Consider the following 72,089-nt stretch of genomic DNA (forward strand, 5'->3'; position numbering starts at 1 on the left):
GCTGGCTTTACTGCCAGGGAACTCAGTTTCCCTATGTGCAGGTAGCTCTAGTTACAGGAGGGAGGCTTTTTGTCCCCAGGCATTAATGTCTAATACACGAATAGTTTAAAGCTGTTTTTGGCACCTTGGTGTAGGGTTTCACCACTTAGGGTTTTCATGTTATTCTGTGTTGGTATTACTATATTGACTTGTTTGGCTGATCAATTTGTGTAATTAAAAAAATTAAACCCTATGCTGCCCTATTTGCTAGGTATTCACTTGTATTCCTGAATTGTGGTTATTTTGAAGGATAAATATCCAAAGTAAATTTGCTTAGGATTTGTGTATGAAAGGAAAAAGTTAGTGCTTTATAAATTGAAATATAAAATTTATTTCCACAAAGTTATATAAGTTAAGTATTCATAAAAATTAAAATAAGCTTTTCAAAAGTCACTGTACTTCAGTGCTAACTAAATGAAAATGTTAGGGGCTACTTTGCATTTTAAGTCATAAGAACTGAAAAAAAATGTTTTGAAATAATTACACCCAGTATTTGCTCTTTGCAATGACTATCTTACTAAAACAAGGGATACCAAAGTGACAAGTTCTCGTGTCACCCTTTTTGTACATAGTATTAAGAGGACTTCATGAAAAGTTATGGCTTCCCCCAAGTTTGATATTTAAGTCCTAAACTTGTCCATGTAAGTTTCAAAATAATAGCCTTGATTGAAACCATGGTTCAAGTAGCAGTATTTGAAGGATACTTGGAACACTTGAGCTAAACTTTGAAGCAGATTTAAGTGGTTTGGATCCATTATCAGTTTCTGAACGTCGCTGCTGCATATCAGAGGATCCGTCTTCAATTTCTTCGCTCACTTTTTCTTTTTCCCTTTTGGTTTTCCTTTTTGTGGCCTGAGGTCACCAATTCTTTGGGTACAATCAAAACACTTCCATCATGGCTGCACTGAAGAGCATACTGATTTGGATTGACTGGCCTACCTTCATCATCTCTTAACCTGCTAAAAACATCATGATAAAGTGCGTGCAGTTTCTGTTTCATCATGTTTATAGCTTTGTGACACTGGACCCGCTCTCTATTAAGGGTTTCCTTCTTTGCTTGCAAGTTACATACATCATCTTCCAGATTCAAAATTACGTCCAGTTTGCGCTTACGGCAGTTTTGAGCAGCAACTTTATTTTTCCCTCTTCGTCTAATATCACGGATGAGAGACACTTGCATATCTGTCAGATAGTGCCTGCTTAGCATGCTGTTGAAAGAATCTACAGGCATGCGGACAATTTCATCTACAGTAAAAGGGATATGCAGAGCTTTAGCGTGCCGTTCATCACGGCTTAAGTTTCTGCCTGTGTCATTGAGGTACCTACTCCTTATTTTCTGTGACTCCCCAGGCCACGAAAGGGGTTCAGAAGTGGATTCTAGTGCACTTGAGTGGTAAGTGTGGTTATGCAGTACGTGTTGAAATGCAAGGTCCGCGTGAAAATTAGTATTGCTCCTATGACCCACGTGACAAAGCTTACTGGACTCTGGGTAGTAGCCGCCTACAGCTCCTTCCAAGTCGTGGCGGGGAAGAGATTCCAGGTCTTCAGGGTTAGTGCTATAACCTATTGCACCCTCACACAGAGAGAGAGACGAATTAGACTTGGCGACAGAGGTGCTATTGTAGCTTGAGTTTAAGGAAAGCCCAGAATCAGAATCTGGTTCTTCAAAAAGCTGAGAAACTAACATTGGATCAAAACCTCCTTCTGTGGCCAAAGACGTTAAATTTATCTCATCAAATATGTTTATATCAAGGTCATATAGAAGGTCTTGGCTCGTTGGATTCCTCATCTGGTTGTCAAAAAGTGGAAGAAATCCTGTTAGATTTGTTCCAGGAAGGGTCTGTTCAGGATTGGTAATAGAATTTAACTGCAGAAATGGTTCTTGTGGCTGTGAAGTCCTTGCTATTGGGTCTCTTCTAAATGTATTGTCAGGACCCAGCAACATGGCCTCATGGAGATTCACATCCTGACTTATAGCCTGGCTACAATTTACATTGTAATGTGTGGAAGAATTCATGCCATCATTGATACTTGCTGGAAGAGGAGGAGTATCTCCTAGTGAGATGCCCTGAAAAAGGAAAGGAAAAAAGTGCTGTAAATACATATAACTATTTCAATAGCAGTTCTAGTACCTAATACAATACTTTTTTGTTCCTCTTTTGTCAATTCCTCTATACAAATAAGGGTATGCTGTTGGCTATGAATAACATTCCCTGGTTAAATAATGTGGGTAAATACATGATGTGAACCCAAATGAGAAATATGTTGTATTGGGGGAAAGATTTGTTTTTTGAACATAATGGAAAATTAGAAAAATTGATGAGGTTAGTATAAAAGCCGGTCTCAAATAATTCTCATATAATCTTACTGTAACTTATAAGAGGCAACTCTTAATCCTAGCTATTGGCAATCTAAATCCACCTGGTGGATTATCAGATACAACAACGGCTATAGTGAAACAGTTTTGGGGGGTGGGGAGAGGAGCTTTTTAAAGCAAATTGGACCAGCATAATATATAATCAAGACCCAAGTGCTGCCAGAAAAACAAACGTGTGCCTTTCTTTGTCAAATATTTACTGCCATTTGGATTCAATATGGATTTTATGAAATTGATTCTACCTTTGTGATAATTCAGAAGGAGGAACAGTGTACATACTTGGCTATTTCTCCAAAGTTGAAGAGTTCTATAAAAAGTAATCCTAAGTCTGCTTAAATAATGCACTAGATACTATCACCTAAGTATTTAAGCTGCTATGTATTCCAGGTAAATGGGTTGTATTTGTTCACAAAGGAGCCAGTGCAGATATTTTCCTGGAAGGATAAAAGCCAAGGTTCCAGTTACCTCCAGTGGATTTTCAGGCTGTGATGAGAGCAACTGAAATAAGTCTTCCAGAGATAAAGATGTGTCTGTTCCATTTTGATGTCTCTGTAGAAAAACACAAAGTACACCATTCATTTAAAAGACTGAAGTAGTTGCCTGGGACTTTTAGGCTTAATTTTGAGAGGATAACTAGGTCTTATTTCCATGCCGGATTTTTATCTCTATTTTGGAATTTTTACATTCTATTCTTTTTTTTAGTATTTTAATATCCTTTTTTTAGAACCTTTAACTCCAGGCTCCTCCATTCCTGCCCTAACCATCTTCCATATATTGTTTCACTAGTATTCTTAGTCCACCTTATTTTTCCCCTCCCCACCCGACCTTCCAAATTATTAACAGGATGTTGTAATTCTACAGTCCAATACATATTTATAATTACCAAAGTTTTACCCACTTATTTACTCATTACTTCATCTCCTGCCTTCAGGATTTAGTTTCTTGTTGAAATATTTCCTTTGGTAGCTCTTGTTTTTGTAGCCTGGAATTAATTTTGCCTTCATGCTTAAGTGATAGTTTTTCTCGTGATTGTCAGGCTTAATATTTTCCCTCAGCACTTTGGCTTATGGCATTTATTAACTATTGATGCTTGCTACTGCTCTGTCACTTTATAGCTAATCTTTTTCCTCAGGTAGTTTTGTTTTTTTTAAATTGAAGTATAGTCAGTTTACAATGTCAGTTTCTGGTATACAGCACAATACTTCAGTCACAGGAACATATATTCATTTTCATATTCTTTCACAACTTACAAGATACTGACCTTAGTTCCCTTCCTGTGCCATACAGTATAAACCTGTTGTTTCCTCAATTTTTTCTTAGTTTTTGTTGCCCTGCCATTTCACTTTGATATGTCTGGGACTTAATTTTTTATTTACTGTTTGAGACTCTATTCCTTTAATCTGAACCATAAGATCATTTTAATTTTGGAAATACTTGCCATAAACTCTTTGAATACTGCTTCTTTATATTTCCCAGTCTCTCCTGGAACTCCTATTAGAAATCACTTTTCTTATTCTATTACTTCTTTCTTTTCATATTTAAAGGTGAGCTTATCTCTATTGGGATTTGTTTCTATAGTAATGCCAAGGACTTATACCAAAGGTTACCAACTAAGACCGTTAATGTATTTTTCTCTTCAAGGACCAGTTTTTTTTTTTAATATATATTTTTTATATTGAAGTATGGTTGATTTCCAATGTTTTAGTTTCTGATGTACAGCAAAGTGATTCAGTTTTTTATATATGTATTTCTTCAGATTCTTTTCCATTATAGGTTATTATAAGATAATGAATATAGCTCCCTATGCTATACAGTAGGACCTTGTTGTTTATAAGTTCATTTGTACCATTTTTTAAGATTTCACATATGATATCCTATGGTATTTTTCTTTCTCTGGCTTACTTCAAATCTCCAGGCCCATCCATGTTGCTACAAATGGCATTTCATTTCATTATTTTTAATGGCTGAGTAGTATTCTGTTGTGTATATATACCACGACTTTATCCATTCATCAGTCAATGGACATTTAGGTTGCTTCCATGTCTTGACTATTGTAAATAGTGCTGCTGTGAACACTGGGGTGCATGTATCTTTTTGAATTAGTTTTCTCTGGATAAATCATCCAGGAGTGGGACTGCTGGATCATATGGTAACTCTATTTTTAGTTTTTTAAGGAACCTCCTCTGTACTGTTTCCCATAGTGCCAAGGACCAGTTTTTATATCATTTTCTAGAACTTCCTTTCTTGACTCAGGATTCCTGATGGTGACGGTAGTCTGAATTCACACAATCTGGCATTTCGATTTCTAAAAGGTGGATGACAGCTTCCTTGCTCTGTCTCCTATTAGTTAGTTATTAGTTAAAAGAGCCCTTAAACATTCTGAGCTTTACGCAGGGAATTCAGGTATCTGTGGGCATGGCTTGAAACCTCATTTCTCATCTACTCAACCCCAATCTCTGTCATGACATCTGTAGTTCTTCTTGAAGGCTCTTTAGCTTTGATGCCTGGTCATCTTAAATTCTGGATTTGAGTTCCCTCTTTGTTTTTTGTATCTGTAGGAGTTCTGTTTCTTGCTTTTGAGTTCTGTTATGCATTTGAAGATAATACCCATTACATCTTATCCAGGATGTCTATACCTGATGTGGCAAAGGGGTGTTTTTGCATGTTAGCAAGTTCACATTACTGACTCATCTGCTGTGTATAAAACTCCCATCCCAACTTTTACTTTACTTTAGGGTTTCCTCTTTTGAAGAAAATCCAGACAAGTTGGACTGATTTTTGTGTATGTGGGTACAAATACTTGGTTTCTTTTTCAGCAAAATACCCTGGGTTCTATGAAACTATGTTTTCAAGGCCCATAGTACACAAGGCTTTCTGTGTCTATTTTTATGGATACTATAGGACTTATTTAAGGTAAACTGGTGTATAAGATTTCTTATTTTTCTTTACCTGATGGGTGAATTGGTTTGTTTTTCTTTAAGTGGTATATGATGCATTTTTAGTGGTAGCGAACTTCTTTACCATTTGGATTATTTTAGATGATTCCTAGTTTGTTAAGAAATTTCAGAAACTTGATTCATTAGTCCTGGCCAACCACTGACCAAAAAAGTTGCCTGATGGTCACAAGCGTCTGAGAATGGATAACAACATAAATCTGCATTCCTGCAAAAACAATCCTTAATGGTAGGTAGATAACATTTGCAGAAAAGAAAGCCTTAATATTTAGAACATAGAAGTATGGGTATGAAGATCATTCTACTGAAAATGAATTATGGACTGATCCTTCAGCAGTCAAAGATGTTTCATTAAACCATCTTACCTGCTCCCGCTTATTCAGTTCCCCTGGAAATGGAGGGCTGATAGGCCAACCCCTACCAATGTTGCCCTCTGGCTGGTTCCACAGGAGACAGAGGCAAGAGATGGGAGAGTGGAAGGTGTGACAGAGTCCCTTAGAGACCTCTCATCTATTCCAGCTTTCACTGAACAGTATTTCTCCACAGGTTCCTCTGCCCTGATGGTGATGTTGGCTTTATGTAGCTGCTAGTCCCTGGAGGCCCTCCCTATCCCTTAAACCTGCCTTCACCTGTGTTACAAAGAAAATCCACTCATTCACTTCTCTTTCAGAATCTCATGGCCCTGTGCCTTATCTGTGGACAGCATTCTGTTTACAGTCATCCTCCTTCCTAAATCTTCACATAAAATACAAATACAGTTCTATTTTGGGTCAAGAATTCATTGCATTTTGAACAGAGATCACCAGGAGTATTCAAAGAATATGGTGGATACATTTAATTTTATCACACCTTTTAAGAAGATGAAACAATGTATAAACTCAACTTTCCTGAGTGAGAAGGAAATATCTTCAGGCCTTAAAGTTAACCATACTGTGCATTTAATCATTAACAGCCTGCAGTCTAAGTCCAGGCTTGCAGTGGGGCTAGAAAGAAGTCACTGTTAATCAAATTATTTCAGTCATCCTAGGTATTCAAGTTGTCACCCAAAAGAATAGAAATATGCCAGTGGTTCACTATGGTCACCTGTGCTTTATTTCATCAAGCTGTAAGAGCACCTACTAAGTAACATCTCATGTTACGTGTATTGATAGAAGCTCCTATAAGGAATGAGTAATTTGCAATACATAAAGATGTAGTGTAAATGCTAACTAAAGACTGATAAAGACAAGCCATAAAAATGGAGCTACAAAATGAGCTGAACCCGATAATTACGAACCAAGGTACCAGCGCCAGGCTTTGAGTGATTAATATGTCTCTGGAAGGTTTTGTCCAAACTGATGTTTATGCCGAGTCAAACTGATAGGAAGGTCAGAACAAGCTGGAGGGGGCGGGAGAGTGGTGGGTGGGCAAAAGGAGCAAAGTTGTTCTGACTTCACTCTGTCAATCAATTAATATTCAATGTGATGCTACATAGTCAAGGCTACAGTGATGATGGGCTCAGAAGGACCGAGGCATGGTACTCTCCATCCACAGGTGTTCAAGGCACAGCCCCCAAACACTACTTGGGGCAAGTCAAGGCTGGGAGAACCACTGGGGCAAGACTTGCAAGTGACACCTTCCAGGGGAAGGGCCAACTGGTTAACAGTCTGGAACATCTAGAGCATTTGTTTGCCAGGGTTGTGGGCTACAACCTCAGCAGAACTGCAGATTGTATCCCAGCTGAAAGGGAGGAAGCACAAGCTGCAGGGAGAATCCCTCCCTTCAGCCTGGTTCCTGGAGTTCGTCTTTCTATACGCCTTTGACTGCTGATGAGTGTGATTAGACAGAGGAGCCAATGAGGCTGTCCCACTGGGCCTGGCCAGAGGTACAAAGTGGGCTCCTGGATGCTCACTCAGCATGGCCAACTGGAGCCCGAGCCCCCGCTGGTACTGAGGGTGATTTGCCTGCAGGGTCCTCTGGCTTACTTTCCCAGGCCTATCCAACTTGGCTGCTTCAGCAAGTGACTGGTTGAGGATTACTGGGTTCAGGATGCCAGCCATCCATCTCTATCCCTTGCAACCAATAAAACCTGCTACCAAGTTCCTGGATGGGTGTGAGTTTAACCAGAGAGAACTAACTATGAGCTGATTCCTTTTTAAACCAAACAATCACATCCACAATTTAAAAAATACATGTATTTTCATATGTCAGATTTACTTACAGTCAGACACATTTAAATACAAAATTCATTCTCAACACAGATTGTCAAAAGCCATAAAAAATCTACTTTACAGCCAAAATGGTACTGCTAGAATATTCCAACATGCTTACCTCCTGGCTAGATTCAGTGGTCTTTTCTAACTCCCAGGCAGGTTTATCTGCTATTTTATTTTCACCTTGATTAATCTGCTGTAGTTGTCTCTCCTTCTGGGTTGATGCTCTTTGCTCATTTTCCTCATGCTGGAAACTGTGATCCACAGCCCTTAGGACCTCATTCTCCTGTAAAAGTACCAAAATGTGCTAAGTAGAAATCCATATTTCATCAAGTAAGTCAAATCTTCAAAACTGCTTTGTACTTACTGTTCAGTGATCATTAAAACCCACCAGTCAAAAGCTAAGACTGGCAGTTCATTATTTCAGTATCAAAGAAATATTTAATTCTGAAGCAAAGGTCATTCTTGTGTCCTAATAGACAAGCTGTTCTAATCTGGATAATTTATATTTATATAGCATTTAAAGCCCCTAAATTTAAAATATTTGCAAATTTGGTTAGATTTGAAAATCAATGTTGCCAGCAGGCAGTTTTTATTTAGTTTTCTGTCGGAAAATAGATCAAATAGCTACGTTAGAAGTAAACGCTGATCAAACATACATAGAAAAATCTGGAAAGTATTATTACAAAGTATTAATTGTGGTTCTCCCTGAAAGGTGGGATGGGTTGGGGCAGAGTGGGTAAAAAGAGTTGACGTCACTTATACATTTCTGTACTCTTTGAATATTTTACAACAAATACGCATTTCTTTTACAATCAGAAAAAAAGGTAAATACATTTTTATTTTGAAAAAATTAAGTTAACAATAAGGCTTAAAATAACATCTCCATTGATATTCTCAACTATGCTTATTTACCCAGATGAGTCCTCCTTCCACCTTTACTTTGAGGCGACTTAAATAATTAAAAGGCTAGAGAATTCTAAACATTCAAATAGTTACTATTTAGCATATACTATATATTCTGATACTTTGAATTATAATATTAAAAGCCTTCTGTATAATTTTTTTCCCCTCTAACACAACATCAAGGCCTCTCATTCTTTCAAAGGATTTATTTTTAAATTCTCCCATCTAACAACAAAACACACTGGACTAACTTAAGGACAGCACCACTGTCCCCCACTCTAAACCACAGAAATGTTAACCTTTTTAAAGTGAAGGTGAAAGAAACGGAAATCCACAGATGCCAGAAGTAAGGAGGCAAAGCAAGAGCAGAAAAAGGAAGCTGATGTGCTGGTGGCCAACTTGGTTTTACCTGCTTCTCTGTTCGCTGTACCAAACAATGACAAACTCAGCCTCCCTCTTGACACTGTGGATGTCGGTGGTCTTCCCTCAACTTCTCCATTTGTGTGCTCAAGGACATTGCTCCTGCTACCCTTCCCTCTTTTCTGCATCAACAATTGCTTCCCGTCTGTTGGTTGACTACAATCAGCCTACTAACATACAGTAACACTTCCATCTTTAAAAATCCTTCCCTTTGTCCCACATTACTCTTTAGATCCCATACTATTTTTCTGCTTCCTTTTAGAGCAAAATCCTCTAAATAGTCATTCGGACTCAGTGCATTCTCTCTTGAACCTATTCCAGTGAGGACATGTCTCCACCACTCAACTGAAACAGCTCATCATAGTCTCCCAAGACTACCGTTCTCCATCCTCAAATTTCTTGACCCATCAGCGACACTTCACTTTGTTACTCCCTCCTCCTGGAAACAGGTTTTTCACCTGGCATCTAAGTGCCTTTTCTTTTTATTCTTTGCTGATTCTTCATCTTCACTATAGAAAAACATGGCAATGACCCAACACTCAGCCTCAGGCATGCCAAGCACTCTCTCTGGGTTAGATGTGGACCCAGGAGGAAAGGTAGTTATATAGGACATTACTTGGGCAATAGATAAAAATCTGAATATGGACAGTCATAGTCAGACTTAAGTTAAATTTCCTGATATTGATTTTGGTTATAGAAAAAAAATTCTTAGGAAATACCATAAACTAAAGTATTTGGGTATCAAGGAACACAACGACTTCAATTCATTCTTAAATGTTTCAGAACAAAAATTGTATGTATATAGAGATATAAATAGGTTGACTCAAATGGGCAACATGTGAAGAACAGGTACATCTGAGTAAAGCATATATACTATTCTTGCAATTTTTTTTAAGTTTGAAATTATATCTAACTAACAAGTTACCCTAAAAATCCCTACATAGCAAAATTACTTTGGCCAAGGCAACAGCAAAAGGTTAACCCAGAAAAATGATTCTTCCATTTTCTGTTTATCTGTATTTCCTCCCCAAAGTGTACAGACATACCAATTGCTTTACTAATTATTTTCACCTCTTCCTTCCCAACATGTACATTTCTTATTTCACTGTCCTGTCTAATTGCTTTGATCACGCTTCCAGAATACTATTCACTAATAATGGTGATACCTGATGTAAAGGAAAACACTCTGTGTCTCCTCTATTCTCAATAGTCTACTACAACACTACTTCATTTCTGACACAAGACGTGTGGGTTTTCCACACACCAAGCAATTCCATGACACTAGCTGGGTGTCCTACAGTCTAACTCAATTCTGACACTACCAGAGACAGCGTCAGATCCCACACAGGTTCAAGGCCCAGTCTCAAAGACTGCCCCGACCCTTCAGAGGCCAAGTGCAAGTCCAGGCTGTCACTGTGCTTCCCAAGTGCCTATAAATTGGAGGTCCCTGTGACCCCTCCTCCCTGGGTTTGATTAATTTGCAAGAGTGGCTCACAGATCTCAGGAAAACATTTTACTTACTAGATTATCATTTTATTACAAAAGGGTACAACTCAGAAACAACCGGACACCTAAGAGCAAGGTACCTGGGAAGGGGCACGAAGACTCCACACCCTCTCTGGGTGGGTGCACCACTCTTCCAGCACCTCCACGTGTTCCTCAACCTGGAAGATCTCCAAGCCTGTCCTTCTGGTTTTGCATGGAAGCTTCACTACATAGGCATGATTGATTAAATCATGGCCATTAGTTACTGAGCTCAATCTCCAGTTGCTCTAGCTTCCCCAGAGGTCTTGGAGGTGGGGTTTAAAGTTCAACCCTCTCTCATCAAGTGGTTGGTTCCCCTGGCAACCAGTCCCTATCCTTAGGGGGCCTTCCAAAAGTCACCTCATTAACATCAATCAGGTGTGGTTAGCAATGAATGTCTTGGAACCCAACACTATTTCAAGAATGGAGTGGTTGACTGTGTTGAATGCTGCTTGGAGGTTGCACAAGATAAGGACAGAAAAGTATCCACTGGATTTGGCAGAAAGAAAGCTGTTGGTGGCCTTGGAAAAATCAACTTAGGGTAAAAGCCAAATGATACTGTGTTGAAGAGTAAATGGGAGATGACAAATTGGAAACAGTGTACAATCATTTCAAGAACTGTGGCTTTGAAATGAGTTGAGAAATGGGTTAGAGCAGTACTTGTCTTGAAGATGGGACACCAGAGTATGTTTGTAAGGTAATGATTTGTATAGTAAGGAATGATTGTAAGGTAAGGAGAAAGGATAACATTCAGAGGCTACAGATAGACTCCAAAGTACAGGTGCCAGGACTGAGTTTCTAAGATTTTTTGGATTTTTTTTGTTTCTGTTTTTAGTTTTTAGTGGGTTTTGGGAGGAAAGGGAGTTGGAAGTAATTAGATTTATTTATTTTTAAAACAGTGGCACTGGGGGATTGAACCCTGGGCCTTGTGATGTGAAGCATGTGCTTTACCACTTGAGCTATACCCTCCTGCCTCTGAGTTTGAAAGAAGGAAAATAAAGCCTTTATTTCGAGATAAGGAGTAGAAAGTGGATGCAAGAATATATCTGAGGATTTGGTTGTGGGAAGATCCATCCTTATTTTGTGAAGGCTATTTTTAAAAGTAGAAATGGATATTGAGCATTAAGATGATTAAAAAATATCCACAAACTATTTCACACTCTTTTCTTCAAGAAGTAAAGCTTAATTCCTCTCCCCTTGAGTCGGGGCTGGACTTAGTGAATTGCTTTTAACAAAAGGAATAAGGTGGAAGCCATGGCTCAGCATTGTGGCTTCCTCCTTGCTCTCTCTCTCTCTCTCTCTCTCTCTCTCTCTCATCACTTGTTTTGCTGAAAGCAGCACTCATGTTGCAAGAACATTCAAGCTTTCCGTGGGGAGGCCTACTTTGGCAAAGAACTGAGGCCTCCTGCCAACGGCCATGTGAGTGATCCACATTGGAAGTGAATCCTCCAGCCCCAGTCAAGCCTTTGGATGAATGCAACCCAACTGCCATCTTGATTACAACCTCTTGAAATTGAGAACAAGAACCCCCTAGCTAAGCCACTCCAGAATTTCTGACCCACAGATACTGTGGGATGATAAATGTGGTATTAAATCACTGAATTTTGGGGCAATTTATTATGCAGCAATGGATAACTAATACAACCATTTAAAAAATGCTTCAGACATCTATATTTTTGTATTTTTGTATGCCTCACTAACATTTTATTTAATACTCGGCAGGAATATACATAAGAGTGATTCCTGGGTTTGATTTTTTTTTTTTTAGGTCTTAGTATAATTGTCATGCTGGTTTTGAAAAAAAGAATTGAGAAGCTTTAGATAACATCAGAATTACTTATTGGAAAGTTGGAAAGAATTCCCCTTGAATTCTGCCTGTAACCAGGAGTTTGACTTTTTTTTATAAAGAAATCATTCTGACAATGTTTTCACCTTCTTTCATGAGGTATGCCAAACAGCCCTCCAAAAAGGCTGATCTAATATACATTGTCACCAGTGGTATTTCAGCATATTCATTTCCTCACATCCCACCTATTCTGTTTCTTTAAAAAATATTTTTCTAACTAAAAGGCTAAAGATGCAGCTTATTAGCAGCTGAAATCCAATGTACCTGTGAAACTCATGGTGACAATGAAGATAGTAGTGGCAGAGCTTTAGACTGGGGTGGGGGACAGGATCTAGACAGTGAGAGAATGCCTGAGCACCCCCAAAGATGGAAAGTCATGGTCAGAATAGGAATTTGAGCTTTCTTTGCTGCCTACAGGTACTTCTTCTTTCTCTTCAGCAAGAGAGAGAAAGAAAGAGAGGGGTTGGGGGCAGAGGAGGCAGACGTGAGACCTGGGGCAAGTCACCTTGGTGTTGAATGCCTGGTTCCTGGAGAGGCCCCTTTCCAGTCCCGACACTCCGAGGGTCTGTGAATAAGTGACTGTATAATTTACTACCCAAACCAGTCCATTTCTGAGACAGTAAGAGAGTGTGATGAACAATTAAACTGGACAACAGGCATAAACCAAGACTGTCCCAAATGGTCACCCTATCCACGAGGCCACAGGGGAAGGAGACCACGTGACTCTCTATAGACTCTTGGTGGCAGGATGAAAAGTGCTGACCAAGTACCACTGCCCTGGGGAGAGAGAGACTTGAATTCATCCAGCCTTAGGTATTCAGTGAGGTTTTTTTTATTTAGTCCTTTTTAAAAAATTCATTCTAACAAAATTTATTGACAGCTCACTATAAAACTAGCAGAAGCACGTCATAGTAAGTGATGAACGAGAACTCCCCATGTGAGTGTAAGGTACACGGAGCTGTGCAATCCAGACGCACCTCGAGGAGGGACTGTAGTGGCTGCTAGGGACCTGCCGGCAGACAGTCTCCCGCCGGGCTTTTTCAGAAGGCCTCCTCTACTGAGAGCTGCCTTGACTAGGGTCACACCCTCTCCAGGGCACCCACATCCCGGGACTGAGCAGGGCGGGCATCAAGGCTTGGCCCCCGCGGCCCACTGTGGGCCAGCAGTGACGCACCGCTGCAGCCCCAGAGCTCCTGGTTTCGTCAGCCTGCTTCTCAGCCTCACCTCTGCTTGTCCAGCCCTGCTTTCTTGTCCTCTCTTCCACAGCTATAGATCCCAAAGGTACTCCCTTATAAACATCCTGCCTGCCGAACTCAGGCTCAGAGTCCCCTTCCCAGAGGACCCAACCTGTAACAGTCAGCCGTTCTATCTTGGTGGAGCCGGGGAGACACCAGGATCTCAAGGCAGGGCGGGGTGGAGGGTCTTATTATCTTATTTCTACTTAGAAAGTGAAAAAGGCCGATTGCACTTGTACCACATTTGCACAGTCTGCAGGGCCCTACAAAAAGGCTTCTGTCTGGAGGGGCTCAGGTCCAAACAGCAGAGTAAGGAAGGCCCATTCTACTCCTATGGGCTATGTGACCCTGGACCACTATGACCCTCAGTTTCCTCATCTGTGAAATGAAAGGATAATACTTTGAATTCGCATTTTAAGGAATTAGTTGAGAAAAAGTACTTTATACATTTTAAGATGTTATGCGGACATTAATCACTACTCCTTTCTACTGCTTTTGGTTCTGAAGAGTCGCAATGAATGACAAACTGCTGACAACCCATTAATCAGAATGTCAAGAGACAGCGACCCCAGCCCCAGTAACCAGTAATTATGATCTCTTTGCTCTCTTCTTTCCTGTTTTCCTCAGCCCAGTGACATGGAGCTGAAACAGTACACGTGTTTTACAAGTCCTGTTGTGCATGTACTGTTGATTTATGGTCCATGCTCTTAAAGAATGGGTAAGTTAAACCTATCATTAAGTTACTTTTTATTTGTGTGTAGGTAGGCTATTTTCATTCTAATAGGTCTAGGACTCAAAAAAAAAAAAAAAAAAAAGAAGAAAGTTTCCACATTCACCATAGGAAGCCATCGTAAACTTGTGAGCAGGGGCATTTAATCACATCTTCACACCCTGTGACTTGTACGGAGCCGGCACCTACTAGAAAAGCAGGCCCTTCCCACCACAGCCCTGTCTGCTGGGGGCCGACCCCCCTCATCCTCTGCATAGGTCCAGAACCTTCTCAGTTTGGGCCCCTTGGCTAAAACTTGGTTCTTCTGTCTCTGAAATTCCAAGGCTTCTAGGTTTTCTTCTATGGTATTTATTCTATTCTATGTCAAATTACAATTATTTGGGTCTTTTCATTCCTACTGGGGGCTGTAAACTTCTGACACCTGTCCTCCAGCTGTTAACTCACCTCTGCTACCAATGTGAGGAACAGGCCTTGCCTTGCAGGAAGGTTTTCTGAGACAGTGAAGGGAAGGGGAAGAAAGAGGCAAAGCTAGGCTTTTCTCTTCTCCTTGCTAAGTCTCTGAAGTTCCTGGTAACTGGCAACATGATCTCTGAGTCTGTACTTCCTATCCTGTATTAGGACCTGAAAAGTACGATGGAGACTCTGACCCTGAAGAAACCCTTTGTGAACCGTCCCAGCGGGCTTAGCTGGGCCTTTCATTTAGTCACCTGAGGGAGGAAGGACTGAGATCTGCTTTGACCTTTCGCGTTGGATGAACCTTCAAAGACAAAGAACAACCTACGAGAAGGATGACATCAGAGGGAGAGGAGTGAAGGCCAAAGAATTCTGAGGCCTGTCTCTAGGCTGGAGGCAAACTGGAGTCATCAGGGCTAGAGAGAAACAAGGAGCCAGATAAAGAGAGACTGTGTCCTGTTTGGCCTGGGTGGTTTTTAGCATCAGTTTATAGTAATTATAGCTCTCCTTTATTGAGCACTTGCTGTGGACCAGGCACATACACAATCTCACTTAAGTTGCTCAGCATCCCTATAAGGTAGGTACTCTTGTTATTGCTTCTTGTGAAGGAGGAAACTAGGAAACTGAGGCACAGAGAGGTCAAGCAACTTGCTTTAAGTCACACAGCTAGTAAGTGACAGAACCAGGATTTGGTTGTAGGCGTTTTTACTTCAGAGGCAGCTTTTGGACATTGTACTGGTTCTTGTTTGCCCCTCCAGGCCCCTGTGTGTTCCCCAGAAGCTGACCTCTGTAAACTCTGGGGCTCCCACTGGGGTTCACCAGTGGGAAGGCTGGAGCAGGAGACTGGAGGTGGGCCTGGGGGGTGGGTAAAGAAGAGACCAATGCATTTCTCCTCCTACCCTGGGTTCCACCTTCCAACCAGTTCTGGTGGTCGCTGGGTGCCCCAACACCTCTGTCTGGTCCTGTGAGACGTCATTCAGTGAAGCCACTAGGGTGAGTCCTGCTTCCTGCAGGCAGGCGAGTGCGCCATCACCACCCACGCTAGCTCCCGCTTGCTTCACCCAGGTGAGAAGTGCACGGGCGGAACGTGCTCACCCCAGAGGAGTAAAGCAGGTTCCTGACTGTCTGAACATCACCGCATTGTCACACAGAACAGCTAGCTACAACCCACGGCATGGATCTTATTTGGATTGTGAGTCCGACAAACCAACCGCAGAAAAACTAGCCATGGGATGGTTGGGGGAATTTTTAGAATTTTTGTTGGTTTTTTGTAGGTGTGCTAATGGTGGTGGTAATGTTTAGAAGAGTCCTTATATTTTAAGGATGTACACCAAAATATTTACAGGAGGTTTTCTGAGTTGATGAGAGAGTGGGAAAGAGTAAGAGACGAACAAAGCCAGGCTTCTCTCTTTGCTATGAGTCCCTGCAAAGAGCTGGCACAAGAATCGCAAGAAATGATGTCTGAGATGTGTTTCCAAACAACAGGGGGAAGGGGAAGGGCAGGGGCAGGTGAGACAAGACTGGCCCCGCACTGGTGACAGGGACGGGGCTCCGCCACCCAGTCTCCATTCTCTCCACCTGTAATGTGTGCTGGAAATCTTCCACAATAACATGCGATACAGACTAAACTCACTTCTGAAGGCTCCTGGAGGAGGCAGGGAGGCAGCTAAAAATGTTGTCAGGCATTCTCCAAGTGGCTGAAACTAAGTTACTGTTTCATGTGACTGCCCACCAGGAGAAGTTGGGGATAGAAACAACCAGGGTTACCCAACAGGAGCCTCAACACCTAGGACACAAGGCCATGAACTCCAACCCGCAACCTCTGATTTGAAAAGGAGCTACTTCTCAGGCAAGTCACTCCTTGCTGCAGGCTAAGGACTAGGGAGGGGTGGGGGCAGTGGAGATTCATGTATGATTCATTTACTTAATGCTAGATTATCCAGCAGGCAGGATAGGCCCTCTGGCCCTAAAAATGCATGGTGTTTTTGTATTTTCTTTATAATGGAAAATTTCAAACACATAAAATAAACAGAAAACAGAATATAGTAAACCCTCCATGTACCCATCCCCCAGTTTGAACAGTTAACAACATTCTTCTATCACTAACACCACCGCCCCCACTACTCAGTTCTTTCGGTTTTTAGGTAGGATTTACACCGGCCAAAGATGCACAAACCTCCCCTGGACAGTTCTGACAGAGGTAGGCACCCGTTTAACTCGCACCTCAACTGTGATACCAAGCATTTCTGCCTTCCCAGAAAGTTCTCTCCTGTTCTCATATTTTTACCTTAGCTTTGCCTGCTCTAGAACTTAAGCAGAAGTTTTAAACTGCACTTATTTGCAAGTTAGTTCTGCATTCATTATTAGTTTTCTTGGCAAGCTAGTTCCCCATAGCCCCAGCAAGGAGCTAGAGAGATCTGACTTTAACCTTAAAACATCTGGGAAACCGGGGCAAGGGAACGAGCCCAGGCCCTCCTGTCCCAGCAGGTAACTGGGGCCCAGTGCAGGAGCTAGTCTGGGCCTCACATTCATGGAAGGGCAGGCTTTCAGCCAGACCCACTCCACTCAGATGCTGCTGGGCATCTGCTGGGTACCCAGAGGCCCTGGGGGAGGAGGCCCAGGAACCTGCAGATCCCCAGGCCCCACCTGAGAGGCTCTGATCCAGCCAGGCTGGGGCGGGCCCTGAAATCTGCATTTAACGGGGTAACTGACGCAGTCACTGGATCACCTTTGGAGAAACTCAGCTCTCTAGAAAGGTGAAGAAGCCCTTCCTTCAGATGAGCCTTCAGGGTTCGGCCTCCTTCACCTAACAGCTCTTCATGACCTAGCAGTCTTTGGTTACTTCCTGGAGAGCACAGGGGTTTCCGGGAGATGCGTCCCCCAGGTTAATATCCTCCTTGTACAATTTGGGTCCTGCAGCTCAGTGAGGTTGCCTAGGAAGAGCTGGAGTGAAAGCGGGGATGGTGCGGTGCTGTTTTATTCTGCAGCACCCAGAGTCCAATCAGACACTCACCTAGGTGTTGCTGTGAAGGCATTTTGTAGATATGGCTAACAGCCGCAACCAGCCAGGTAACTTGGAATAAAAGAGACTATCTTTGATGATCTGGGTGGGCCTTATCCAACCAGTTGAAAACCTTTAAGAGTAAAACAGATCTCCCTGAGGAAGAAGCTCTGCCCGAAGCCTGCAGCACAGGCTCCTGCTGGTGGTTTCCAGCTACCCCAGAGTTCGGACGTGCCAGCCTCCGCGATCATGCCAGCCAATTCCGTGAAGTAAATCTCTTAAGTATATGTATGTCACCCTGGCTCTCTGGGGAACCCAGGGCCACCCAATCTCACAAGGCCATGCCTCTATGTCACTGCCCGTATTCCGCCAGCCACCACCTGCAACTTAACCAAAACAACCCAGGTGTGTACCTGAGCCTCAACCTGCATCCACTACCCAGAAGTGTGTCTGAACATTGACGTGGATCCTTAACAACTAGATTTTGAGAATAAACTATTCATAAAGAAAGGCTACCGCAAATGGGAGAAGCTTGTTGTGATGTCTGAAGTTTTGTAGTGGGGAGTAGGTATGGTTTACTTGGCACTTAAGAACAGTGACCCGTTCTATTCTGGGCAAGGTCGCTAACTTGCTATATAACTTTAGGCAATCCTAAGTTTCACCACATGATTAATTATAATGCCAACCTGAAAGTCTGCTTTCCACTGCCCCGATCCACTCAAATTGGCATTAAGTGGTCAGCTGACCCAACAGGATTTCAGACCTGACCTACTTTCTAACTGGGACTCTGGCCTTGAAAGACCCAAGACACATTCAAGCTCAAAGCATCCTGGAAGTTCTGCAGAGCCAACGTGGAGGATGGACGCAGAGCACTCAATAGTCGCTGGCTGAACTGGCCTCTGCTCCTGATCCCGTCCCGGAGTGCCACTTGCAGGTTAAAGCAAAGACCCAGTTTTCACACTCAAGACACTGTGGTTCGAGGTAGAGGATGCCAAGTCCCACAGAAGAAGTGTTACAAAGTGCAACTGGACTCTAAGGAAAGAACAGGAAATGCTTGTAGATGCAGTGACAGGTGAGATGAGTCTGAGAATTTAACAGCAAAAGACTAAGGAGGAATGAAAGGAAGCATTCTGGGCAAAGGTAACAAAGGGAAAGGCAGGAAAGCATGGGGCCATCCAGGGAAAGGAAGGGAGGGAGAGCAGGAAAGTAGGCTACAGGTGGAGGAGTGAGATGAGCTCAGCCCAGGCAGTTGGGGACCTGGGTCACTTGGCCAAATGGGGAGCCTTGAATAATAAAATATCCAATTGGTGGGTAATGAGGAGCTCCTGGAGGCTCCCCAAATGAAAATGGAAAGAACCAAGGTGTGCTCTGGAAACCTGCACCCGGCAACAGAATGCACAGGTGTACCTGGGAAGGGGCATTAGAGCCCCAGCGGAACGCACAGCAGCAGCTAACATTACTGAGGGCTCACCAAGTACAAGCTGCTGAACTTGCATGGTCTCTTTCAATCCCAACAACTCCCCCTAAGGTGCTCTTACCATCCCATTTTACAGCTAAGGGAGCCAAGACACAGAGAGGTCACACAACCCCGTCAGCGCTGAGCCAAGGCCTCCAGCTACCCCAGCTGTCGGACTCCAGGGCTGCGTCCCGACCGCTAGACCAGCCTGCCCGAGTCTCCCTGCCAGTGCGGGACTGAGCTGAGCTGAGAAGTAGGGGGAGCAAAGAGGAGACTCGTACACCGCAGAGGTGGTACCTCTAACTTACCACGTGAGAAGGGCCAACTGGAAGGAGTTTACAATAAGGTTCCTTAGGGCTATGGCATACCAAGCCAGCAAAAACCCCAGATGTGCTTATGAACTTACACCCAGTCCTGCTGCAGGTGACCCTCCCCACAAACCCACTGCTGCTAGGAACCGCTGACTTCGTTTTCAATAATCGGCACCTACGGGTAAGCAGGCTGGACACCCTGAGAGTTGCCAGGTAAAGAGAGATAGTGACTGTATAACGGATTGAACCCAGCCCGTCGAAATTCTTATGTTGAAGTCATAACCCCAGTACCCCAGAATGTGACCTTATTTGGAAATTGGGTCATTGTGGAGATAATTAGTTGAGTAGGGTGGGTCCCTAATCCCTGATGTCCTTACAAAGAGGGGAATTTGGATACAGACATGCGCGCGGGGACAATGCCACGTGAAGAAGGGGGCAGAGGTTGGGGTGGTGCCGTAAAGATTGCCAGCCAACTGTTAGAAGCTAAGAGCAAGGCCTGGATCAGATTCTCCCTCACAGCCCTCAGAAGGATCCCTGCTGAGACCTTGTCTCCAACTTTTTGCCTCCAGAACTGTGAAACCAGAAATTTCTGTGATTTTAGTCACCCACTTTGTGATATTTTGCTGTGGCAGCGCTAGGACACTAACACGGTGACCTGTGCCATCCTTTCCCCTAAGAAGACCGTAGGCGCATCTTCACTGCATCCTTAGTGAGCAGAAGGAAGAGCCTACTGTGAAACCCTGTTGTGCTGCAACCTACGTAATGACGTGTAAGGCTACTGCTGCGTCAGAGCTATGAGCTGAAAACAGGCAAGTGTTTGAAATTTCACCTCTCCCCACCTGCCCAGGCACCAGGGGCCATCTCTGCTTTTGAAACAAAAACCAACTTTCACTTTAACAATCAAGGACCTTTTTTTTTTCCCTTTACTCTTAGAAGCAAATGTATCGGATTCCTCTTGTGGCTTAGAGAAACCCAACCCAATGGGCAGTAAATCAGAGGTCCTGCTGGACCCCTCACCCATCCCAGGGCATAAAACCACATCAAGATGACCACCAGCCCTCTCAGTTTTTAAGTGGCAAAAGCTCTCTGAAATACTGATGCTGGCTGTAAGCAGACGCCCCATCTTCAAATATGCTCACACATTCAATTCTGCAAAAGACCATCCATCTCTTTGTTTAACCCATGCGTGACTCTGAAGACCATGTGCTTCACGGGGTGTGAGTGAATGGCGGTGGTTATGAAGGGAAGTGTGTCTGCCCTGGGGAATTCCACATACCGTTTTCAGCTAATGATTAGCTCCACTAAGAAGTGAAACCAAAGCAGTACTTTTGATACTTGGAAAATCCCCTACTCCAAAATATTTTGGCACATGTACACAAGTTGTGGAAAGTTATACTATAAAACCAGAATCTCCTGCAACTCAATTGTAAGCCACCAGAATTATCTATTTCAAAACAAAACAAAACAAACCTGTGATGCTCCTACGGGGCACAGCCCTCTCCTCGAAGTTAACAGTAGCTAACTGTTGTCAAGCATTTCAGACAGTACAGGCACAGTGCTGCGCCTATTCTGGAGAATGAACTGTTTAATTCTCATAACAACCCCCCCCCGCGCGTGGTAGGCACCTTTATTATCCCCTTTTGTGCAGGTGAGAATGAAGCCCAGATAGGTTAAGAAATGGCCCAAGGTCACAGAGCTACTATGAGGGTAGAGCCAGGGTCCCAAACCAGGCAGTCTGGCTCCAGCACCCCCCACCCCATAACAACCAACCAACCAAGCCAGACATAGACAAACAAGACAAAAGAGAATACAGTGTGTGCAGACAGGTTAAGGAGGCTGGGTTGAGGATGGAGGAAGAAGAGGACAACAATTACATCCCAGGCACTGGGCTAGTAGTTCACGCGTGCTTCTTCCCACTTAAATGGCACAACACCCCTGAGGTAAGCATTCCTCTCCCACTTGACAGATGAGAGACACCGAGACTTGGAGTGATTAAAGTTGTCTATACAAGGGCGCAAACCTGGGTTTGCTGATTGCAAAAATCAGTGTTCTTTCTTTCAGCCCATTTTCTCCAGAGTCACGTTTCACATTGTAACTTTGGCATTATTGATGGTACAATCCACTTTTAAAAATCAATCCAGCATTGCACAGCAGTTGTCCTGGGGTCAGAAGTCGGGGGTAAGGCATTGCCCCATTCCAGCTGCCTGCTTGCAGAGAAAACCTGAGGACGGTGTAGGTGCTTAACATGCCAGCCTGGGAGTCATGAAGCTCGTGTTCTAGCCCACTCCTGGAACTAATTAACTGTGTTGCTTTAGCCAAGCCCCCTAACCTCGCTCTAGTATCCTTAAGTACAAATGGGGTATAAGGATGCCTGGCCTGTGCACCTCCAAAGGTTGATGTAAAAGATGTTACCAGTAACAATGAACTAGCTGTGAAAACTGTTAAAAGTGCTCAACAACTGATCACCACCAGAGCGAACAAAACCAGGTGATCCTAACAGCCACCACGGTAAGGCAGGTCCACACATGCCAGCCAGGGAAGGCTATGCCAGAAGAATGGCCTGGGTGAACTTCACCCTCTCCCCCTAGGAAATCTGGGTTCAGGGCATCCAAGATCTGGCTGGGCCTAGGTCCTCAAGAGTTTCCCTCAAGATAGGCTTGCCTGTCTAAATAGGTATCAATCAGGTGATGCTAGGAGGGGGGAGGGAAGTCCTTGAAAAGCGAGCAGCCTCGCCTCCCTCCAGGTCCCCGAATACTTTGCAAGCCGGCTGGCGTTCAGCTGTGAGGGGGGCAGGGTGCCATCTGGGAGAGCATCCAGCATTGGGTTTCACGCCCCTATGTCACAGATCAGGAAAGGCAGGGCAGCACGCACCACTCCTGCTGGGGCAGGGGATTCAGGTGAGACCACCCCACAGGTGGAGACCCAACAAGTGACTGGGAAGAACGTTCCACCGTCTGAACAGCCAAGAGCCCACCAAGACTCTCATCAACCCCCACACCATTAGTTCCAGCCCCAGGAAGAGGAAGGGATCAGATCTGCATAACACTGAATCACCCAGCACCTCGGCACAATGACCCCTCCAGGAGAGGGTGGAGAAGCTCGTCTGGCAACTGCCTACACAAACAGGGCGATTCTGAAGAGCAGCAAACAAACCTGTCTGGCCCCAGTTTCCATTTTGCATAAGATTGCACTCCACAAAAACAACGTCCAAGGAACTCGTGTTGATCGATACCGATTGTGAACACTAGGGTTTGGGCCAAGAGAGAATTTTAAAAGTCCCTTTGAAGGAACTTTGGATAAGGTGATTTTGTGGAAACTGCTCTGCCATTTCTTCAGACTCCAACCCACTACTGGAAGCACCAGGTACTTAAGTCAACAGATCTTGATGAACTTTGTTTTAAAAGGAAGTTACGCTGAACCTACAAACCAAAGGGAACTTGTCAGTCACTAGGTGACTGCCAAGGTACCAGTTTTCTTTACGCTAATAAGGGGTCACACAAGTTCGGGGGGGGGGGACCTGTTAGCTAACAGCGGCACCGTCTGTCTGCTGGCCTCAGGGTAGGCACTGACCACGGCCCCTTAATCCAGGGAAGCATCAAAAGCGAACTGTAATGGGTTAAAATCCAGACGGGGGCCTCCACCTGAGGACGGGAGCATGATTCTGAAGAGAAACGTGCATCCTCCCGGAGACCAAGTCCTCTTCCAGTTCCAGAAAAAGACATCTCAGTGCACGCTAGGTACTGAACGAAAACAGTGAGCAAGAAAATTTCCAGCATCCTGTCTCCCTTCCCCACCCGTGATCACCGTCAAACGCGGAAAAGGTGTTCTCTACAACCAAACGGATTTCACCCACTTCGTTCTCAAAAGCCTAAAAGCCACAGTGATAGCACTAATAGCCTTCGTTTGGATTCACAAAACGGAGAGGCGCAGAGTTGTCCTCGAACCCACAACCCGCCTCGGGGGCTAAGGGTGTGCCCCTCCCCCGGTCCCTCACCACCCTCCAGGGCTCCCGGCCAGCTCCCTCAGCACCCGGCTCGCGTCCCGCTCTCCTGTTACCTCGGTCGCGTGTCTGCCGGCGTCCGACACTTGAGCCGTAGGTTCCGCTGGTGCCTTCTCCTCCTCCCCGGCGGCCAAGGGGCTACTCGGATCTGCTCGGGGGTCCCCGCTGCCCCCCGGCGCAGCCTGGCTACCCCCGTCCACGCCGGCGCCGACTCCTCCCGCCGACGAGGCGGCGGCGGCGCCGAGCAGCGCGTGGGCCCCGTCGGCGTCCCCGGCCGCCACGCTGTGCACCAGCCACGCATCCACTCGGGTGCAGGGGATGAAGGGGACCCCCAGCGCACGCACCTCTCGGAGCAGCTGGCCCTCGGGCGGTGCAGCGGGGTCCAGCTCCCGACCCTTGGGGTGCAGCTGGTCGGCTCTACCCCACCCTCCCGAGGCCGGGAAGGGGCTGAGCGCGTAGGCGGGGCTCGTCGGGCCGCCTGGGAGCAGCAGCTCATCTCCCGGCAGGGTGCGCGGCGGGAGCAGTAGGTAGAGGTCCAGGTCCAGGTCCACGCGGAGCTCCGCCAAGCTCAGCAAGATGGTGAGGTGCAGGAGGCCGCCGCCGTCCGACCACCAGGGCTTCAGGTACTTCATCCCCCGCCGAGCGCCCCGGGTCGCCCCTGCCGGCGCCCGTGGGTTCCTTCGCTCCGGCTGCCGCTTTGGCACGTGCGGGACCCGCGCGCCGCCGGCACCTGCGCGGAAGAGGAAGAGCAGCAAAACAATGGGGCCGGGCGTGGAGCCGCCGTCGCGAACCCCCGGAGCTGGGCACAAAGGCGCTCCCACCGCAGCCGGCGCGGTGCCTGTAGCTTGGCAGAGGAGGAGGAGGAGCCAGCCACCTGCCTGCAGAGCCCGCCCGCCCAGAAGCCTGGCGGACACGCAAGCTGCAGCCAGGCCCCGCCCCGGGCCGCGGGCGCCGCCGCCGGGGACACGCCCACGGACGCCCCGGGCCCGCGCCCGTGGGAGGGGCGCGCGCGGGGCGGGGCTCTCCGGCTCAAAGGCTCTTTATTCAGGGGAACGCAAAGCTTTCTGGGAGCACAAGTTGTTCTGGGCTCGGAGTAGCCCCCAACCCTGTGTCCGTGGGCTGGACGGTCGTGGCTGAACGCGCGGGGTAGGAGTACGGGGTCAGCGGTGAAAATGGGTGGGAAGGGACAGGATGTGTAGACTGGGGGAAAAGTCGAGGCACTGCGCAGCAGGCAAAGGGCTACTACCCACGTGGGAACACAAGGCTGGCACAGTGGGTTCAGATGTCATTCTTCTGGGTACAGATCCCAGCGCCACTACCAGTTGTGTGACCTTGGATAAGTTATTTATCTGTGCCTCAGTTCTCTTATCTGTAAAATGGAGATAACAGTACTTGTCCATTAGATAGGGATGTGGTGATGGGGGAAATACATGTAAAGCCCAGGGTTTGACGTGTAGATTCCACAGCTGCTATAAGGATCAAACAGCACTCCTCCCAGTTCCCTCCAGCCTCACAAACTCCCCCTGTGTCCTCAGCGTGCCATGTGACTAGGCCTTCCCACATGGTCTCCTTTGCTCCTTAAGTGAGGGTTAGGATCACCAGCTTTAGACTTGCCCTGTATGAGTTCAAATCCTCCCTCCACTGCTTACTAGCCTGGACCTTGGACAAATTGGTCACTCTCCGTGCCTCAGTTTCCTCTCTGTAAAATGGGACTAACAAGAGCACTTCTTCAGCAGACCTCTTGTGAGCCACAAATGAGATACATGTATACCACCAACCACTGCACTTGGTAGGTAGGAAGTGCTGAGTGTTATCCATTATGTGTATTACCCATCCTCCAAGGCTTAACCCAAAGACATATCATCTGAATTTTCACCATTTGGAATTCTCTTCCCCATCTGTTCTTCCACAGTGATTTCTCCATATGCTAGTATTGCAAAACTTGGCGCATTTCACTTTGCATTGTAGTTGAGATTGATCAGATCCGTCCATTATAAATTCTTGAGGGCCAAAAAAACCTGTTTGGTTCACCTTTGTGCCAGTGTGGTACCCAGCAGGGCCGTGCCATTGTAGGTTTTGCGAACTGTCACTCCCTTCCTTGAGGGGGAGCAGTGAAAGGGAGGAAGGGGATGCCCAACTGTGTAAGAAGTTGAAGACCCCCCTTCTTCAACCTGGTTTTCTCCTTTCTTTTGAGGCTGGTGTAATAAGAACTTCACACTAGATGTCAGTTTCCCCAGTGAGAGCCCGGGGAGTAGAAGCAGACTTCTCTGCTTTAAGTCTTGGAGGGTGGGTTATGGGAGTTGAAGTGGCTGGAAGAGTGATGCTCACTAGGTTAGTGACATTGGGGACAGTAGCCCTGTTCACAGCAGTTAGCCCCTGGTCAGGGATTTGCTGTCTGGGCTCGATTAATGTCTGCTGAATTCAAGCATTTACCTCTGTTTTTACTGAGGACCTAGTAAACTGCCTGATGCTATGCTGGAGGCTGTAAAGGCTATGAAATGAAATACTATTGTTCAGTAAGTTCACGGTTTCATTAGGGAGGGGAAGAATGCTTTCAGATGCCAAAATATTATAAAGATGTAAATGACTATAAAGAAAGTACTGTAAACCAGGTGAGAACAGAGCTGTTACCTTCTTCAAGGTGGTGTCTTCCAGAATCTTGCGTACATTTGCAGCTCAAAACGTATTTTTTTCAGTTGAATTGAGGCATTTACACTTGAGATGCATTTTGAGGGATCTGAACAGACTAGGAGCAGGAAGGACCTTCAGGCTTCCTTTCTAACATAGTTGGAGAGGTGGCTGAGTTCTCACCTTTTAAAATGTGAACTTGCCATATGATATTGCCTATATGTGGAATCTGAAAAAAAAAAAAGACACAAATGAACTTATTTACAAAACAGAAACAGACTCACAGACATAGAGAACAAACTTATGGTTACCAGACGGGAAAGGAGGTGGGAAGGGAGAAACTGGGAGTTCGAAATTTGCACCTCTTGGGGAGTGATTCAAAAACGTTAGGTATCTTGACTGTGGTGGTGGTTTCCTAGGTGTATATATCTGTCAGAATTCATCAAATTGTACATCTGAAATAAGTGTAGTTTCCTGTACAGAAATTATACCACAATAAAATTGTTTAAAAAATTTCTTTAAAGACAATGATTACCCAAATAAGTAAATGAATTTTTTAAATGTGAACTGATAATGGTAGTATCTGTCAGACTGCTCAGTTCAAATGTGCGGCTTACAGACTGGTGAGAAGGAGGGCACATAAAGGACCCTGAGGTCAAATATTAAACAGGAGACCCATAATCAATACTGTATACCTTTGACCTTCATCATAACAAAAGGTCCCATTTTCAGGAATGCAGAGAGAGTTGAGTGAGAGTAGAAAGAATCAGGTTTTGGGATTTTTTTTTTTTTGCTTTTTTCTAGAATCCCTTCACCCAGGAATAGTCAAGTGAAGAGTGCAAACCATTGTCTTGTAAAAACCTTGAAAAGTCACCTGTGTTTATTAAAATCCTTAAATCCAGTGCTACTCAAAGATGGTCCAAAACTGGTGTCAGTCCACAAACTGTTTCTGGTCCAGATGAGGTAAGTAATAGGATGCAAAGTATTTAGAAATTTTTATAGTAACTTGGCATTGTTACAACATCCAACCTGGGATCAGTGGGTTTGCTTTTGTATGCTTTTTGATACTTAATTTTTCTAGAAGTGAATTTGTTTTTATTGTACTAAAGTAATGATCTAGAATAGATTGAAAAAAAAACCAGCTGGTCTTTCGCCAGGGTTAGTTTGAGAAGCACTGAGAAGCATCTGACTGTCTTCTGTCTTGCTTACTATCTTGGTCTGTTCGGGCTGCTACAACAAAATGCCATAGAACAGCAGAAATGTATTGCTTACAGTTCTGGAGACTGGAAGTCCAAGGTCAGGGTGCCAGCACGGTCAGGTTCTGGTGAGAGCCCTCTTCCAGGTTGCAGACTGCTGACTTCTTGTATCCTCACATAGTGGAAGAGGCAAGGGAGCTCTCCCAGTGGCTTTCTTAAGGGCCCTTATCCCATTCATTGTGGCTCTGCACTAATCACCTAATCACCTTCCAAAGGCCCCACCTTCTAATACCATCACCTTGGGGGTTAAGTGTCAACACATGAATTTTGGGGGACACAAGCGTTCAGACCATAGCACTTACCTTCTCTCACCATCTCTTGCTCTCTGCCTCTGGAGAGAGCTGCCATGCTGTGAGTATTCCTACCTAGAAGCTCATGTGGTGAAGCACTGGTATCTTCAGCCAACAGCCAGTGAGAACCTGAGGCCTGCGATAGCCACTTGAGTGAGCGTAAAGCAGATCCTTCCTTGGTTGAGGTTTGAGATGACAGTAGCCCTAGCCAACTCCTTGATCACAGCCTTGTGAAGGACTCCCAAGCCACAGGATGTATCTATGCTGGGCATGGATTCCTGACCCAGAAATGACTCTAAGGTAATAAATGTTGTTTCAAGCCACTAAGTTTTGGGTTAATTTATTATGCAGCCTTGTTAACTAACAAACCCTGTGTCAGAAGTGGACAAAGGACAAGTGGAAGGAAAAAGTAAAAATGCAACTGCAGTTGTGCAGTATGGTTAGTGATATATTTGATGAATAATTTATAACAACATTACAGTAGTACATTCTGGTCCCTACATGTAGTCATCTGTCTTACCCTTATAAATAAGATTGTATAGGGTATAGTTCAGTGATAGAGTGCCTGCTTAGAATGCACAAGGTGCTAGGTTCAATCCCTGATACCTCCACTAAACACATATAAGATTGTAACTTGGCATGAAAGCTTTCACTAAAACATAGCCACTGTCAGCTGGTGCCAGGTGAGCGCAACTATTTTCTCCCATGGCAATTTCTTGTATCTATACAAAATTAGCAAGAAAGAAAACAGGTCAGAACCTTGGCATCCTTCCTTTAGAAAGTTTCTGCTAATGTTAGCCACAGGAAATTTAAATTTCAGTGAGAAGTTCGAGGGTTAAGCAAAAAGAAAAAAAAAAATCCAGGATTAATAGCCTGTTAAAAATCCAAGATGTAAATTAAGATATAAGTCATATTATCTAGGAGGAAGAATTAAGCACAGCTAGTTTCAAAACAGGCATAGTCACTAGAATTTAAATGACAGCGTAATTGTTGAGACTTTTTGCCAAAGACTTCTGCAAAATACGTTTATGACTGGCCTGACTTAACCGTCTAGTACCTACCGGTCTTGATGATGATGAATCAACTGCTACTTCATGAAGAGGAAGAGTTTCTCCATTTCTCTCGGTAGTCTATAATCTTCTGAAAGTTGCTTTGGACATTGTGGTGCTGATGATCACCATCTGTGTAGCAATCATTACAGAAGCTGTGATGTACTAAACCCTGTTCTGCATAATCTTACTTCTCACAACAACTCTATGAAGTAGGCATTACCTCCATTTTATATTGTCTAGATAAGGACACTGAGGTTCAGGGTCATGATACCCTGTATCCACAGACATGCTCTTGGCAAATAGAGTCAGAATTCAAACCCACAATCTCCCCACTCTCCTTGGCAGGTCACACCTCTTCTGCACTGTTTTGCTTGTTTGTTCGTTAATCCTCCTCCTCCTGCAGGAGGGAATGCCCTTCTTCAATCAGTGCATTCTTCCCATGGCTTTTGAAAGTGTAAGATCTGCTCACATCTTATCTTCTTTGCAAAGTTTCAGGGGAAATGAAGTATTGGTTTTGTCCCTCCGTACAATGCTCCTCCTTCCTGACCTTTTACACAAAAATAACCAGCCCTGCATTTTGAGTACCCTGTGTTGTTTGGCTCTTTGGTGATTCCTTCACAGATCTGACACCTGTTGATCCATGTCAGACTCAATTACCATCAGTGAAATAGTAGGCAACCCATCCTGTGACATTCACTGGGATACAAAGTCGTGCAAGACAAGAACTTAGAGTCTTATTAGCAGGAAGTGCATGGGGTGAAATGCATGCCATGGATCTGGGGGCCTCAGACTTCTCATGTGAGAAGTATATTTAAGGCCAGGCCTGTGCCAGGGAACTCACAAGCCAAGTAGCTTTGTTGCCCGCCCCCTGCCACCTAGTCTCTGTAGTGTGAATTGAAATTCTTACGTTCAGGTCAAGGTTCCAGAGTTCGCAATTGCTGCGTGTGTGTGTGTGTGTGTGTGTGTGTGTGTGTGTGTGTGTGTGTGTGTGTGTGTGTAGGGGGACTGCAGGGACAGAATGGGAATTAGGAAGAGAGGTCTAAGGGACATTGGAGTGAGACCAGCGAGCAGGGAATGAGAAACCTACAAGTTTGCAGTACAGACATTTGGGGAACCGCCATTGCCAACCTTCGTTCTAGTATATCCAGAGTGCTGGACCCCTAAACGATTCTGGGCCTGTTCTGTTTAACCACCCACACACACCTATAATGGTGGCTAACCACTATAATAAACAGCTCCCAGATCTCAGTGGCTTAACCCAATGAGAGTTTACTTTCTTATTTCACAGTCCAGAAAAGGGTATGGGATAAGGGGAGTCTGTGCTCTTTGGGGTCATTCAAGGACACAGGTCCTTTTCTTATGGTGGCTCTGTCCTCTTCTAGGTCCTTAGCATCCTCTCCACTTTGGTATATGGAGAAAATGAGGGACGATCCAGCATGGGGGGATTTTGCGGGCCAAGCCGGAAAGTGGCCCCCATGACTTCCACTCACATGCCATTGGCCAGAAGTCAGCCACATGGCCACACCGAAGTTCAAGGAAGGCTGGAAGTTGTTCTTCCTGAGACTAAGGAGAGAGGGTAGACATCTGTCTTTGGCACATCTGATAAGCCACTGTCTCTTGGTCTTATTTTGCCTAAAATTTTGCCTTAGCTCTTTTTTGCCTAAAAATGTCCTTTTAACCACTTGCAGTAACTTAACACACAAATGCACACATAGAGCAGCTTGTTTGAGGTAGAGCAGCACTTCACCCTGACAGTCTAGGTATTTTAAGAAATGCTGCCTGGTGAGAGTGGTCAGAGCCAGTGGTGTATCCACGGAGAGAGCTTGGGTTCCTGGGTCGGATCCTAACTTGGCCCAAGCAAGTCATTTTAGAAAGGGTACTTACATCGCTGGGCCTCGGGCCTCTCACCTGCACAGTCAGAACTTGAACTGGACAGGTTCTAAGTTCCCTTCTCACCCTGAGTGTCTCTGAAAGTCCTGGTGACCAATGAGGAGCTGTATTAGGAATCCCAAACTCGTGTCCTCACTTAACCATGAGGCTTTCAGTCCTAAAAGCACCACCACACAGCCGTAGAAAAGAAAGCGAAAGACAGTGCACTCTACTCTTAATCGTCTCCAACGGGAAGAAGAACGTGAAAGGCCTCTCTCTCTGACAACGTTGCATCTTTGTGATGCCTCTTCCTCACCTTTGTGGTTAGTACATGCACCTGCCAGATGACATTTTGCAAGTCTGACGCTCTCATTGATCTCCACTCTCCAACCTTCCTACACTCTTTGACAATAGGGAAGCAGCACATGTGCTGGGTTGTGGGGAAAGTCACTGATAGTCCACAAAGTAGAAAACCCAGCCCTGCATTTGAGAACTAACACAAGTGCAGTTTGCAGAGGGCCAGGTTACTGCTCCTTTGCCATAAGAAATTCTTTTTGAGGCCAACGACCCTGATCGGTATTTAATAAGGCTGACGGTTTTTTTTTTTTTTAAAGATGGTCTCACTGAGGTTTAGTTTAGCACCTGGATTCTCTCATTTGGTTAATCATCTCCCTCCAGCTATTTGTATTTTTGATAGCGGCTATCACATTCCTCACTAATTCACATCATTAATCAATTCCTGCCTGTTTCTTTGTCCCTGCTGGTTTTCTCCAGCTCCTAGTTTTAGCATCCTGAATTCTAGAATCTCTGATCTTAACTCAGCAGCAGCTCTCTGACTGGCAAACTACAAGCACAGAAGACAGGGCCTCCTCCCTCTAGATCAGCTTCCGAGCCCCCGGCCAACCCCTGCCTGCAACCATCTTTTAGAAAAGGTAAATACTAGTCATAGTCTTCACTTGTTGAACAATTGTTGTCTATGCTATTGTAGTGGGTGGAATAGACCCTCAAAATTCATGTCACCACACCAAACCTCAGACTGACCTGTTTTGGAAGTAGAGTCTTTTGCAGATGTAACTAAGGTAAGGTAAGGATGAGATGAGATCACACTGGCTTAGGCTGGGCCCTCCATCCAATCCTGGAAGCCACCCGAACCCTTCACCTCGTCCCTTGTCTTACCTTCAAGGCTCCATCTGCATGGACCCCTGTCCTGTACCCTCCTCTCACCCACAGCGAGGCCCCGGCAAAACACTGTCCGGCTTTTGTAAGAGAAGTTGATGAAAAGTTATCTGTGAAATGTTATCAAGTTTCTACAAACTTGATACAGTTTTTAGTTCTCCTGATGATACAAGTAATATGTGCTCCTTGTAAAACACCAGCAGACACCACAGAAATGAAACGGGAACTTAAAACACCTAGAGTTTCACCACTCAAGGTAACTACTACTTTTTTAATGTAATATGCTCATTTGTTTATATATTTTTTATTAAAATAATTTTTGTAACTTACATAATACCAAATGTAAGGTATATAACAATTTTTATAAAAATAATGTGTTTTGTAACAAGTTGTTTTTGGTAACTGCCTTCTGAAAACCACTAATATTGCTTGCATCTTCCTAATTTTGAATTACAGTAAATATTCTGATTATTTACATAGTATAAATTCTCCCCGGTTTCTGAGTGAAAGAATATAAACTTTGGAGGAGTTAGTCTGCCAGTTGCTCTCCACAAAGGACTGTGTATGACGACTTTTAGTGCTTTTTATCAGTACATCCTAATTTTGAGTTACAGTAAATATTCCCTGATTTTCTGAGTGAAACTATTATAACCTTGCTGTCACTAACATCTTGATTAGAAAGGATCTTTTAAAAAGCTTCATATAGTAACGTGAATTTTTTTGGAGAGCATTTTCTTTCAGTCATCTCCTCTTTCTCTGTCTTATTTCTGTTTGAAAATGTGTTGTGATCACAGTGTCTTATTTACCACTTTGTGACTTTTACAAGCATCAGTTAGTCATGAACATTACTCTCCTTGATGTATGTCTTTTTAAGTTCAGTGGCAACTGCACTTTCCCAAGTCTGTTGAACTGTATCTCTCCAAATCTTCAGGACTGCCAAGATGAATCAGGAAGAAACAGTATCTGGATCTGTTTCCCACAAAAGTGTCAATATTTGCTAAAACAAAGAGCTGGGAGTACCCCCAGTGGAACGCCATCTGTCCTTGTCTTTGAGAGCCTGCAGGAAAATCATTTCACAGCCAAGAGATGGTTACTTGGCATAACTGACGCTGAAATTCAGCAAGGTGGCTTACAGAGCTGAAATTGGCTGATATAATGAAGGATTTTGTGAAGTGAAAACTGGAAGTATAGAAATCTGTTTCGGTTTTGAAACTATAAGCTAAGGATTGTTCATGTTACCCAAATATTTCCCATAGGGGTCTTTTAATCGAAAGGATCCCCTAGCTGATTTAAACATTCAGATGGTGAACATTTTATGTTCTGGTACAGCTTTTTAGGAAGTGAGCAGCTGGTAAGATGAGACTCAGTTCCCTTCTCATAGTTCCATTATTTTGACCACGCTGTTTCTTGAGCAAATAAACGCCTTCCTTTCTCCTGTGACATGTAGAGAGTCAGTTTTGTTGCAGTTTTAGGAAGAGGTGTGAGACACAGAGCCCAGCTTTGGAAATATGATGACTTGGGTTCCAAAGGAAAGTCTTAGCTACCTGGCTTCCTTTGGAGAAAACCCGGATTCCTTTGACGAGCAACCCAAAGAGTCACTTGAGGGGTCATCCTGAGTGGGAGCGAAATTCCTCAAAATACATTCAACAATGATGAGGGCCCAGCCCTCCTCCTCCAGAGCGTTGCTCGGTGGGATGTGTGCCACTCAGAACTTCAGTCCATCCGCGTGGTGTCCAGCTCTCTCCCCTGAGAACACGTTCACTTGGGAAGCTGGAACCATCTGCAGAATCTAAGTCCACAACATTCTTATGATCCCAAACACTCCATCCAGATACGTCATTTCCCTTAAGTTTACTTCCAGCAGATGCTGCCACCCCTCAGCTGGACTTTCACCTACTCGCTCTTCTTGGGAAACGAGCAGTCACCCGCAGTCTCAAGCAGGCTGTAGGCCACCTCCTCTAGCCATCCCTGCTGTGGGCCGGAGCGGACCAGGAGGGCAGACCTTCCCACACTGCTCTGCAGCTTGGGCATGTTGGGCATCCGGGCCGAGGTTAACTAGATCCAGCTAATCCAGGAGGGTCTGGGCCACTATGGAAACACATGTTTCGGCCCCCGAAGATACATGGATACATTCCTCAAACAGTTTTTATATGAACTAAATTCATGCATTCCTTCAATAAATACTTAACGAACATCTAGTATGTGTGTCAGGCCTTGTTCTGAGAATATGTTTCTGTGAATAAAACAAAGCCCCGAGTCTAATGGAGTTTGTAATCCACTTGGGGCAGACAGACAATAAAATAATTTGTCAGGGGGTGAAAAATGCTAAAAAAATTAATAAAACAGGAGAAAAGGCTGGAAGGGGAGGAGGGTGATGGTGTGTGTACAGGTGCACACACCTGTGTTACCTAAGGAGGTAGATGGGCAAAGTCTGACCTGCAGGATGTAAGAGACAGCACCATGCAGTTCGCTGGGAGAAAGAGGATTCCAGGTAGTGAGAATAGCAAATTCAAAGGCCCTGAGGCAGGAGAGTACCAACTGTGTCAAGGAATAGCGGGGAGGCCATGCAGTAAGAAAGGAAAACTGTATCAGGCACCAGGTCACACTGGACGTCGCACCATGGTGAGGATTTTCTGTTTTACTCTGAGTGGGATAGGAAGCCAGCAGACGACCATGAACACGAAATTCATAAAGATAGAACACTGTGCACAGTAAGTACTCAAAATGCTAGCTTTCACTTTTACTTTCCTTGGCTCTAAAGTTAATCTCCTTCTGCTTTGTAAGAGTGAGAGTGTTTTTTTTCTAAAATATGGCAGAAAGTATGAAAAGCAAATATAAAAGCCCTGATATTACAGATCAGATTTGTGGTTACCAGGGGCTGGTGGGGGTGGAGGAGAGGGGATTGGAGAAGGTGGTCAAAAGGTACAAACTTCAGTTACAAGATGAATAAATACTAGAGATGTGATGTACAACATGCGAGCTATAATGAACACTGCTGTGTGTTATGTATGAAAGTTAAGAGAGTAAATTTTAGGAGTTCTTATCACAAGAAAAATATTTTTTCTATTTCTTTAATTTTGTACCTACATGAGATGACAGAAGGATACCAAACCTGTTGTGATAATCACTTCACGATGTATGTAGATCATTATGCTATGTAACTTAAACTTATCTGTATAAGGGCTGTCAATTTTCTCTTAATAAAACTAGAAAAAAATTAATTAATATTAGAAAAAATCCTGATCTTACACGCCTTAGGGCCAGTGTTAACATCCTACACCTACAAAGAGGATTCATGATAGAAAATTACCCCATATCCAAGACTAGGTTCTTTTCATTTGCTGCTTGGCAGTTAATTTTTTTTTAAAACTTCTTATTATGGACATTTGCAAACTTAACACAAAATTAGATAGAATTTCACCCAGCTTCAAGCAATTATCAATTCATGGCGAATCTTATTTCTTCCATATTACCATCCATTTTCCTCCCCCTGCTCATACTGAATTACTTTACAGCAAATCCCAGACATATCTTTTTATCTTCAGTATATACCTCGAAAAATCTTTCTTTTTTCCCTTTACCGGAATACCATTCACACCTACAAATCTAACAGTAATTCCTTAAGATCATAAAAAAAATCCAGTCAGTAATCAAACTTCCCAGGTTGTCTCATTAATGCTTTTAAAAAACAGTTGATTGATTTAAATAGGGATCCAAACATAGTTGACACGTTGCATTTAGTTGTTAGGTCTTGCAAGTCTTTTAAAATCTGACTATTCACTCTCCCTCTTTTTTTCCCCCTGTCATTTATTTGTTGAAGAAACCTGGCCATCCGTTCTTTAGATGTCCCTCATTTTGGATTTTGCTGACTGCCTCCATGGAGTTGTGACTGTGTTCATCTTTCCCCTTGTTTTTCCTATAAACTGGTAGTTCACTCTAAAGGCAGAACCAGGTTGGGGTTTTTGGCAAGGCTACCTCACAGGAGGAGCTGTGAACCTCCCGCTGCATACCATCAGGGGGTACATCCTACCTTGCTGTCTCTTTCTCTCTTATTTGGTAAAATATGCATCACATCAGCTGTACCATTTTAGCCATACTGAAGTGTACAGTTCAGTGGTATTTCATACAGTCATAATGTTGTGCAACTAACCATCACCACTAATTCCAGAAGTTTTCTGTCACGTCAAAAAGAAACTCTGTACCCATTAAGTAGTCACTCCCCATCTCCCTTCCCCCAGCCCCTGGCAACCATGAATCTTGTTGTCTGTCTGGATTTTTTCATACAAAGGGAATCATAGAATATCTGGCCTTTTGTGTCTCGCTTCTTTCACTTAGTACAATGTTTTCAGGGTTCATCCATGTTGTAGCATGTGTCAGTATTTCCTTCCTTTTGATGGCCGAATAACATTCCATTGTGTGGATAGGCCACATTTTACTTATCAGTTGAGAGACATTTGGATAATTTCCATCTATTGACTTTTGGAAATAGTGATGCTATGAACATTCATGAAAAGATTTTGCCGGAAAATCTGTTTTTAATTCTTCCAGGTTTATACCTGAGCGCTTGTCTTTTTGTAGTGTTGGGACTCACTGGTGAGTTTAGTCGGTCTCAGTCTGATCCATATGTGATAACGTTCCCTGTGAGCCTTTCATCTATTGATTTTAGCCATGACTGACCACCACTGCCTAGTCCCGTGGGTTCCAACAGCACACTTTCCATAGAGGTCGAGGTGGCTGACCATTTTACTTGCAGTTAAAGTTGCACTCTTCTGGGCAACCCAGTTGGTGTATTTTTCTGAGGGAAAGAAAAGATTGGGGGGCAGGCTAGTGACCAAAAAGTGTGGGAGAAGCTGCATATGATGGATGCCTTGCTGCAGATTTCAGTGCCCAGTCACACACTGAGGCTCCTGGGACATTCTGAAGTAAAAAAGCCTGTTTAGCCTTGTTTAACTCAGTATTTCCCAGGTTGATTTGACTGCAAACATTTTCTTTTCTTTATAATTGTTCTTACTATCCATTGGAACACGCTTTGGAGAATACTGTTCTAGTGTCTATGTTACTTAAAATATGATTAATCAATTTAGTATATGTATGTGTTTCTTAGCTGTTCAGAACCAACCTGACAGTCTCCTGAAGCTCATGTTATAACTTAGTAGCTGTAAATTGACCATATTCTTGCAAAATCCCTAGACAGCAGAATTGGCAATATTTCTGGCAAAGCTTCCCCTGGAAACTCAGAATTGAGATTAGGTCCCTGGGAGTGAACACTTGAGCCAAAGGAGCAAATGTCAATTTCACCCATTCCATCTTAAGGGTGTTTGATGGGCGCCTGTGATTAACCTTAGAGAAACACTGTATTGATATGTAAGCCAGCGCTGCTTATAGTTCCCCTCTCTGCTCTTCATCCCTCTGCTCCACACAGCCCCCAGAACACGTCTAGGTCCCCCTTTATGCCTCTCCGGGTCACACTGCTGCAGGCCCTGTCTCACCAGCCACACGTCAGAGTAGTTGGATGATGCTGAGCATGGGGGGCACGTGGAGAGAGCGTCTAGTGGATTCCTTGACTGACTTTCTGAGGTCAGGGATTTGACAGTGCTCCTTCCACGTGGCCTTTGGGAAGACGTGTCCACTTTAATGCACTTCACTTTCTAGTTTGCTTTTAAAAAGTTTTTACCAGTCAACCAGCTGTGCAGAGCGCTGACCAAAGTGTGATCTGCACCTGTGAGGGCAGAAGCAGAAGATGGTGCCTGTCCCCATCATTTAGGTGGGCTCAGCATGGAAGCGGGGCTTGTGGGGGTGGGAGGAAGCTGGTGGAAGGAAGGGTAGTGAGCAATCTAGTGCAGGGAAGAGTGGAGACCCTGGGCCATCTCACTGTGAAGAGGGCCCTGCCCTGGGATGGGTGTGCTATATCTGGGGTTTCCAGGTAGAGGCGGTGATCAAGGTTAGCCAGGGTATAGCAGTGGTTCCAGGTCAGACGTTTGCTTTAAGCAGGGCCCCAGCCAGTAGCTGGGGAAACCGGGGAAGGGGCCTGGCCAGAGCTGGTCAGGGTGCCAGGACCCCAGCTGTCATCTGCCTTGGTTCTGATGGGCTCAGGAGTTAGGCAGGGCCAAGTATGCTTATGAGAGCCCTTATTGGCTAAACCAGTAGGGCCTAAAAATGAACTTACACAACCTAATACCCAGGATCCTAGGACAGGCTGGCGTTGAGAGGCAGGATAACGGAGTGGTTGACAGCACGGATGTTGGTGCCAGAATTCCAGGGTTCAAATCCTAGCTCTACTGCTCAGTAGGTGTGACTTCGGGCAAATCGCTCCACCTCTCTGTGCCCCAGTCTCCCCACGGAGGGGCTAAAAGTCATACCTACCTCACAGGGTTGTTGTGAGGATCAAAGGAGCTAAGCTATGCAAAAGCACTTAGAACAAGGGCCTGGTATATAGGATAGTGCTGAGAGTTACCTGTTTTGATTACATTGTGGGCTGAGAGGACAGATCAGTGATATCAGGCTGGGGGCCTCTGAGAGCTGCGAGGATGGTGGGGGAAGGGGCTTCATGACTGGGCAGGGACTTTGCATGTGGGCGAGATGGTGAAGGGAGAGCTGGATCTTGAACTCACCAGACACCCCATCATTTTGGAATTGGGGGGTTGCAGGCCCCACTTCCATGCCAATAGACCCAGATCACAGTTTGCACCTGTCCCCCTGGGAAAAGGGGGTCATGGCATCCGTGTTCCTAGGTTACCTGTGTTCCCCTCAAAGCCCCCTCCTCCAGGGGTTCCCATGTGTCTCTCATCCTGTTCTCTTTAGAACAGTCACAACAGTTTCAGCTAAACTTGGTATCGGGTTATAATGTTTTCCCTGATGACTCAGCTTGTTTTTCCTCTTTATTTTCTGCATGAGAAGAGGGAGAACCTTCCCTAGAATCATTAATCCCAGCTTTCCTTCCTCTTGATAACAGAGTAGCCTGGGGAAGGTAGGGCGGAGGGAGTGCCCGGAAACTGCCAGGTGAGTAGAGCTGAGTGTCTGCACATCACAGTGTCCAGAGGCTTCCGTGTCCCCGGCTGCCTGGCCTGTCGGCACCAGCACCGGGGGCTCTGCGTGTTCACTGGCCCAGCTTCCCTGGGAGGAAGCTGGCTCTTCAGAATGGGCCCCTCATGTGCCAGCCCGACAGGGTGCCCCAGCTCCACCCCCGTGGCGACATGGGATCCATTTCATCTCAGTATCTGATTAGCCAAAACTAGACCAAGCCACTGCTTTTAACAGCCCTTTTGCCTCCTGATGGGTAGCCACTCCCATTTTTGTTTTGGAAGAATCTAGTCCTTTCCACTTTGGGCTCCAGAAATATATATTTGGTCTTTGCTAAAAAATTGTTTTCTGAGAATGTCAATGCAACTGCCTTCCTCTCTAACCCTGCCAGTGCCGTCTGGCCTCTTCTTTCTCAGCTGTGCCACGTCCTCTCTAGGCGGTGTCCTCAGCCCTGTGCTTGTGTATGAAAGCATCCTGGATACTGGGCGTCTAGTTCTTCCCGCCTCTCACCTCTGATTGCATCCCTCTGTCTTCCCTCAGTGCCACCTCCGGACCAGTTCAGCGGACCCCAGCCCTTGGGGTCCTTTCTGTTGTGAGGTCACACAGCATCTTCGTGTGTTAAAGGCAAACCTCACTGGCATCCAGATAAGCCTTGATTGTTTCTGACACACAGCTCTGATGTTCCCTCATCGGCGGCAGCCTCAGTCCCTGTGTCAGACCGCAAGCTGGCCCCTAACTCAGAATCACTATTAACCTTAAAAAGCAGTTCCGTATTTGGTACTGCCCACTCAGAGAGCGTGGGATGCTAAGGTCCTCACTATTCACTGCTAAGTTCTTTGTGAGTCTGAGTCAGCATCTGGTTTTCCCTGCTCTGTCTCTAAAGGTGGCCTGTGCTTCTTCTCCAGGCTTCACTCTCTGGGTGAGGGGAAAGGCAGTGAGATGCTCCTAAAGCCAGACTCAGGACTGCCCCCCTTTCCTGAGGGTCTCCAGACATGGGCTCGTGTAGGTGGTGCCCCAAATCGTTGGCATGTTCTGAGGGAGAAGTGATTCCACAACAGAAAGTTGTGTTACAAGAACGAAAGGGGCAGCTTCAAACACACTGTCAGTAACTCATCAAATGACAGAGATGAAACAACCGTTCAAGTCGTGGCCGGGCAGCTGACCCGCCCGGGCTGGGGAAACCAGTGGCCAAAGAAAGGAGGAAGCACACCTGAGCCAACCTGCTCACGAGCTGAAATATTTAAATGAGTACAAACCGATTACTTAATCCCCACACCTGTTCTGACTCAGCACACACTTGAAGTGTTGAACCAGGATTTAACGTGATGCCAGTGCTGGCAGCAGAAGCAGAAAATTTCACAGTGACACTACCCAGGTGATGCCAGAGGAGGGACACAGAGCTGAGTGGGCTCTGCCTGCAGCTGTGGAGGGGAAGCCTTCCTCCTGCCTGCAGGGAAGACTTGGGCTGATGCCTGGCTTCCCTGGACTAGCTTGCAAAATAAATTAGCGTGGGCCTGACCTTTAAAAATATGCCAATTGTAGATTTTTATAGTATATCAAGGCGTCTTGGTTTCACGATTGCTGCTGACAAAAAAATGCAAGCACCTCGCAAGACTATATTCAGTTTTCACAGATTTAATTACCACTTAGAAAAGAAGTTGCCAGATGGAAAAGACATCAGTGTCATGCCTCACATTTCTCCTGGTGTTCAAGTTGGAGTCAGCAATGATCAAAATCTTTCAGTGGCCTTTAGTCTACATCCAGTGGTTTCTAAGTGGCGTGTAATTAGCTGGCTTATTTGTGGTCCCTTCTTCATGACTGCGCCTTGGACAGAATCAAAAGAGATCTGCCTGCAACTGTTTCTATAAATCTTTAAGTTCAGTATCTTGTGGGCTTTCAGAAACAGTGATTGAAGAACTTTTGTTTGCAGAATATAGAAGTGCTTTAAAACGTGTATGGGAGAAAATCTTGAAAAGATCACAGACTCCTTTATAGGAGAGGTAGCAAACTGTGACCTTTCTGGAACATAGAAAAAAAAATATATGGACCCACCTTAAGCTGCTTTTTATTAGTGGAATGCATGGCTTACTTTATAAATAGTAAAACCTAAGCCTTGGCAGCAGTTTTAATTCTCCAGGGAACACAGCTTACGTTCAAAAGGCTAATGTGGTTCATTGTAAGATCAGAATGGGTTATGGAATAATTAGAGAGAAAACCCAACTCAAAATTAATGTGGACTGAGTGGTTCTAGAACTGAGTGCTGTTACTGGTAGGTGGGTGTCTACCATTTGAGTGCATTTCAATTATCATCACAGAGTGGGACAGGACCTTAGCCGTCATTTTCTCTAGCTTCCCCAGCCTCCATTCCTGGAATCTGGGACAATCTAGATGGTTGAACCTAGCCAGGACCTCACAGGCAGCCTACGTTGTGGGTGTTTGCCCAGATCTAAACGTATATAGTTTCCCTGTGGCCTCTCACCACCGGGCCTACTCTCAGAACGTTCCATTAAGAATTAGTCTTTGAACTGAAAATAGACTTACCCTATGATCCAGCAATCCCTCTCCTGGGCATATATCCAGAGGAAGCTCTAATTCGAAAAGATACATTCACCCCAATATTCACAGCAGCACTATTTACAAAAGCCAAGACACGAAAGCAACCTAAATGTTCATCGATAGATGAGTGGAAAAGAAGTTGTGGTGTATTTATACAACAGAATACTACTCACTCATGAAAAGGAATAAAATAATGCCATTTGCAGCCACATGGATGGGACTAGAGATTGTCATACTAAGTGAAGCCAGCCAGAAAGAGAAAGAAAAATACCATATGGTATTATATGTGGAATCTAAAAAAAAGACACAAATGAACTTGTTTATAAAACAGAGACAGACTTACAGACATAGAAAACAAACTTACGGTTACCAGGGGGAAGAGAGGGTGGGGAGGGATAAATTGAGAGTTTGGGATTTTCAGATACTAACTACTATATATAAGATAGATAAAACAATAAAGTCCTACTGTGTAGCACAGGGAACTATATTCATTACCTTGTAATGGCCTATAATGGAAAAGTTATATATATATTACATATATAATATATATATATAAGTGAATCACTATGCTGTACACCAGCAATTAACACAACATTGTAAATTAACTATACTTCAATAAAAAAGAATGAATTTTTGTGTATGGTGTATGATAGGGATCTAATTTCCTTCATTTTCATGTGGATAATCAGGTGTCCTGGCTCCATCCTTCTCCCACTATCTCATATGTCAAGTTTCCACATATGGTCGGTCTGCTTCTGGGCTCTATTTGTTTACTTGGTTAATTTGTCCACCTACGTTAATAGTATCTGTTTTCTTTACCAGGAGGTGGCAATGACGCATTGAGAGAGACTGAGGCTGTGTTAACTGGGCACTTATTGTCCAGTATTATAACTGCACTTGGGTTAGAATTGGCTGGCTGGTTGAATAAAGACCATGCACTCATGGAGCTCACAGACACATATTTAAATCCTGATGATGCAATGTGACACATGTGGTCACAGAGGAATAACTGAAGTGATATGAGAAAAAAGCAATGAAGGAAATGACTGATTCTACTACGAAGGTGTCCAAGAGGGTAACAGGGGGTTGACAATTTCATACAGTGAGTGTATGGTATCATGGTTGAGAGCTGAGGTCTAGAGGTGGACAAACTTAAATTTGAATCCCAGTGTCCCCCCTTACTAGCTGTGTGACCCTGATAAATTCTCAAGACACAGTTGAGCCTCAACTTCCCTATCTATTTAACAGGGCTAACAAGAACACCTACCTCAGAAGGTTGTCCGGAAGATTAAAACAAACCGTGAATCAGGAGCCTTAGCCTGACCCAGCAAAAGTACTCAAAGAATGTAAACCTATTATTTCATTCATCCAATAACATTAATTGAGTGCCTACTGTGTGCCAGACATGGTAAGAGGCTATAAATACAAGTGTGAGCAAAGCAAATGGTCTTTGCCTTCATGTAGCTTTTGGTCAAGTGGCACATACAGATGCTTATAAAATATTCGCACAAGTATATCATCACAGACTTTGATGAATGCTGCAAGGGGGAATTACAGCAGAACTGGTTATTTCCTTCATTGCTTTTTGCTCATATCACTTCAGCAATTCCTCTGCTACCACACATGATATCACCTCACACCAGTCAGAATGGCTACCATCAAAAAGTCTGCAAACAGTAAATGTTAGAGAGAGTGTAGACAAAAGAAAACCCTCCTACGCTGTTGGTGGGAATGTAAATTGGTACAGCCACTATGGAAAACAGTTTGGAGGTTTCTTGAAAAACTAAAAGTTGAGCTACCATATGAACCAGCAATCTCACTCCAGGGCGTATAACCAAAGAAGATGAAAACTCTAATTTGAAAAGAGCATACATGCACCCCAATGGTCATAGCAGCACTATTTACAATAGCCAAGACATAGAAATGACCCAAATGCCCATCAACAGACAATTGGCTTAAGAAGAATATGGCATATATATATATATGTATATTCCATTATATATATATATATAAAATGGAATATCACTCAGTCATAAAAAAGAATGAAATATTGGCATTTGCAACAACATGGATGGACCTAGAGAATATTATACTAAGTGAAGTGAGTCAGAGAAAGACAGACATTATCTGTTATCACTTATATGTGGAATCTAAAAAATAATACAATTGAATCTATATACAAAACAAAAACAGACTTACAGACATAGAAAATAAACTTATGGTCACCAAAGGGGAAAGGCTGGGGGAAGCAATAATTAGGAGTATGGGATTAACAGATACACACTATTATATGTAAAGGATTTACTGTGTAACACATGGAACTATACCCAGTATCTTATAATAACCTATAATGGAAAAAAATCTGAAAAAATATATATAAATCACTTTGCTGTATACCTGAAACTACCCCAATATTGTAAATCAACTATACTTCAATAAAAGATACACACACACACACACACACACACACACACACACACACACAATGGAATATTACTCAGCTATAAAAAAGAATGAAATATGGCGACTTGCAGTAATATGGATGGACCTAGAGAATATTATGCTTAGTAATATTATATTATATTATTATGCAAGTAAGTCAGACAGAGAAAGACAAATACTATATGATATCACTTATATGTGGAATCTAAAAAAAAATACAAATGAATCAATCTATATACAAAACAGAAACAGACTCAGACATAAAAAACAAATTTATGGTCACCAATGGGGTCGGTGGGAGGGACAAATCTGGTAAGGGGTTACCAGATACAAACTACTATACATAAAATAGATAAGCAATAAAGTTTACTGTATAGCACAGGAAACCATATTCAATTACCTGTAATAACCTATAATGGAATATAATCAGAAAAAAAACCTGAATCGCTATGCTGTACACCTGAAACTGCCCCAATATTGTAAATAAACTATACTTCAATTTAAAAAAAGAGAGAATAGAATCAGCAGGTGGTAGCTCTATCTGTGACACAATCTATAAACACTAAATAATGGAATAAAAAATACTTCTAATAAACTTCTCAGGCTGTAAAAAAAAAAATTTAGACTCCCTGGCCATCCCCAAGACTCCGTAGATGTTCCCTGCACCCACGGCTCTATATTTTTAACAAGCTCTGGAGAAGACTCTGACACTGGAAGACACCCTTTAAAAAATCTTGTATATTTAGCATCTTTAATTCTTCCCTTTCTTTGTCTTTGTTTGCAAATTCTTCTTTTACAAGAGTCTCAGGAACTGCTCTTTCTTTTCCACCTGCTTCCCCTTCTCAGTGTCAGCTGTGGGTCCCAAGCACAATTCCCTGGGCAGGTCAGGTGGCACGAATGTGTGAGACAGGGAGGGTAGGAGAAAAGGAATTCTGCTGGTTGGGCAGCCCGCTTGTCTTTCTAGTCACTCTGTTTTTCTAAACATTGTGCAGGCCAAGAACACATATCTGAGGGCTTTATACAGCTTGGTCCCGTAGGCTGGCCACCGGACTTAGTTGGAGTCCCAGCTCAGCCACTTACTAACACGTAACCGTGGATGGAACCTCTCCAAGCTCTTCTCTTCTGTTTGTAAAACTGGCCTTGACTCCTTTGGCTTTTGGGAGGATCTAAAAGGGTAGTACAAGAAAGTGCCTCATACCGGGGCTGGCAATTTGGAGGATTAAGATTAGTGAGTGCGGTGAAGTTAAATGGTGAAGTAGAGAGAGCTGGTAACTTGGGAGCTATTCTTATGCATTGTCACCAGCTGTGCAGAGTGACAGGCAGACATTTATTTTGTTGACCTGCACTTAGCTCCTTTTGTTCTGCCCTCTGTCCTTTTGCAGTGACTTCTCAGATAAACTTCCAGGGCTCCACTCCCACATACATTAACCACATTATTTTCAGAGCTCAACTGAAGTCCCGCTTCTTCCACGAGACCTTTCACTGTAGCAGAACTTCAGCTCCCCCTGGAGTTTTCTTTCTCCAGACTACCGTTGTGACTTTCACCCACATCTGCATCACCGATGCTCTGATTACATTCTGCCTTACACAGCATTACTCTTTCATTATTACACGGGTGTGTTTTGTCATCTCATCTAAAATTAAACTCTTGGAGGTCAGGGTAAATATTTTGCTTCCAACAACTGCAGGAAAACCTACATATACGAAAGGGAGTTAAAAGTTTGCCTTGATCAACTTGAAGTAATTTTTCTTGCATAATAAAGAGCCAAGACTGTGAACTTTCACACAATTTTAATATAATTCTCACATATGAGTTCTCTTGTAATTCTCAGAGAATCATATATTATGTCCAATTTATTCAATCATGTATTCCTGTGTATTATAAGCACAGAAATATGAGAAATTCAACCTATATCTATCCCTTTCTCAACACACACACACACACACACACACACCCGGAAGGAGGGGCAATTTTGGGCCAAGATTATAGTAATAAAGATTGGTAGAGAAACTCTCTTCTCAGTAGTTCCCACTGGTGGCTGGTTTCCTCTCTCCTCTTAGGTGCAAACGTGCTGACTAGGAGTTGCAACCCTCAGTTCCAACCACTTCCTGGTTGTTGGTGGATGGGTGGATCCCGGGGCTGCTTGTGGCTATCGGTGCCACTGCCCCCCTGTGGCTCCACTCCGAGACAGAGGCTGCTTAGAGACCTTTCTCTTCCCACTCCAAAATGGAAGGACACTCTTTTTTTAAGCAACAGGGCTCTCAGCCATTAGTGGACGGTCTGCACCGAATGTGATCACCTTTTCCGAGGGGCGGGGCTGGGGGCAGTGGCAGGACATACCCCGCACGACTGCCTTATCTTTCTCTTTTGTCTTGAAATAAAGCACACAGATTTCAAAGCACACAGCTTTTAAATATCCTGTACCTTAGTCTTCTCCTTTCTGGGGACAGTCGCTCCAAAAGAGCGGCTTTCAGCGGCTTAACCTCGAGGTCCTGGGGCTTGATCTTGGAACCCCAACTCCCTTCCCGTTTCCTCCCAGGAAGCCCAAGGTCCTTCCTGCAGTGCGACCTCTAGAGGCCGGCTGTGGCATGCCAGCTAAATCCTGCGGACCTCACTACATCTTGACACGAAATGAGATGCCCAGTGTAAGCAGCCCCCAGTGAAGTGGGTCAGGGAAAAGGGGGAAACGCTTTAAAGATGCCGTTTCTCTTAGAAGAAAAATCTCGGCTTTACTCTCCAGTTTCTCTAGACAACTCCAGTTTCTTTGGTACATTTTCACGTAAGGTTGAACTGACCTGTCCTGAAATTTTTGAGATCTGAAAACACCTAATTTTCAGTCTAGATTCCTTGTTTGTATGAGAGAATCTCTCCAAAAGTTTGTTAAACCCAGGCTTTCTAAGCTGGCTTGATTTTATCCTTTACTAAACACCTTATTCAATTTAGGATGGGGGAAAAAAACCCATGAAAAACAGCCACCCTGCATTGGATGTGTCCTCTTAAAGTCACCTACTTCGGTACACAGTTTTTGTTGTGCTCTTGTTAAGCTGATGAATGAGAAGAACCCTAGGTTTTGCAAGGTTCTCTGCAGGAGGAAATTGAGAAGGACCAGGACCGCGTCCTACCTGCACCAGAGTTCCACAAACGGGGCCTTTCCTGGAGGGCAGGGACGTTTCACAGGACCCTTACTCTGCAAAAGAGACTCAAAGTACTGACTTCAGAGCCAGAGCCGGAAGATCACGTGATAGGGCCTTCCCTGGGGAGAGAAGTGACCTGGTGTTTGTAGTTAAGAGGCTGCTAATACACACATTGAGGAGGAAGCTCACATTAGTTTAACCAACCCTGCATGCTTCCAATTCAATTAAAAAAACCTGATGTTGCCAAATAGGAACATGGGCCCTTACTCACTTCTCAAGCAGGATGAAATAAAACTGATAGTCTATAAAATATTTATCAGCTCTAGGCTAGTGTTTGAATTATAGTATCTCTTGCAGGCTTTAACATGTCCTCTCTTTGCTTATTTCATTATTGATTAGGCAGACAAAACTTTTACTTAATGCAGTGACTATGATGTGTTTACTGGGATTAATTAACTCACTCCTGAGGATTAATTTAATTCTTCTATGATAGCAATTTTTCCTGGGACTTTTTTTTCCTCCAAAGAGTCACATCCAAATTTATTAGACTGTTATATGGTTCACAATAATTTGGGTAACTGAATAATTTATGCCTGTGTTTGCCAAGGCTGCTCATCAGAATTACCTTGGGGGATATCTTAAAAATACAGAATCCCAGGTATCACCCCAGACCCAGTGGAGCAGAATCTCTAGGGGTGTGGCTAGGGCAGTCTTTCATTTAAAAATGCTCCCCAGTGATTCAGGTGCAGCAGCCCCTCTTGATGGATTAGGATTTGGGAACTGAGCAATATAGTTTAGTCTTGGGTCATTTTAAGGTTAAAATGTTACTGACATTAATGTAGAATTTTCTGTTGGTAACACCACAGGTCCTAATTTCTTTGCATTGATCCACCCACTAGAATAACCCAAGCACCCCTCACTATATTAGAAGTGAACCTCAGAGGTGAAGGAGGTTTAGAGTGGAACCGTGCTGTTGCTGGCGGTAGTACTGTGGGTGGAACAGGCAACCTGAACAAGCAGAACCTGATGGGCTCTCTCCCTCCCTCCTGCTGGACTAAGCTCTTTCTGGTCAGCATTTCTCCATTTGACTGGATCTCTGAAGACCCTCGGGAAAGCTAGGTAAGTCCTGGCTTTTATGCCAGGGGGAGTCACCATGTTCAGTGACGTGAATTGGTACCTGGACACAGGACTTGAAGGATACTGACCTGTATAGTCACTTGTGAGTAGAGACACGGTCAGATGGTTTCTAAACTCTGGAGACGAAAATACTCAATTATATCTCAATTAAACAAATAATTAAAACACAACAAGAGCAACAACAACAATGACAGCAAAAACTATTCAACAGGTTTTCTTTACTGTACAAAGGCCATCCATCTATTTGATCAAAGATTTCATGAAAATAAATGTATCTATTAGAAATGGTCCCGAGGGGTTGTGCCAGTTTACCAGTCACCGAGAGCATATGAGAGTCATCTTACTGAATGCTCTTGTCTCTAATAGCTTTTCTGTTGATTTTTTGCTTCTGTTTTTTTCCAGTTGTATAATACATCATCACAGATAAGGATAATTCTACCTCCTTATTTCCAGTTTTAACATCCCTACTTCCTTGCTTTGCAGTGACTGGTAATTCTAGCCCAGTGCTAAACCATAGTGGGGAGAGTCGGCATCTTCGTTTTCTTCCCGACTCTAATGGGAATGATTCCAATATTTCCTTATTAAATAGGAAAACTGAAAAACTTTTTTTCTTTACTGAGAATTAAAAAAATTCAGAAATGAAATGTTAGGTTTTTATCAAATGCCTTTCTGGAATCTGTATAAATTATTTTATTAAAAACAATTTTTATGTTAAATTCAGATTGCTCAGGAAATCGAAGACTTCTGAGTGCCCTAAATCTATCAAAAACTGTTACGGTGACAACATGACTCATAATCCAAAACAAAACCAAAAATCTAGAAACTATGAAAATGTCTCTCAATAGGGAAATGGTTAAATAAATTATAACACTTTCATATTGTACAAGACGATTCAGCTCTTTAAAAAATAATGAAGTAGATTATATATGCCAAGATGGATAAATCTGTGATCTGAAGTCAAGTAAAAACAGCAAGCACAATATAGTGTGTGTCCTCATTTGTGTAAACAAGAAAAAGGGACATGCACATATAAATATGCATGTATATACAAAGGAAAATTCTGGAAAGACATGGAAGGAACTAGTAGAAATGTCTACTTCTTGACAAAGAATACATGTCTGGAGATAATCTGCTTTGTGTTTTAATTAAAAAAACATGCAAAAGAATTAAAAAATACATGCATTTACTCCTTTTTCAATAAAAAAAAAGAGTAACAAAAAGTAATGATTAAAGTTATTTTAAAAGAAAAAAATTTTTGTTCCTGTTAAATGCTAGTCACTAAGAGGTGAAAGATAAGCAATGTTAAACATAACTCATTGTGGGTCAAGTTCGTCATGTAGATGTTTTCATTTTTGTGTTTTTTTGTTGTTTTGTTTTGTTTTTGCGTGTGAGGTGGGCACCTCTCCCCTCTCACTCTAGTCCCAGTTCTATGATGGGGCTCCAGCTTCTGGAATATTCCACAGACCCCTAAGCCCTCCACGGTGGGTGCTTATTCCGGCTCAGTAGGCCTCACTCTTACATCTCGAGGAGTCATGCAGAGCTTTTATTGTAAATATTCTGCAAACAGAATTCCCACCTCCATTCTGTTCTCTTGGCAGATGGAAAATTATTTGCTGTGGGGTGATGATTGTTTAGCAACTTAGGGAAAGCTTTAGAAAATTCCCCCGAATGTCCAGAGAGCTTTGACCCTTCGAAATCTAATTGGTCACCACTGTCAGAGACCGCATTTGCCTCCTTTCATTACCCTACACATTTGCTCTCTCAGTTAATATGGTAAACAGCACTGATTTCTGCTCATTAATTACTAGGTGTATCAGGTAAGACCCAACCTTCCTGAAATTCTTTCTTCACATTCTAAAAGGAGGAAACGCCCAAAGGGTCATATATTTCTTTATTTTTTAATATGTTTTAAATTTTTTTCCTTTTTTTATGAAGGGGAGATAATTGGGTTTATTTATTTATATTTGGAGGAGGAACTGGGGATTGAACCCAGGACCTCGTGCAAACTAAGCATGCGCTCTACTGCTTGATCTATACCCTCCCCCCCGGTTCACATATTTCTGCTTCTTTCTTGGGTATGATTTTATCTACACAAGTAGATAAAGCACTAGCATCCTTTCGGCTCATGATAAGCTGCCGCTTTGTTGACTGCTGCAGGAGACTGGCTTCAGCTGGGATCAGTCCTCTTCCCCTTCCCAACTGTGTCCTCTGGTCTGGATCACTGGGAAAGGTGATCTGCATAAAATGATACATGAGACTTTCCTACTTTGGCCAGTGCAGTGAATGGCCAGATCTGGAAAAAAAAGTGTCCACCACTGAGGATTTATGAATTTGCAGCTGGGATATTCCTTATATTGTAGGGAAAATTATAAGCATGAAATTTGAACTGGGAAAAGGGCAGAGCTTTGAGAAAATGTGATATTCTAGGACATATTTTTGCAACCAACTCTTAGTCACATAATCAACCTTTGGCAGAAAACAGACCTAATGGCAGAATCCTTCCCAGGAGGATAGGCACTGGGAATATCTGGGAGCTGGGCGAAGGAGATGAGTTCAGGGCCCTGCGCACAGCAGAACCTCCCCAGGAGGAGTGTGGGCTGCGGTGTGAGGAGAGGGAGAATGAAGAACGGGAGGGCTTGCAGAGCTGAGCAGGGTCACAGAGCCCGTTCCTCTTGTAAAGTCACCACTGGGATTTAGGCTGGGTGCTGGTTACCACGAGCAGAAACCACTAAACTGAAATTTCACTTGAATAGACTACAGACCATTTTTTTTTTTAAATCAGGAAAGAAATTCTGTGTTAACTAGACATTGCGTTGATCATTTTGCAATATATACAAATAATGAATCATTCTGTTGTATACCTGAAAGCAATATCATGTTATATGTCATATGATATTTGTCTTTCTCTGACTCACTTCACTTAGTATGATAATCTCTGGGTCCATCCATGTTGCTGCAAATGGCGTTATTTTATTCTTTTTCTATGGCTGAGTTGTATTTCATTGTATGATTAGCAGATACAGACTACTATATATAAAACAGATAAACAACAAGGTCCTACTATATAGCACAGGGAACTACATTCAATATCTTCTGATAACGTATAATGAAAAAGAATATATATATGTATACCTGAATCACTATGCTGTATACCAGAAACTAACACAGCATTGTAAATCAACTAAACTTCAATTAAAAAATATGTTATATGTCAATTATACCTCAATTAAAAAAGAAATTCTCACAAGTTGAGCACTGGATTAACTCATAGTAGTTTTATTGTAACTACTTAAGTATGTAAAAACATAGAGCTATTGCACACAGTGTTTACATAATTCCACATTTCTGTTTACATATGGAATATATATGGGTGATCCTTGAACAACATAGGTTTGAACTACATGGGTCCACTAAGTGGATTTTTTCAAGAAATACCTACTTCAGTATTTATTACTGTTCAGTACATGATCAGAGGTGGGTTGACTCTGCAGAGGGCTGACTGTAAAATTATAAGTAGATTTTTGACTCTGCAGGGGGTTGGCGCCTTTAACTCCTGCATTGTTCAAGGGTCAACTGTATATTCCATGCCACGCCAGTCCCACTCATACACACACAAACACACGCACAAAATGATATAATTATAGAGTAGTACAGTGCTATGGTTAAGAACACAGGCTTCTGGAGACAGACTCACTTGAGCTGAAATGCTAGAGCCATCACTGACTTGGTGTGTAAACTTAGGCAAGTTAATCTCTCTGTGCCTCAGTTAACTTACTATTAAATTGCAGGTAACAGTACGTATCTCAGAGTTGTTGTGAGGATAAAATACACTAATCCATGTAAAGTCTTCAGCACAATGCTTGGCCTGCAGGAAGCTCTCCTTAAGTCCTAGTCATTATGTTATCATAAAAAGAGAGCCCATGCATGAATGCAGCACAAACCCATCTGCAAAACCAACAGTGCTCAAATAAGCCACAGTCATTTAATGTAACAGATGATGCTGCTGTTCTGAAACTCATCGGTTGTGTTGGGTTTAACAGTAGGAAGATGTGGTCTCAGATCCAGTTCTGTATTTACTTTGGCCCTTGGGTCCAATGCTAAGGCAAAAAATGCCTGTTAGCCTGACCTTATTTGCTAGTGCAGAATAATTAGACCTCATAGTTAATTAAAATTCTACCCTTGAGTGTTCCTGAAATGCCAGTTCTAATGAACTGCCACTTCATAACTCTGTGGAACTATCTTGTCCATTCATAAGTAAGGTTCGCACTGCCATATCCTGGAAATCTGCATCAGGTGAGTGTCTAATTGCATTACTGCTGTGATAAGAAACAGTCAAGTTCTTCATTGTCATTTACTTCTACATTCACGTTAAATGAACTTTTACAAGCTGGTAGGTGCAAAATAGAATCTATGAACGGAATGGGAACATGGTTCTGACTACTACAAGGTTTCTTTTGGTTTGGATACCAAAGCACTTGGCATTCTAACCTCTTAGATTATTCAAATTATTTTAGCTCCTTCACTGTTCATCATAACATGGTATCGTTTGGCTTTCACTTGATGAGAATGTATACACATATAAATACAAACTCTAAATTATACAGCAGAATATTCTTTAGAAAAAGATGATCATCAAAATGAAAACAGAAAACTGAAAAAAACAACCACAAACAATACTCTTTTGGAGAACTGAAGACCCCTGAGATTCCAAGGACTCTCATTTTGGTTACTCAGTGCCTGGTATACAGTGGGTGCCTAATACATATTTGTGTCTGAATGAAGAAAAAGAGACTGGAAGGGAAATGAGGCAACAGCCGTTCCTGTGGTCTGGGTCCACACGGTGAGGGCAGGTAGGATGCTGGGACTTAGAGATCTGTGGACTCACAGGGCTCACTTCAGGCACTTGCTCGGGGCACCTTCAGGGAACTATCCGGAGCAGGACTGGTTGGGCCCCGGATGTCAGGTCTGGAAAGGATGACCTAATTATCAGCCACAGAGGGTGGAGGGTGGGGCTGAGCTCCTGCCGTTGGGATTACGGCAGAAACTGGGACTGCCGGCCCTGCAGCTGGGGCAGGTGTGTGAGACTGAGTCTGGGAAAACTGGTCCAGGGTGCAGGCAAGGGAGCAAGATAACCTCCACCCGAGGACCACATCTCACTGAATGGTGGGCCAGTCGCACCAGATACCTCTGTATGAAGACCGTCAGTGCCTTCATGTTATTCAGCGGGAGAAGAATTCACTTTAACCTGAAGTTCCTGGTGATCAGAATCGAGGGCGCAACAGTTTCTTGTGTAGCTCAAGATGGCCCACGTCGACAGCAGTGCAGCCCACAGGGTGGTACAGAGTCAGGGGCCCAACCCCGGAGCTCAGGACTCCTTCTGGCTCTTTTGAAGCCTGGTACCTGCATTTTAAACACCCTCTCTATACAACTGGATGTGGGAGGGCTGCCACCCTGACTTATAGGCTGATCTACGGTTTCCTTGAAGGCTTGGCAGACCTGGTTTAGTTAAACACACTGCTGAGTTAATTAAACAGCCAGATGATCTTTATTGATTTCTTACCCCTTGCTCTGGGGTTGGGTCTCTGCAAGAGGTGACTATTCTCCCACGTCTCCAGTCCTCCCCTCACTGTGCGCCCCACACTGCTACCTTTTTCCCGTAATTAAGCCTCCCTCTCGTGCCCCAGTTTTGCTCACTGGCTACCTGTATTGCCCCCGGCGCTAGAACCCGTGCTGGTATTTGTCTCTTTGTTCCTCTGGGATGGAACTTCCTGAAGCTGTAGGGCTCACTCAGGTTTGGGGAACTTGCCTGCCCTGAGCTCCTGCTGGCCAAGGAGCCACGCCAGTCCCAAAGGGCTCTGTCCCTTCGGCAGCCACAGCCGATTGGATAAATGACTCAGTGACAACCATCCTGGTCCGGCAGGAGGTAGGTGTGTGTTGCTGGGAGAGCCGAGCTGGCTCTTTTCTTGGGAATGTGGTCATCACAGACCATGAGGAACTCAGGTGCCAGTTTTGTAGATGTGCTGGATTAATTTTGAAGTTGTTTAATTTATCCGTAGATTTGAGGAACTCAATAAAAACGACAGACATTAGAAAAAAAGGAGTGGCCAGCTCTCAGCTGCGGCTGAGATCTAGCTGCCTGACCCGGCCTGGGATTCTGGGCGTGCGCACACCTTGCGGTGGGCAGGACCACGAGTCCTGACTAGCGCAGCCCATCTGCCTCCTCCCCAAGCCCGTGCATCTCAACTGTGTCTACACTCCTCGTCCCTCCCCACCTGCCTGGACAGCCCCTAACCCTGGTCAGCGCACTCCATATTACTTTATTGCTCTTACTGGACAGACTGCCCTCATCTGTGTGGGATGCGGCGCCCTGGTCTCAGGCGCCTCATGTGGGGATGAACCTATCGCAGGAGCAGCCGTGCTTCTGACGTAGCCTATGTTTAGACTTCAGTGTAAAATGTTAAATTTTAATTAGTGATCCATTCTTATAATTTGGGAAAGAAATATCACTTCCTAACTTTTTAAAGACTGGGCCTTTCTCCATCTTCATCTTTTAAACTAACATCAGAATTATCTGAGGAAGGAAATGTGATTTTAAAGGAAATGACATGTTTCTTTCAGGATGCTGAAATTTTTGCTTGAAGCCCTGATTAAATAAAAATTCCAGCACAGCTTTTTTGGGGGGGGGGTGGAGGTATAGAAAACAAAAGGGTTCCCTAACTGTGATGTCTGACGTAAAAATTGCTGACATTCATGCTTTCTATGTCCTGCTATTGCAAAGCGACAATCCGTAAAATTACACCTGTTCTCTTCCTTAGCAGTTTGCTGGCAGTACCCACCATGTTTCATGCTCCTAGGAGTCATTGCTGATGTCTAGTTAGTGTGTACCTGTTTTTAATTCTAAATGTCTCTGTTCCCTTTTTTCCCTCCTCCTCTTTTCCCTTGCTAGAGTGCTCATTTCTCCAGAAACTGAACCAAATTATTCCTCAAACCAGGACCGGATCTCAGTGTCAAAGTTTGCATTTGCAGAGGCTGCTGCCGACATGGTTGTGGCAACCACTGAGCTCTCTGAATTCTCTCAAGCTGAAAGGCAGCGATAGTCAAGAGGCAAGAGGCTGTTTTCCCGCTGGCTGGAACAATCACCTAGCCCTGGGACGTCTGCTTTTTTGAAGCCAAAAGATGGCACCAACGAACATGTTGGAGTGTATTCTTGTGGGTGTGTTGGAATTTAAGAAACATTTATTGAGGGTGAACTAACTGTAAGGCCCTGTGCTGCGTGCTGTAAATAGGGCAATAGTAACTTTTATTCTAGGATCTCTTATAATAATAAGAGAGAAAAACCATTTATAAAAATGACTTGTGAAGGACTGCAAAATTCTAGAGCCAGCAGGAAACCTGGAGATTACCTAATCTGTTGGCTTTAAATGTTTGCTGCAACCCACACCAAGCAAGAAATTTGACATCGAGCCGCTGGAACACATGGACCTAGAGAAGTAATTGTAACATGATTTACAAACAGCACTTCCTTACCACGTGCAATGCCCTCTAATATTTTCTACTTGTTTCCTTCTATTTTACAATTCAAGTGCTGTTTGTAATCTGGCAAATGGATTCATGACCCGTGAAAATCAAACTATCGTCTGGAGTTTGAGAACACTGAGCTCCTTAGTTATACATGACAGCTCTGAGGCCCAGGGAGGCCGTGTGGTATGGCCCAGGCATCACACTGAAGTTGGGGTAAAGAGTTTGCCTTCATTTCTTTCTCTTAACCTTCTTGGTCAAAAGCTTGGGAGGATTAGTTCTTGGAGGTGAGCACCAGCCAAACAGACAATATGACCTAACGGATGATACCAGCAGAGCCGTCTTCCATTCCCCATGGGCAGCTGTCATATATCTTTGGCCTCAGATGAGTACCTAATTCTATGATCAAGACTTGCTCTAGGTTGCCTGGAATTGAGGGATTTCTTGGGATGCGAGACTTCCAGGGCTAAAACCAGGGCAGTTCCAGGCAAACTGGGACAGATAGTCACACTGGGAGATATTTAGGTCCTATCACTTGTGGAAGAGGAATGGGCACCATTTAACTTCCATGTGCAACCAGCCATAGACAAAAAGAGAGCTTTGGTATGTATTTTGACAACCACTGGGGAATGGCCTATCTCTACAAGGCAATACTAACCCAGCATCATAGACTTTCCTACGTGCACCACTCCACCTGATACCACCAGAAAACACCATTTAAATCCTCAGCTCTCATAGTTTCCAAAATTGGCTTCTCCTGGTTGCTTATAGGCACTTGTAGGTTGTAGATATTCTGATGCAAAAATTATGTCTGGGTGAAAGGGACTGGAGTTAAGGATGTTAAGAGATGATGACTCTAAGAATAATAACACAGATACTTAATTTGGAACCAGGACTTTTCATTTCTTGTGGTCTTTTAACTACCTCTTCTCCCCTTCTGCTCTGCTGGCTTAGCTTTCCTATAGTATGAGAACGTTTCATTCATGCCAATGTCACACGGTTGAAAGATCACATCCCTGCTCCTGATACTGACTTGCACCTTTACCTCTAAACCGCATCCTTTACCTTGAGGCCTTTGTGGATTTGGAGAGACTCACTTAGCTACTAGAGAGACTTGAAATTGAGGACTATTGATATATTTTCATTACTCAGTACATAACTACATATATATATATGTATTCAGGTTCTTTTTCATTACGGCTCATTACAAGGAACTCAGTATAGTTCCCTGTGCTTCACACTTTACAGTAGGTCCCTGCTGTTTATCTATTTCATATATACAGTAATGTGTATCTGTTAATCCCAAACTCCTGATCTATCCCTACCCTCCTGCCCCTCTGGTAACCACAGTTTGTTTTCTGTATCTGTGAGTCTATTTCTGGTTTCTAAACAGGAATTTTTAAATGCTTTGAGCATGGGTGTCATCACTGGAATAAGAGGGTAGACTCCTCAGGTTTGCACTCATGAGGATGTCTTCCTTTGATGCACTTGTTTAAACATCTGTCACATTATTTCAAGTCTTCTTCTCTCTCTCTAGACTCAAATGATACAAATAATCTGAACCGTGTACCTGCTGTTTGCATGCTGAGTCTTCAACATGAAGGATTACATGTATGACTTTTTTTTTCATGGAGCATGAACAGTTTCTATAACTCAGAATTTCGTGGGATTCTTCATCTTTCTGTGATTTGAAATTGTTAGGTCAGCCTAGTTCTCGGGGCCTGTTTCATGGATGTTAGGACAGATTTGAGTAAATAAAGTAATTTATTGGGCCATGTAGTAAATATTTACTGAGCACTTACTCTGGGCTCAGCTGTGTGGAAGGGATGATTTGAATGCCTTATGGTTCTAATGAGCTGAATTTCCCTTTGTGTTTGAGGACTTCCTCTAACCTCAGACCTGGAGAGGCATTCAATGATTGTAAACACTATTCAAATGAGGACAAAAAGTCCACACAAGTGATCTGAAAAGCGAAACCTTGCTTCCCGGGCAGGCAGGGTAATTCTCACATGACATCGGGTGTATTTTTCTTCCTTGGGCTCCGCTAATGAAAGTGTTAGCTCGTCTTGGCCAAGCTTTCCCCAGCTCCAGGACCTTTCATCTAAGATACTGAGGTTCTCTATAAACAGCAATTATGTCTCATAACACCCTTGTTGGCTCCATTTGATAGAGAAGAAAAGTGAGGTGGTGCCAGATTCTGCTGCTTACAGAGGAGCCACCAGCGAGGGATGACGCCTTGTCTGCTGAGTCCGGCTCTGTCCGCCGGTCACTGAAAAGGACCAAGTCACTCATTCTGCTTCAGTTTACAGTTCAGTAAATTAAATACTCTAGTTTCTTGGTTTGATTTTCTGACCAGCTGGGTTCACAAAGTGGGCTTTTCAACATCCATCCTGGGGAACACTAGGGGTCTGTGATGAGGTTCTGGAAATCCAGCCCCAGACACTGCCCTTTTTTTCCTATGTGGCAGATGGGAAAATTGCTCTGGCTTCTTTTGGAATGGGAATAGAAGGAAGGACGGACCATATTTTCAGAACCCCAAATTGGGGTAGTGTGGAAAATAGGAGTGAATTTATAGGACTGGTAGAAAAGAGAATCAACATTGGGGTAGGACTGGAAAATCAAACAGCAACCCTGGGCACAGGAAGTGGAAGTGTCCTTAAGAGGGTTAGAAGGAACAGATAAGATTTTGAATCTGCCGAGGTGAATAATGTTGCTTCCCAGCAAATTTGGCAGGAAGGAGGGGTGGGGAATAGAAATTTGGTGACCTTCAACATTCAGGCAAAAAAGGAGTATGATTACAAATTTATGATGCTCAGTGATGGACTGGGAAAGAGGCCGTGATAATCCAGTGCGCAGTGACTCATTTAAGCAAATATATATACTGAGCTCAATTTAGCTGCAGATGAGTAAAGATTTTCTGGGTTTCAGCTGTCATCAGTGCTCAAAAGTAAATTAACATCATTTTTCCTTCACTTGCGGATGTTTTGGAAGCCTTGGTAATCACACACACACACACACAAATGCGTGCACGCACGCATACGAAAAGAACATCTCTCTCTAGCTCCCCTTTCTCGGAGCCCTCTAGTTTCTTTCTTTAACTGAGTGAAGAGAAGCCAAGATGCTGTGGGCTGAGAAGTGAGAGAAAGGGTGTGGGAAGGCGGAAGAAGAAGGGGTCATAGGTGAGGATGGGGCTTTGGGAAGGCTGTAGGATGAGCACAGCCGAAATTAGTCGCTCCTCGAAGGGGAGCAAACACAAACTCTCAAAAACTACACTGGGAGGTGCTTTTTAAATTATGCCCAAGAGAACAGAATTGCCTTGGGTTATGTGAGTTATTGCAGGGGTGACAATGATGAGGATGGTGAAATAATAATACTAATAGCGATCTCTACTTCTTCTTGAGCACCTATGCGTTAGGCATGTTCAACACTTTAATTCCTAAAACATCTTTGATATCAGGTGGCAAATTTCATGCTGATACACTCATATATCTAAGAAAGCATAGTATTTGTATTTCTTTATGACTGATTTATCTTATTATCCTCATTCCATCAAGTGTACGAAAACTCCTACATTTAAGTCCAGCCTTAGCCCAATTCAGTAAGTGAACCAACTTTGTTTTTTAAATATAAATCATATTATCTGTTGGCTAAAATGGAGTTCTGCATCACCTGAACAACTCTCCAAAATGCCATCTCTGTGGAGGACACATGGCTTATGAAACCTCACGGCATGGGAAGGGGAAAGGGGCTATGGCCTGGTGTGCAGTGATGTTTGGATGGTCCCATTCCCCATTCTGCTTAAATCTGACCTCATTCAGGGCATGGTGGCTGTCTCTGCTGAGTAGACGCTGCCTCTTTTGGGGAACATTATGGATCCCCCCTAAAACTTTGGCTATGACTCCCATTTGGAACAGCTCTAGAGTTTGCCCTCTGACCCACAACTACAGAGACTCCTTACTCCTATCATGGTGCACAAAAGCCAAGCTCCTTAGCCAGAACCTCAGCTCCCTCCTGCATCCCCCACCCCCACCTTGGGGACATCTGAGAACCTCTGGGTGCTGTCTAAACTACAGGATAACAGGGCAGCTGAGCAAGCAAGTGCCAGGCTAACCCTGCTGTAGCGGAAATTGATTCTGACGCACACAGGCATGGGGAAGGCGGCCTGGGGAGACTGTCCATTAGCAGGGAGATGGGAGGACACCAAGCCAGCCTCACCTTCCCTTCAATGCCTTCTACAGGGTCTCCTCTCCCCGGTGGAAGTTGAGCCCAGAGAAGGGGGAGGTTGGAACACATAATTGGTTGCCTGTATCCCTTCCTCTGTCACCCCTTTAATCCTTGGTACATTAAATAAGAGCTTAGAAAGTATAGAAATTTTCATCTCTCAACTGTATCTGGCCTTCATGAACACTGTTTTATTTCATGAACATAAAAATAAGACACATATAAAATTCAAAGCTGCTTACTGGCTTCTGTGTTCCAGGCGGTTCCTGCCATGTTTTCTGTAGTATGAAGCCTCGGTGAAATGCCCAGAAAAGGCAAATCTATACACACAGGAAGTAAATTAGTGGTTGCTGAGGGCCAGGGTGGAGGTGGGTAGAGACCACTAAAGGGTACGAGTTTCTTTTTAAGGTGATGAAAATCTTCTAAAATACACAACTCTGTGAATACACTCAAAGCCATTGAATTGTAGACACTAGATAGATGAATCATATGGTATGTGAATTATATCTTCATAAAGCTGTTATTTAAAAAAAAAAAGCCATGTGGCTTGGCCTGGAGAAGCAGACTGCAAGGGAATATGATTTTAAAAACTGGTCTAGCATACAATGGAGAATTATACAACAGCGGGGAGGACAGTCTGCCGTAGTCTGCTGCTTGTCACAGCAACACAGCCAGTTCTCAGAGCAACACCACACTGAGTGAAAAAAGCCAGATACAAGGAATACATCCTGTATGATTCCATTTATAAAAAGCTCAAAATCAGGCAAAACTAGTCTATGGTGTTTTTGGCAAGATAATGGCTATTCCCCTTGTACACTGTTGGTGGGAATGTAAATCGGGGCAGCCACTGGGGAAAGCACTATGGACGTTTCTCAAAAAGCTAAAACTAAAACTACCATATGATCCAGCAATTCCATTTCTGGGTATATATGCAAAAAAACTCCCCAAAACACTAACTTGAAAAGATACAAGCACTCCCAGTGTTCACAGCAGCATTATTTTTAATTGCCAAAGTATGGAGGCAACTTAAGTGTCCGTCAACAAATGAATAGATAAAGATGTGGTGTGTATATATATATATATATATATATATATACACACACACAGTGGAATACTACTCAGCCATAAAAAGAATGAAATCTTGCCATTTGCAGCAACATGGATGGACTTGGGACAGCATTATGCTAAGTGAAATAAGCCAGATGAAGAAATATAAATACTGTATGATATCACTTATATGTGGAACCTAAAAAAAAGCAATAAACTAGTGAATAAAGCAAACAAACAAAACAGCAGATTCACAGATACAGAGAACAAATTGATGGTTCCCAGTGGAGGAGGGGCAATATAAAGGTGGAAGAGTGGGAGGTACAGACTACCGGCTGTAAGATAGGTTCAAGGATGTGCTGTACAACATGGGAAATACAGCCAATATTTTATAATAACTGTAAATGGAAAATAACCTTTAAAATTGCATAAAAAATTTAAAAAAATTAAATAAAAAAGGAAAAAAGATACTGATTATTCTTGGGAGGGAGTGAGGTGCTTTTTTTTTTTTTAATCTGAGTGTTTGCTTTGAGAAAATTCAGAGTTTACAATTTGTACAACTTTTCTATGTATATGTAACACTTCATTAAAACATTTACTAAAAATTGTATCCGCTTATTGTGAGCAGAAAAGTATGTCCATTGTATCTACAAGATGGATTTTGTTATTCCCATTTTACAAATGGAGAAACTGAGGTCGGAGTGTTTAAGTGCCTTGTTGAGGGCCACACTGCTCCAGGTAACAGAGTCAGGCTCTAAGGGGCCTGCCTGGCCACCGGGACCACAACTTTACATCCTTGCCCCTTTGGCCATGAGTGGAGTTTCCTCTGCAGAAACTCGTTCCTTTTATGCAACAGCTGCAGAGCTAGAAGGACTTCCATTCCTCTCCCGCCAAGAGTCATCAAAGGCTCTGTGGTGCCAGGTCTTCTTAGGACTGTCCTGGCACTGTGACCCACTCTCCCGTGTGCACAGTTGCCTTCTCTACTGCTAGCACCTTTTACCAGCATAAATTCCCCTAAAAGCTTCAATGAGGGGAACAGCATTTGAAATGGATGGTTGGTATTCACCTGTCACGTAACAGCTAAAAATAAAAAAGGGGAGGTGATAGTGAGATGCCATTGGTGGCATCATACCAGCTGATTGACACATCCTCATTGTTATTTCCAGTGAAAGGAAATATCTAAAGCACAGCTGGCCCCGTCATTCAACATGGCAGTAAATTCTGGTCACTCATTACTACAGTGTGAGCCAGAACGGGGAGGGGTTGGCGAGATGCCGCGTCTCCTTTGAATACAATGGAGAATGATATATTGTGAAAAGTGAAATTTATACATGCTTAGCACAGGATAATTGGATCAATGCCGCATCCAAGGATGACTTTCCTACATCCTGGAGAGGTAAGTAATGAAAGGCTCAGGCCAAGATTCTGCTGGAAAAAGACAGAGCTATGTTTGGGCTGAGATTCCTAATGCGCCTTTCATTTTAAAATGCTTTTCAATTTAAGTTAACTCGTTGAACAGAACTAGAATTTTAAGTGGAATTTCGAGATCTTCTGAATAATTATTGGAGATTCTTGAGGCTTTATTTCCATTAGGGTTAGTCTATTCCTAACGTGCTCCTTTTTATGTAGATGTGTGTTTTTAAGTGATGTTGTAGGAATCCATGGATGAGTTTGGCTTAGTGGTCAAGGATGTAAGAAGGTGTCACCATAGAAACCTGAATCTTGCCGGGAACAGTTTGCCAGGGGGCAGGTTTTGAGTATTTGGCACTTGACAATCAGAGGTTCTAGATGAGAAGGCTTCCCTGTCTCAGGAGGGTCACACTTACTGAAAAGACTTCCAGCGGGACTGGCCTGCTTTGACACAGGGGAAGGCATTTCCCAAGACCCACATGGATAAATCTCCTAATTGGTTAAGGGAGAAAAATCTCAAATATTGATCATTACATTCTATTTAATTTTAAAATTCAGATTTCTTGAGGGGAAAAGGCACAGCAGGAAGAATGTAACAGAATCTCTGAATTACACTTTGGGAATATTTTAAATGAAAAATTACTTCCATCATAAGGTTGAATTCTTTTTCGGCATCTCTTTTAGTATAGGGACTTCCAAAAGAGGGTGTCCCACCTTTACTCAAGCTGGGCTTATTTAATCATTAACAAAAAGTGGTCCATTCAGAAACTTTTGCTTTGACCGCCCAGAATTTAAATTTTCATCCTTGGGATGAGTCTACATTCCTTAAGCTACTCTTACCAATTGTAGCAAAATTTGCCAGTGAGTAGGATTTACAGTAAAGACTAAAGTTGAGGATAGTATGTTCTTTAGCATAAGGTTGGTTTTAGAGTTTACTAGAAATGGGTGTGTGAGACTTGGGTGCTGATTTTTTTAAGGAGATATAGACACTAACTCATTGTATTTCTTATTTAAAAATTAAGCAGGAAAGAAATTCTTTGCTTTTAGACGAAAGCTTGTTGGGATCTCTGGGGACAAGGTGAGAAAGGGTTTTCTTTAATTGGATCTGAAATGTAGTGGCTGAGAGCAGAGGGAGCACTATTCATTTAGGAAAAACAGAGACATCTGCTGGTGGGTTGGCAGACTGACTTTTCCAGATGCTCTAAAGGCCCCTGAAGGGGTAATATTTGTAAGACGGGGACAAATCTGTCAGTTTATGCTGTCTCCATTTTTAAAGAGCTGTGTTGTGTAATCATGGAATAAGAATGTTCAATAAAAAGGAAGAAAATGTACACATGCAGTTAACTGAGCTACGTTGATTTGGTAAGACTTTCTCTTGGCTACACCTGGATCAGCAAGCCAAAATTCTTTGAGAAAAGGTATGTTTTTGTCTGCTCTGTTTTCTGACTCTTTTTAATCTGCAGTCTACAGTGAAAGGCCCTGAAGGTAGCAGTTCTATGAGAAGGGGTCGCTCATTTCTGGTCCAGCCAACAGACCTCCTGATGCATGCAGCTTCTAGAATAGGAACTGTTTTACTGGGGTCTAACCTGGCTTTTCTACCAGTTAGCCACACTCACCATCTTTAAGCTGGCCTCCAAGCTCAGAGATGAGCTCTGTACTTCATCTAGTATTTTTAACTCCCTGCACAAATGCACTGTCAGCTCAGACCCAGCTAACCCCAAACAGGATCCATCACCTCCAACTGCCTCCCTGCTCTCAAACCCCTTTGAAGCCATTCAAAGCAGCCACTCCCGATAGGAAGCTGAGGCATCACTTGTTGCCGGAGCCTGTTCCTATCGCTGTGAGCACAAGCTCGGGAGTCAGAGCCTTGGTTTCCTCTTCTTTAGAAGGGGGTCGATGACACCCCCGGCCTGTGTTGCTATGACAAGGCAACACGACGTGCTCACAGGTTCTTGGCACACAGCCTGGCCTACAGGAGGGCTCAGCACTGTTACTCACTGTTTCTGACAGTCTCACAGATGTAGCTCCGTTTCTCCATTTCTACTGCCTCCAGGCCTGGATTCATGCAGCCACCGCCAAACTGGTCTCCGGGCATTCAAGCTGCTGCCCTCTTCCATTCTTACAGGCTATCGCCAAGCTAATGTCCTTTATGTTCAGTTCTTGTTGGGCTATTTCCTACTCAAGAAACTAGATGGGCTTCTAAGTAATCAGTCAAGCTCCTTCGCCTGGATGTAAGACCTTTATAACCTGAGTCTACCTGCTATTCTTTGAACTTAACTTCTCACTAACCTAGGACTCATGGTCTCCATCCCAGGCAGGAAGGCCCCTGAGCATCCCCTCTTCATCCTGACCCCTGTGCCTTCATTTACACTGTTTCCCTTTTTCCTTATGTCTCCCTCTCCCATTTCTTAATTTTGCCTGTATTTTAAGATGCAGCTCAAATCCTACCTCCACCATGAGCTTTTCTTCCCCGGTCTGCAGTCTATAATGATTTTTCCTATAGAGCTAACTCCTATTGCCCTAATAATCCTAAATTCCATTTGCATTAACAAACCTCATCCTATTAATGATAACATTACCATATATAAAACAGATAAACAACAAGGACCCGTTGTATAGCACAGGGAACTATATTCAGTTTCTTGTAATAACATATAATGGTAAAGAATTGGAAAAAAATATATATGTATATATCTGTATAACTGAATTGCTTTGCTGTACACCTGAAACTAACATTATAAATCAACTACACTTTAATAAAAAAAATAAAATTAAAAAAAAATAAAGAAATCCCATCCAGTAGCCATATGTTGGAATTTACCTGGTCTCAAAATTTTGTTACAAGTTCTGTGGAGTAAGGGCCTGTGTTAATTCACCACTCTGCCTCTGCGTCCTCCTCTGTAAAATGGTGATAATGACAGTTCCTGCTTGATAGGGTTGTGATGATTAAGTCAATGTCTGTAAAGCAAGGGCCTGGCTCTTAGAAAGTGTTCAATAAGTGTCAGCTATTATTATTGTTCTGGGCACATAAACAAGGATCAATATGGCTTGTTTGATTATCAGCCACGTTTCACCGAGAAGCCATCATGTGCTAGACTTAGGCCCTCCACAGCCATTTGACCTAACATCATGTATCTTTTAAAGAAGACAGTCATTTATTTGACAAGTATTTATTGAGTGTCTGCCATGCTCCAGGTACACACTGTACTGTCAGTGCTGGTCTCAGGTTTGTTTATTTTTACATGTGTGGCCGGCCAGCCATTCACACCCAGAATTAATAGTGTAGGTCAAATATATTCATCAAAGAGGATTTGAGTTCAAGACCTGGTTCCATCCATATGGCCTTGAGCAAATAATTTACCGTATCTGACCTTTAGTCCCTTTACTGTAAGTCAGTTTCTCTACTTTATTATTTGTCAAAAGAAGCAACTATGGTTTAAGTCACGTGGTAGTCAGGCAGATAGTGGCCGTCTCTCTGATCTTGTCCACGTCAGCCATGGATATGTGATCTCCTTGTCCTGATCTGACACCTACTAGCTTGTTCTGTGACTGTCAGTTATTCCACCTGCTATTACTTAAGAAAGGACTTCCTAGGAACTCCCTGACTTCATTCACATCACTACCCTTTTTAAAAAAATTGTAGATGAATAGAGGAATCTGATCTTGCTCCAGAAATGTTATGGGAGAGGAAGGGACATGTGTGTCTTTATCCATGTGTCATCTCCCTCTCCCTATTACCCCATTTTCCTGCCTTTCCTTAATTAAATTACACACATGCACATACATGCTACACACAGTTCATTTCTATGCTCCTTAATGCAAGACCCTTTAAAAAATTCTCAGCGCCCAGCACCCTCCTAGTTCCTTACTTTTGCTTAACACATGCTTGCCAACAGATGGAAGTTGCCCTGCTGCCACCATGGAAGCGGAAGGTTTTGTTTTTCCAGTGGTTTCCAGGTATGGGTGGGCTTTGAACTCTACCACCCCCCTCTCTCCCTTCCCTGATTGAGTCAGAATTTCTGGAGGTAGGACTCAGGAACCCGGATGTTTGATAAGTATCCAGCTGATTCCACTGTACTCTACAGCTGGAGGCCCACGGAGGCTGGCCCACCTGTGTCAAATTCAAATCAACTACAGCTGCACATCAGCTAGATGTGGATGGGGAGCTCCATTCCCTGTTGGTTGAGAACCACAGCGTCACTGAAAGGGGCAACAGATGCTTTCAGCTCTGGCTTGTTGGATGGCCTGACTTACCAATGCTGCCTTGTTGGATGCCAACTCCCCATCAACCAGTGCTGAAGCACCGGGTCCCCACACACTTTCTCCGTGGTCTCAGTCACCCATGGCATCTTTTTTCTTCTATTCTTGGCCTTCATGATGTGTGGCTTTCTTAGTGAGGTTGAACTTCCTTTAGATGTGAGATCTGCACCCGTGGGCATGGTCCAGTTGCTTGGATTTCTCAGTAATAGGTTGCTGTATTCTGGGAAGTAGCAGATTCTAGATTTCAAACTTCTTGGACCACAACTCAGTGTAAGAAATCCATTTTATGCTGAGATTCAGGGGTCATACTTACACTTATATAAATATGCCCAGTGTGCAAACAAACACATCTATCATCTCTGCCCTTTGATGGTTTCTATTCTATTTCATCAAAAAGGTAGTCTTTAGGTGCAAAATCCAGACAGGTCTAGAGTCTCTGATGCCAGCTGCAATTCTCCTCTTCGTTATTTACAAATGACTTTGGGGTCCACAATCTCCCTAAATCATCTGCAGTTTCTTGCACTCAGGGAAGCGCACCATGCTGCTAGTGAAGCAGGGTGACATGGGGACAATCTTCTCACAGTGAGATGAGGAATTATTTTTCAAGTATGCTGCTCTCCCCTGATGCATTTTCAGGATATCTGGGGCAGGGTGGGGGTGCTCAGTCTTGGGAAGAGCAGTTGAAAAGCTTCTCAAATGGTTTCTACCCTCCCCACTTGCCCTGAGGGCATGGCTTAAACCCTCTGAAAATCACCGCAGTTGCAAACCACCTTAGTATTTTCCACATAGACACAAAGCCGAGAATCTTTCCACTTTTAATAACAAAGAACTTGCAATACATCTCACAACCAACAGCATGTGGTCCCACCACAGCTGAAAAGCTGATTCTCCTTGACCTGGCTATACTTTCCCTGAGGGCCTTCCAAACCTGCCCCCCAGCCACTCCTTTCCACCTGCCATTCCGTTTCCCACCTAGGATTCCTCCCTTTCTTTCTGAATGGTTCTCACCTCCCCAGATTTTTCCCCTTGAACCTCACTGATACTTTCTGTCTGTGCTGGGTGACTCCCTGCTTGTGTGACTGATAGCAGGTAAATGCATCTTAATTCCAAATGAACGGACAAAAGGACTAGGTTTTGCTCTTTTTTGGGGATTCATCACACTGCCCTAGAAACAGCAAAAGCTCAGTGAGAATTTCCTCCTACAAGCCCAGACACTGAGGTTGGCACCCTTACCTTCTGCTTACCTACATCCTCACTGGTGCCAAGGCGATGTGGCAAGATGCTCATCAGTGCAGATTTGGGTGCTAGGGAGTCTGGGTCAAGCCTCAGCTTTACATATACGGTCACAGAAAGTTCTCTTAAAAATACTATTAAGGGTTAAGGAGGAGAAGCAAGCCATAGGGCAGTGCGTTTACTCTGCTACCCCTTGTGAGGGAAAGAGCGTGTGCACACGTTTGTTAGCGCACGGAATTTCTTTGGATGAATCCAAAAGAAACTAAGCAGTAGCAACTTCCCCCATGGGCAGAGGCAAGAAAGGAGACTTACTTGCTTTTTCTTCATTATACACCTTACAGTTACACATGCATGTATTGCTAAGTCATTAAGTTTAAATTTAAAAAATTCCAGTTCTGCTGCTTACCAGCAGTGTGACTTTTAAAAAGCGGTTGATTTTCCTAATCCTCAGTTTCCTCTTCTGTAAAATGGAGCCAAGAAAGCCTACCTGAATGGATTGGATGGGTTAAAAATGGTAATGCACATCAAACATTCAGCAGATGGCTTGGCACAATTCTTGTAAGAATTCATGAAATGGTTAACGGACCCAGCTCCTCAGAATTCTGTCCCATGCTCTCCTATTTTAACCCAAAGGCTAGAAGCATGGGAAGTAAAGGCCATCACACCTCCATCACAGTGGCTCCTACAGGGTCGGTGTCTGGCCAAGGGCAGTGTAACCGAGCCGCCTGCATCAGGGGCTGAACTTCACTTCACCCCCTCAATAATTCTTCTGTTCCCTTTTTACCCTCCAGTACTCCTTCCAATGTTTGATCTCTAACTTAATCCCTCATATACGCCTCAGCTGACACTAATGAGCATCTTAAAAAACTGGAAATTCTTGAATTGAAGCAACAAGCTTCTACCCCAAGGTACCTAACTTCCAGCTGGTTGCTTTTGCCATAATGAGAAAGCTCTTTAAGCAGTGAGTCACTTCAGCTCAGGTTGCCCGAGCTGGTGTAACTGTACTCAAATTATCTTTAAGTCATATCACTTCTTGGCCTTAATTAACTTTTTTCTGTTTAAGTGGTTACATGATGATTTACTTGCTTTTACTTAAGTCGTGGGAAATAAATGGAAGGTTGAATTTCCAGGGGTTAGTGGTTAGTGCAAAATGATTGTCAACTCCTGTTATGCAATTGTCTTTCTTGAAATCTTTTGGTAGTGGTGGCTGTATCAAATTGAATCTTTCCAGAGTCTTGTTCAAGCATGAGAGGTATTCTAACCTGGAATGGAGGACAGGGAGGCATAGAATTCTATTGTGTGCCAGTGTCTAATCACATTAATACACACAAAAACAGCAAACACTTACTGAACTCTTACTATGAACCAGACTCTGTGCTAAGCACTTAGTTTAGTTCTTACCCTCACTCTACAAGAATTGGTCCTCATTTTTCAGATAGGGACATTGAGTGACTTGCCTGAGAAGTTAACAAATGTCAGTGCATCCATGCTCTTAACCACAATCTAGATCAGGGACCCAAAAACCTTTTCTTAGGGCTAGATAGCAAATATTTTAGGCTTTGAAAATGGAAAAGTCACAGACAATATGGAAACAAATGAGAGTGACTGTATTCCAATAAATCTTTGTGTGAGTAGTGAAATCTGAATTTCATATAATTGTCATGTGTCCCGAAGCATTATTCTTCTTTTGATTTTATCCCCTACCATTAAAAAATGGAAAAAAAAAAAACAAAAACAAACCCCAACCCTCCAAACATTCTTAGCTCATAGATACAAAATAGCCATCGGGCCCGATTTGGCCTGTGGGCCATAGTTTATCAACCCCTGTTTAGATCATTAAAAATGAGACCAGTTGTGGAAGGATGGAAAATCTCTATAAGAGGCTTGCCCAACCTATCCCAGAACCTTCTGGACTTTAGCCAGGGTCTGAAACATAGAGATGGGGGGAAACATGGCCTCCCCTATCTGCTCTAATTCTCACACTTGCAGTTCCTTTTCGACGCTTCTCACCGGAATTCACTCTTTCAGCTCCCAGAGTTCCCTGCTCTACTGGGTTGCCCACAGCCTTTCTTGGGTGCCCCATGTAGACCACCTTTTCCTAGACAGGTTTTCCTTCCTCCTTCTCCCCTAGCTTACCATCTCCTTAAAGACTGACACAGCTAAAGTGCTTTTTGAAAATCTGCATTAATGTATTTGCATTTTAAAGGAAGCTTCTGGACAGGACATTTCAAAGACTTCCTGAAGCATTTAGCCTGGGAAGATGCGTGAGGTGCACTGAAGGTGGGAGGAGAAAACTTTTCAAGAGAGAGATTCATTTTACCCTTAAAATCATACTTGGACAGACCCATAGGGGAGGCTGGTCTTGACCAGAGAACATAGGGCTTCCCAAGGCCCCCGGACTAAGCTTGGATGTGGGTAAGTGATGGGCTATCGGGGATGTGCAGTTAGAACCCTCAGGGGCTCTTTACCAGACAGGCTGAAGAGCCCAACTTGGTTCAGAGCTAACAGTTAGTGATTGATGAACTGAGGGTTGGATACAGGAGGTGGTGACTCACTTCCTGGGCCCACTTAGTCAGATTTCCCCAAGGTAACAGCCACTCCAGGCACTTATCTCTGTGGTTTTACAGACCCTGGGAAGACGCTGCATCAGCTCCATCAGCTCTGTGATTCTTTCAGTTGCATCCGTTGGTTCTTAAGTACCAGTGGAGGCTGTCTGAACCCCTGGACACAACAGAGGAGCAGAATGCCAGTCTTCTGAAAATGACACATGCTTCCCAGGCTGTTTTATGTTTCCTGGGCTTTCCTACATCTTGTGATTGTTTCCTCCCCCGACCCCACCTCCTCCCCAAATATATATACTGACACTTAATCGTGTTAATTAGAGGTATGTTTTAGAACCTACCAGATTCATCAGTGCATAGATGTTTTCTCTTTTACCCCATGCAAACCTCTCCAAACATAAATACAGGTCCTTGTTGTTAGCCTTCCTGCGAAGGTGGCAGGATACCTGACCTCCTTTATTTTTATTTAATTAAAAACTTTTAAATTTTTTATTATTTATTTTAAAAATAAACTTGACCTAATTCCATTCACAGAACATGGAACCTCAGAGTTGCAAAGTATACAGTCTTTTCAAACACTTATGAAACATTAACCAAAATCAACATATGCTGGGCCACAGAGCAAACTGTATCAGATTTTAAAGGATTTAAATCATACAAAATATGTTTTCTCATGTCAATACAGTTATGCCAGTAATCATTAACAAAAAGGTAATGAGAAAATTTCCCTATATTTGGGAATTGAGAAAACACATTTAAATGACACTTTGATCAAAAATAAAATCGTAATAGAAATTGAAAAATATTTTGAAATGAAAGATAATGAAATGATGACATATAAAAACTTGTTGGATCCAGCAAAAGCCATGGTTAAGGTTTTTTTTTTTTTTTTCATTTTAAAATTTACATATATGTACTATTCGTTTCTAAGAACAGTTGAGAGCTTTGGCTTTTCAAACTTACATAGTTATCAAAGGAATAAAGCCAACCAGAAAGAAAGAATCAACAGAATGCACTAATCCAGTCATGAAGGCCAGATGTGCTTACACATATTTGACTCTTTTTATTTTGGATCTAGCTAAGACACCATGGCTATCCAGAGCTTTTTCTGTGGTATTCTTATAGAAACTGCAACTGGGGAAGGACAATATTTGGCAGGCCCATGTTTAAGGAATAACAAGATAGGGGAAAATGCCTGATCATTATCCTCACAGAGGTAGGATTTTCTCAGGAAAATTTTTTTTGGGGCTAGCTAAGAAAGAGAGAGAGAGAGAGAGTGTGAGTGTGTGTGTGTGTGTGTGTGTGTGTGTATTTTTGGACCTGGAGAAACAATGGAATGCACTCTTGTATTTTAATTTTTTTAGATTTTTTTCCCCTGCCTTCAGGTTAGGTTAGTTTGTAGATAGACTTTTATAATCCCAGAAATTCCCTTTTCTGGAGAGGAAAAAAGGTGAAATGAATAGTTGATCAGCGATATTATTTGACATTTTCATATAGCTTTGGAAAGGAAACATGTATAGAATGTATCTGTTTTTGACCCTTTTTTCCCCTCCAGGGTCAAGTCTGGCTTTCAGATGTGACCTATAACGTCTTTATATTGACACACTGAGTTTGAAACTGATAAATATTTGAACAACATTTCAAAGTGGATGGTGTGTGGGAAGTTATTATATTTGGCTTCTGTGTCTGCCTCAGAAACATGGATTTAGTATGGATTGATTAATTCAGAATGTTAAGCCTAGAATGAAACTTTGAGTGGCTCTGAGTTTCGAGCTCTATATATAGTCTTTTTTGCTGCTAAACATTTTGGTGGCTCCATTCACTCCATGCTGCT

The 72,089-nt window shown here is 43.4% G+C and overlaps 1 protein-coding gene across 1 annotated transcript; it reads right to left on the reverse strand.

Moving 5' to 3' along the window:
• Positions 1-470: 470 nt before the first annotated feature.
• On the reverse strand, positions 471-24,433 carry NFE2L3 (NFE2 like bZIP transcription factor 3). Its single transcript, XM_045505654.2, has 4 exons — positions 23,501-24,433; positions 7,681-7,848; positions 2,882-2,965; positions 471-2,107 (listed from the first exon to the last, which is right to left on the reverse strand). Exons 1-4 carry the CDS (start codon positions 24,074-24,076, stop codon positions 839-841), a joined length of 2,097 nt encoding a protein of 698 aa, XP_045361610.2. The 5' UTR covers positions 24,077-24,433; the 3' UTR covers positions 471-838.
• Positions 24,434-72,089: the final 47,656 nt, after the last annotated feature.

The sequence above is a fragment of the Camelus bactrianus genome, chromosome 7 (genome assembly GCF_048773025.1).
Source record: "Camelus bactrianus isolate YW-2024 breed Bactrian camel chromosome 7, ASM4877302v1, whole genome shotgun sequence".
In the NCBI taxonomy this organism is placed as follows: Eukaryota; Metazoa; Chordata; class Mammalia; order Artiodactyla; family Camelidae; genus Camelus; species Camelus bactrianus.

Bases quoted from the DNA above. Each gene is read 5' to 3' on its own strand.
- NFE2L3 (XM_045505654.2), bottom strand. From the start codon at position 24,076: ATGAAGTACCTGAAGCCCTGGTGGTCGGACGGCGGCGGCCTCCTGCAC. The intron at 2,966-7,680 runs GTAAGCATGTTG...GTTTTTCTACAG, and splicing joins CCACTGAATCTAGCCAGGAG to AGACATCAAAATGGAACAGA. The intron at 2,108-2,881 runs GTAACTGGAACC...TTCCTTTTTCAG, and splicing joins AGCCTGAAAATCCACTGGAG to GGCATCTCACTAGGAGATAC.